This window comes from Podarcis gaigeae (genome assembly GCF_964106915.1).
Source record: "Podarcis gaigeae genome assembly, chromosome: 13".
Taxonomy (NCBI): domain Eukaryota; kingdom Metazoa; phylum Chordata; class Lepidosauria; order Squamata; family Lacertidae; genus Podarcis; species Podarcis gaigeae.
The window spans coordinates 22,406,364-22,475,414 of NC_139689.1; the positions used below are offsets into that span (position 1 = coordinate 22,406,364).

Consider the following 69,051-nt stretch of genomic DNA (forward strand, 5'->3'; position numbering starts at 1 on the left):
GACTCAGTGACCTGTTCTGAAACTTTCCTGGCGTTCTGCCCGCTGTGCATCTCCATTTCACGCTTGCATCTCTTCCCCCTCCCTCCCCAGCGCCCGCAGCTGGATCTCGAGCGTGCAAAAAGCGAGTGAGAGATTGAACTGCACTACAGACTGCACCCTGAGAACTTGCAGGGGATACTGAGAATCATGGAATTGTGTAGAGTGGGAAGGGGTCCCCAGAGTCATCTAATCCAATCCCCTGAAATGCAGGAATCTCAACTAAAGCATCCATGACAGATGGCCATCCAGCCTCTGCTTAGAAAACCTCCAAGGAAGGAGAGTCCACAGCCTCTCGACGGGGACCATAAATTGTGGTGATAGCAGTTTGCACAATGCTGTGTTTGGAGGTTCAGAAATTCTAAAACCTCCTGATCAAATTTGGGTGATAAGCACAGAACTACAATTGCAGATCTATGATTTTTGGGGGTGGGGAAGCTGACAGGAACTGTGTGTCCAGTTTGGAACAAATTTCCCCTCGGGATGAATGTGATAAAAGTGATGCACATTTTAATGGGGGAGGTGTAGAACAAGGCATGGCAAGGGGAGGGGCACAGGATAGCAATTCGGAAAGGGCAAAACACCATGGGACAAAATACAAGTGTCAAAGGCACTCAAAGTCTCTGTTTATCGATGATAATTATTGGAGAAGGGGTGAGGTCCATGTGGACTGGAGGTGATCAGAAGTTGTCCCCAGCTTCAAAAAGGGGTGTGGGGATCCAGGCAGAAGACCCAAGTAAGTGCTCAGCTTGACACTGATACCAGGAAAGGTGCTAATACAGATAAAACAGTCAGTTGGTAAGCACTTAGAAAAGGATGCTGTGATTACGAAGACCCAGCATGGATTTCTCAAAAACAAGTCATGCCAGATAAATCTCATCTTTTTTTTGATAGAGTTACAAGCTGGGTGGATCAGGGCAGTGCTGTGTACGTAGTGTATCTTGATTTAAGTCTGGCTTTTGACAAAGTCCTCCATTATATTCTTTCAGAGAAGCTGGTAAAATGTGCGCTGGACAGGGTTACTGTTAAGTTGATTTGTAGCTGGTTGATTGAGCCCAAAGAGTCCTCACTAATGGTGCCTTGTCCTAGAAAAAGTGACACGTGGGGTGCCACAAGGTTCTGTCCTGGTCCTGTTGTTATTCAATGTCTTTATAAATGACTTGGATGAAGGAATTGAGGGGATGCTCATCAGATTTGCAGATGACACCAACCTGGGAGCGGTGGCAGAAAACAGAATAGGGATTCACTATGACTAGATTGGAGAACTGGGCCCAAACTAACAAAATGAATTCCAATAGAGACAAATATAAGGTTCTGCACATAGGCAGAAATAACTAGCTGCAAAAAGATGGGGGACACCTGGCTGTCCAGCAGTACATGTGAAAAGGATCTAGGGGTCTGAGTAGACCACAAGCTGAACATGAGTCAACAGTGTGATGCAGCAGCAAAAAAGGCTAATGCAATTCTAGGCAACATCAACAGAAGTCTAGTGTCCCAATCAAGGGAAGTTCTGGTCCATTTTGCCTTGGTCAGACCACACTTGAACTCCTGTATTCATTTCTGGGCACCACAACGTAAGAAGGAAATTAACAAGCAGGAATATGTGCAGAGGAGGACAACCAAGCCTAATGACGAAAGGTTGAGGGAGCTTGGTATGTTTAGTCTGGAAAAGAGGAAACTGAGAGGAGGTACAGCCATCTTCTAATATCTAAAGGGCTGTTACATGGAAGATTGAGCAACCTTGTTTTCTCCCGCTCCTGAGGGTAGGACCCGAAACGATGGCTCCAAGTTACAAGAAAGGAGATTCCAACTAAACATCAGGAAGAACTTTGTGATGGTAGGAGCTGTTCAACAGTGGAATGATCTCCCTTGGGAGGTTGTGAGCTCTCCTTCCTTGGGGCTTTTAAAGCAGAGGTCGGATGGTCATCTGTCATAGATGTTTTAGTTGATATTCCTGCATAGCAGGCGGTTGGACTAAGTTACCTTCCAACTCTTCTATGATTTTATGGAGAAAGATACTGTATACAAGTGGTTTTTTTCATGATAATACTAGAAGCCTCTGCGCCAAGATAGATGAACTGGAGTCTTACAGGGTGGCATTGATATAGTGGGCATCATAGAAACCTGGTAGAATGGAGAGGACCAGTGGGCGCAGAAGATAAAAGATGTACTGGAGGTGGTGTCAAGGCATTAGGTTCAGCAAGCTAGAAGTCCTAAAAATGCAGATTCCTCCACAAAATGGTTGTGGGTGGTGATACTGGACCCTAAGAGCAATTTAGTACTGAGGATGTGCTAACGTCTCCCAGATCAAAATGTCACTGAGGGTGGGGAAGATACGTTGTAGATGAAAAATATTTTCCACCAAACTTTTTATACATAGGAATTGGAAAAGAGTCTGAAAAGCATATTATTTTTGTGAACTGGATATGTGGGGACCTTACAGCCCTGTGCAACACACACTTGGGTTTTTTTCCTCTTGAGTCATTCTGCCTTGCCATTAGGGGGTTGGAGCAGTGACACTCTGTATAGGATTCATTTTAGTGTAGCTTATTGCCCAAACTTTGCTAAATCCCACTCTGCTGTGGCCACATGGTCTGCTCAAGAATAGGTGAATTATGCAACTTAAATTCATTAACTACATTTGCATGCATTTTTTAAGACCTAATTTTATCTGCTAGGCCTGAGGAAGGGCAAGGAGCAACACCCAGTACAGACATCTAGCTCCATAACAACTGGAAATATTTATTGGTAAAATATTTCAGCAAGCATCACCCATGACTTTTCATCATTTACTTTTGTAACCTTAAGGACCTGATGTTTGCTTTTGTTGGGGGTGGGGGGAAACCCCAAAAGCAGAGATTCCCAGAACAAAATCCTGTGCTTCCACAACGCTACTGTGCATACACAGGATAAATTCAGCTTGAAAACCTATTGCAGTTGCACACTCCAATCCTGTACCTGGTTTACTCAAACAGGTCCACTGTGTTAAATGAGGTTTACTCCCAAGTGGGGTTGCCATATTTCAAATAGTGAAACTATGGACAAAAAAAGGTCTTGAGCTTTTCTTGAGCTATTTTTATGGGAACCCGGCAAAAACAGCACTGATGACATGGACTGCCATACGTCCATTTTTTCCAATACATTTGTTACCGATTTCCACCCGGACACTGCTGCCGACTGCAGTATTCTAGATATTTCCGGGAAATCCTGGACGTATGGCAATCCTTCTCCCAAGTAAGCTTGGATACATAACTCAGTAATGTATACTGGAAGGATTTCAGAGTCTTAAAAGCTTGTTTTCTCTTACACGAGGACTGCAGCTTCTTTTCAGAGAAAAGGCTACAGACAGCTGTGTAGTCACACAGCTGTGCCTTTAAAAGACATTTGCACAGGGGCCCAGACCACGCTAACCATTTGTGGTGAGTCTCCCCTTCGCACAGACACCGACTGTTACAGTAAACTGCTGCCACCCAACCGGGACGTTGTTCTCCCATCTTAGCTGTTCCGTGACATGGTTGATTCGAAACCAAACCAACGTCTTCTACCCACATGCCTCGTTGCATGAAGTCAACCACGTGGTCTCCAACCGACGCCAGCGCTGCAAGGGAACTTGTTAACTCGGGCGGAGATACTGCAAACCAGAAACTTAGCATTTGAAATATAAAAATGCAGTTGCTAATTTTGTGTCAGTTCATGTGGAGTAAATGCTTCCTTCCACTTCTGCACTTGCAAGCATTAAATCCACCCCTTTTCTTTTTCTTTTTAAAAGAAAAAAATGCTTTTTTACTATTATTAAAAAAAAGATGATTTTGACAGACTCCCACTGGCAAGTGCCAGTGATAATTGCAGATGGGAGCGGTAGTTCATTGGCCCCTTGAGGAACTATTGATTGACTTAAGACTGGGGAGACCAGAGTTCAAATCCCCAGTCAATCCTAAAGCTCACAGAAATAGGCCAGGGATTGTCTCTCAGCCTCACCTACCTCAAAGGATTGTTATGAGGATTAAAATGGCAGAGGGAGGAGCCGTGCACACCACACTAAGCTCCTCAGAGGAAGGGTGAATTGGGGCTTCAAGGTTTGCAGTGCAATTCTAAAGAAATCTACTCCGAAGGAAGCCTCATTGATTTCTGTGGGACTTCCTCCCAGGTGAGCATGCATAGGATTGCAGCCACAACTGATAAAAAACGAACACTGCCAATTCAGAGACAACATGGCCCTGTTTAATTGGGCAATTTTTAATTAAAAAAACAAGTTACAAAACTTGGATGTGGTTAACGCCACCTTGAAAGGGGCAACTCTCCCTTCATTCACATAGCAGGTAATGTCTGTCTTAAGCTAGTGTACAACAACACATATAATCTAAAAACAAAGTTTATGTTTCTATTTCTCACCAACATCCCCTGCTTTGAACCACTCCTATCGCCTCTGCTTGAGCCCCCTGTTTTAATGCAGCCAGCATACATAGTTGTTATTTTTTAATCTCCAACAAGTCTGTGAGGTGTTGTAGGATGGTTGGTTGAGGCGAGAGATAACAACTTGACGTTCTTGACAAGGCTAGGCGGTTTGAATCCAGCTTCTAGACCAGCACGCCTCAAAATGACTCTCCAACTATCTTTTGCTTTTAAAACTGTTTTAACACCACCTGGTGGTTTGTTCCTCCTATGTATGAGTTTAGACCTCTAACCCTTGGAAGTGAAAGCGAGGGCTGTAAAAACCTGTGATCCTTCTCTGCCTCCCACCATCTTACGCTTTCACAATCTAGGGGTAGGGAAGATATGCCCCATCAGCTCCCACCCAGCTTGATCATGGCCAGGGATGATGGAATCTGTAGTCCAACATTCTGTGGCAGGGGGCAGGGGGAGAGCCAGTGTGGTGTAGTGGTTAAGAGCGATAGACTCATAATCTGGGGGACTGGGTTCGCGTCTCCGCTCCTCCACATGCAGCTGCTGGGTGACCTTGGGCCAGTCACACTTCTCTGAAGTCTCAAAGCCACACTCACCTCACAGATACAGATAGGTAGCCGTGTTGGTCTGCCATAGTCAAAACAAAAAAAATTCCTTCCAGTAGCACCTTAAAGACCAACTAAGTCAGTTCTTGGTATGAGCTTTCGTGTGCATGCACACTTCTTCAGATACACTGAAACAGAAGTTTCCAGACCCTTCTATATAGTGAGAAGGTGGGGAGGGGTATTACTCAGAAGGCTGGTGGGAATGGGTGATTGGCAGATAGCTGTGATGAGCCTGTTGACGACTCTTAACGACTGCAATAGGTCTTACAGGAAGAAGCAAGGGGTGAAAAGGTGAAAAATGGCTTTGTCATGTATAATGAGATAAGAATCCAAGGTCTTTGTTCAGGCCAGGTTTCTCCATGGTTTTAAGTTTGGTGATAAGTTGTAATTCAGCAGCTTCTCTTTCCAGTCTATTTCTGAAATTCTTTCGTAATAAGACAGCTGCTTTGAGATCTTGTATAGAATGTCCTGGGAGATTGAAGTGTTCTCCTACTGGTTTCTCTGTCTTGTGATTCCTGATGTCCGATTTATGTCCGTTTATTCTTTGGCGTAAGGTCTGGCCTGTTTGTCCAATATAGGTTTGCTGCTTTTTAGAACTAAAATACCCAACAGATGAAGTTAGACAACAGATCAACAGAGCCAGACTGATACCCAGAGAGAACTTGCTGCAAGACAGACCCAAAAAAGAAAATAACAGAACACCTCTAGTCATCACATACAGCTCCCAAGTTAAAACAGTACAACGCATCATCAGAGATCTACAGGCTCATCACAGCTATCTGCCAATCACCCATTCCCACCAGCCTTCTGAGTAATACCCCTCCCCACCTTCTCACTATATAGAAGGGTCTGGAAACTTCTGTTTCAGTGTATCTGAAGAAGTGTGCATGCACACGAAAGCTCATACCAAGAACTGACTTAGTTGGTCTTTAAGGTGCTACTGGAAGGAATTTTTTTTTGTTTTTACCTCACAGAGTGTTTGTTGTGGGGGAGGAAGGGAAAGGAGATTGTGAGCCACTTTGAGACTTCTCAGGATAGTGATAAAGCGGGATATCAAATCCAAACTCTTCTTCTTCTTCCCCATCCCTGATATGCACCTTTCGTGACAACAGGACAGTTTGTTCAGGCTGCCACCGATCTACCGAGCCACATTAACATGTTTGTTTAGGAATAGATTTGTCACGAAATTGCTCCACAAAAAAGCCCCCTCTGAATAGTATCCTGAATCCCTCTCTCCAGATGTTCAGCGCCAGATGTGGAAAGAGTCTATGTGCAAATATAGCTCAGTTAGTAGAGCATGAGACTCTTAATCTCAAGGTTGTGGGGGCCAGCCCCATGTTGGGCAAAAAGATTCCTGCATAGCAGGGGGCTGGACTAGATGAACCTATGTGTCCCTTCCAACTCTACGATTCTATGAATTAAAAAAAAACAAATCGAGCAAGAGCTGTTCTTTTAAGCACATTGAATGGCATATATTTTAATAGGAATCTGTTCTTGCAAATGTTCTGGTTTCTGAAATGAGAGAGCCTGACACAGATGGGATTGCTTTCTGGCCATGCTTTAGATGGGCAATTTTAATAGCCTCGTTTGTTACCTTGCAACTATTTTAGCACATATATATATATATAAATATATATAAAAATGGGAATTTGAGGCTGTATGAAATACTGACAAGGAACCCCATGGACTTGTGAAAAAATAACAATTGCGCTCTGTGGTAGGAACCCTTTAACGAGCTGCAAAGGGTTTTGCTGCGTTAGTCAGCTCCATCAAAATAAGCAAAGCCTTGTGAAATCTTAAAAGACCAATAAATTAAAAACCAATACCCTTATAGAAGAAAAATCTGGGGCCCTCCAGATGTTGAATGACAACTCTCCTCATCCCTGACCATTGACTATGCTAGATGGCTGATGGGAATCTAGTGCCATCTAGAGGACCACCTCCACATTCAAAAGTGCCTTAAGTTGTGTTTTATTTCAATTTTTTAAAAAGGCCCAGTGGCTGGGGAACAAAATGTGCTGCTTGAAGACCTTGAAGAATATCCTTGAATATTCTGGGAACTAGCCACGCTGAAAGATCTTAAAACAAGGGTTTCTCCAAGTACAGTCAGCCTGCAACTTACACACATTTATATTGTGTACAATCAGCTTTGTGCACTTGGCAAAAAAAAAAAAAAAGTAAAAAGGGAGCAGAATAGGGTTGGGTGAACTTTGGCAATCTTACCCACCATTGTACCCATGTGTTTTGGCTATACGTGATTTTGGGTTTAGGTGGGATCATTGGAACGCAACCTCCGTGTGTTGCAGGCTTACTGTAATTTTAAATGCTATACCAGATAGATTACAGGTAAGCCCTTAGCTATGCCTAGCTCCCTTGCAAAAACATCATTCCCAGGTCATTTGAGAATGATGGAACTATGGCAATTGACCCAGTTTATGGTTTCACTGTAGATGAAGGATGGGGAACCTGTGGCCAAGATGTTATAATTTATTACCCACCCTTTATTTACCTCAGGGCCACAAGGTGGGTTACAACATCAAAACACATTTCTGCAAACCGTTTAAAACAAATTGCCACCACAGAATTAAGGTGAGTTCTAAAAATATACACCTTAAATGTAAAAAGCCAGGGTAAAGAGGTGCATCTTCGGCAGTTACCAGAAACAAAAATAAAAGCGCCATAAATGCCTGTGTCAGGAGTTCCACAACTAAAGGGCTGCCATAGAAAATGCTTTCTCCTGGGTACTGCCTCACAAGCCTCTGAGGGCAGAGGAACTACCAAGATGGTCCCCTCTGCCTCTCAGCACTTGAGAGGGTCTGTAGGGAAGGAGGTGGTCTTTCATGTAGCTGGGGCCTGAGTCATTTAGGGCTTCACACATGAATGTGAGCACCTTGAATTGGCCCCAGAAATGAACTGGCAACCAGTGCAGCTGTTTTTAAAGGGGTTCTATGAGATCCAACAGAACCCAAGTCAGTATCTGGCTGCTGTATTTTGGACTAGTTGAATTTCTGAGTCATCTTTAAGAAGAAGAGAAGAAGAGTTTGGATTTGATATCCCGCTTTATCACTACCCGAAGGAGTCTCAAAGCGGCTAACATTCTCCTTTCCCTTCCTCCCCCACAACAAACACTCTGTGAGGTGAGTGGGGCTGAGAGACTTCAAGGAATGTGAGTGGCCCAAGGTCACCCAGCAGCTGCATGTGGAGGAGTGGAGACGCGAACCTGGTTCCCCAGATTACGAGACTACCGCTCTTAACCACTGGCTCTGCAATGTGATAATCCAATAATAAAAAAGTTGTTGGACTCAAGTTCCCACCAGCATGATGGGAGATGGCTATTAACATTTGTTCGGTGACAATATACCTACCCTGGGGCTTAAGAAGAGCATTTTTAGCACACAACAAATTCCAGAGTGGGAGCCTGTCCTAGTCTTTAAGGTCTCGTAAGACTCTGCTTGCTGGAATCTCAAAGACCACCACAAATTCAGTGTGGCATAAACTTTCGCTAGTTGTCACGACATGATCCCAGTCCCCGAAAGCAGGGTTCTTTTTGTGTTTCATAGCACAGGCCCACAACACAAGACAAGGGGAAAAAAAAAACAGCTGAACTTTTATTGTTTCCAAAACCAAAAATGAAAACATTGCTCTGTTTGATGAGTGGGGAGGGGCTTGGAAGGAGGTGTGGTCTTGTATAGAGAGGGGTGGAGTAAAAGGGGGATCTGGATTGGAGGGGTGGGACAGTGCCATGTCTCTCTCCACACTGGAGGGTTGAGGGAAGGAGTGGGTGGTGGGGAAGGGGCGCCAAGGGTTGTGCAGCTCGCTCTGTCGCCCTCTGGCCTCTCACTGCACCGCTTGCTCGTTGGCGCTGCTGCCAGAGTCCTGGGGCTTCATCACATCTGGGAGCTCCGGGGGGCTGGAGAAGGGATCAATGCGGAGGGGCTCAAAGGCATCTTCTGCACGAGAGGAGGAAGAGGAGAAGACGACACAGTTTGAATTTGAGCAAGCTGGTAACTAGCAAGGCTGGAACCAAACAATTCCACAAGCCACATGCCAGTGGTGGACAAGGCCTGCGGTAAGAGCAACAAATGCAATTTTCCCATTTGCACAGTAGGCTAATTTTCAACACACACACGCACACCCCTTTCTATCTAGGCAAACAAGAGGCATTGTCACAAATTCAAGGACAGGTTTCAGACAGTCAAAAAGACACAAGGAGGATGCAAAGCATGGCTGGTGTCCTGGGGAAGAGTTCTGAAGACCAGGCAGAGAGGACCGCATTTGTATCCCAGGCCTGAGGTTTCCAACCCCTTAACTGAAAGCTTTTGTAAAGGCACGGGTGAGCAGAATGCAATGCAAAATAGCAGCTGCTTACTCCCACATCAGCCCCAACACATGTCTTTCTTAAAAAGAGGATTTTACTTCTATACTGTTTCGCACAGATGCTTTGAATTGGGTGAAATTATTGTAGCATTTCTCTGCTTTGCCTCCTGCAAACTAAGGGGAAAGAAACTACCTATCGGCTTCCCCTATATTCCTTTGCACTGCAAGACAGCTTTCTGCCCCAAAGCAGCAGCTACACACTATTTGCCTTGTCAAAAAGGGTCAGGAGAAAAAGCCAAGGATCCAGCAGCACCCAGATTCTTCCCACCGACTCATTCCTGCACAAGGCAACGGGTGCCCTGATAATTTCTACCAACGTGAATGGCAACAGGTGATTTAATGGCTAGTCAGCCTAAAAGTACCCAAATTGTAGGGCAGACAACAGATGCATGGAACAAATAAATTTTATTCCTTCCCGTTCCCAAATCTAGAAAGCAAGACACCCCAACTCACCACTGGCTCTGAAGGCCAAGCCAACTGTTGCTGGGGCCTGAGGTCGTGCCGTCTGGCTGGTGAAGCCACAGTCTCCGAGGGTTTTGCTGTCATCCAACAGTTGGTCATCCTGGAGGGTGAAGTGGCAATTGCACAACAAATTAAATCTTAGCAATGAACAAAAAACCCCCCAAAAACTAACCTGGTAGCACAACACAACTTCTGCTGCAGTGGGGTGGGTAAAGATCAGCAGAGATTGCCTCTGTGAGGACAGGCCGCAATGTGGCCCCATAACACCAGCAGATTGGAGCATGCAAAAGCACACACCATTGTCACAACAGCATGCATCCTGGGGGGGAGTGATGGGGATGGGTGTTTAATGAGCAACAGTAGGATCGAAGGGTAGAGCTGATATTTCAAGACTTGTTCTGGGGCATTCCAGCAGGCTGTGGGAGAAGCGGAGTTAAAAATTAAGCCAATGTGTTTGGTAAATCCGCAACCCTATACTTTTCACAATGGGGAGGGCCCCCACAGCTTGAGCTCTGCTCCACTCCATTTGTGGGCAGGGCATTACCCTGAGAGGGCAGGGACTAAGGACAAGGGGGAATCCCAGGGGCATCACCGCTGCCCAGGGTTGGCCCCGAGATAATTTTGCCCCCCCTAGGCAAAGGACGTTATCTCTCTCTTCACCCACACCGTATACAAAAGTTGACTAGACCAGCTGTTATTATAATAGCTGCAATCCACAGAGAGGGGATATTGGGGTATGCTCTGCAGTGAGAAAAAGCACCCCCCCCATTACCTTGTATAGCCTTTGTTCTTCTGGGGGTCTCTTAAGTATCCCCTCAACAATTCTTTTCAGCTCATACACCGTACTGGACTCCTTGGCGTCTGTGAAGATGGTCGTCTTGTGACGTCGGATCATTAAAAAGACGTCCTGTCAAATGGAAAAGTGGCAATGGGGGGTGAGCAAGTATTCGCTGCACAACACCTTTTCAGGAGCTTGAGCCATGGAAGCCATTTATAACTTTAAAAAGAAAGAAGAGAGAGAACCTCTAAGTTCTCAAGAGCGTTCCTACTCACTTCCATAAAGGCAGTTATGACCTTTCACAAGTGTCCATGTGAGTGGCTATTTACAGGTTGGAGCAACTCATAGAAACCTGCATTATACTATGTCTGACTATCTGACCAAATAGCTCAGCTCTGATTGACACTGGCTTTCTATGGCTTCAGCTTTCCCCACCACCATCTCCCCAATCCTTTCAACTGGAGGCACTAACCCGGGATTTTTTTCCCATGCAATGAAGGCGATTTTCTCCTTAACAGTTGTTTGAACCAAACAAAGACACCCTGAAAGCTGTACAAGTTGGTGGAAAGCACTGAACCACTTCAGACTGTAGGAAAAAGCAACATTTTCAAAATCTTCCCCAAAGCTTAAAAACAAAAAACTCCTCCACTTTTGTTAGAGAACTAGCACATCAGCATCTAGCCTAGAACCTCTCTTTCTAGTGTTCTAGTTTTCTGCTTGCAGGGCATTTTTACCTGGAGGATCAGTCCAAAGTGTGGTGTCCCACCTGCGTCCTGATGTGGTAAAGTCTGCTCTACCACTTCAGTATCCAACCAACGCATTCTGCTGCATGTGTAGACTAGTCCTTAAAATTCTTTTGGCACAAGGTGCTACGTGCCCCGGCACAATGACAGCATCCAGGTGTAACTTATTTCTTTTGAATTTGGGTAAACAAGGTTAATACCATGTTCTCATGGTACTAACCAGCATTTTGCAGGTATGCAAGTCAAAGTGCTCAATGGACAGCAACTGCTGCACATCATGTGGTGTTTATATTGGCTTTTCAGCACCTGTGGAAGACTTACTTCTCTCAACAAGCCTTCTAAGTGAAGGTTTTTTTTTATTCTAATGGGATATGGGATCCGAAATTATTTTTTACATATGCAATGGTTTAATATGTTTTTATTGTATTTTAGTTAAATCACTTTCAGATGTTTCATAGGAAACAATTCATAAATAAAATAAATATCCTTTAAGAAGTTAAACTAGCATGGAACAGTCTCCATTCATGTTGGAACTGAAAGAACCCCAACATGTCTCATTATTGCAAGGTCAGATGTTTATGCATACGGTAACAACAGTGATAAAGAGCTCCAAATGCAGACTGTTTCCTCCCCATTGGCCCAGTATTTTGATTTCTAAATCTGTTCACTGGATCTTGTTTCAGGGGAAGACTCAACATCTTTCCTCTTTAGGGCTGACAAATTCTAAAACAATAATACCTCACAATAGGTAGTGCAGCAGTTTTGACACTGCATATAATGCAGATACATAATTTCAAGTATCCACATTAGCCTTTGTTCTCACATATGTGGGCATCATTTTCCAGCTCATTTTCTTTGAGGTGCAATCCACAGTCTTTTCTCCTCTGCTGAAAATCTTAGGACTGTCTTGGATACCTTTCCATTAAGAATTTGAGGGTCTCTGAAAGGCCATTTAGCTTCTCCTACCATACCTCACAGGGTGGTTTTGACGATAACATTGTGTGGGGTTGGGTGAGAATGACTGTGTATGCTTCCTCAGCTCCTTAGAGCAATTGTCTCCTGCATTTTCAGACACAGAAGTCACCTTCAAACACTTCCCCCCTTCTCTCAAGTTTAATTAAGAAACAAGAAAAGATTGGTGTCTTGACCCACCATAGGACAGGATGAGACCCAAGTCCCACCCCACCCCTTGAAGCCCAAGGAAGGATGGAGTAAAACAACAACAAAAACCATAATAAAACAAATACAGCTTTCTCTCACCCAACTCTCAGTGGCTGTAGGTTGGCATCCTGCTTCAAGCAACCTCTTATATTGAAAAGTCTTATCCCCCCACCCTGCTCCATAAACTAAGAACACTCAGGCTTTTCAACCTTTCCTTGCCACTCCTGTAATCCTGAAATATCACTGAATGCATTTTCCACTCCCCTCAACTTCTTCTTGGCTTTTCTGTCAACATAAAGCAGCATGGACAACCTTGTTTGAGAAGCGTCAAACAGCTCATTTAAGCTTACTAGGGAGTGGGTGGAAATCTTAGATAAGAGGTCACCTAACATAGGAATCTCATTCTCTTCCCTATTTGGTAGTGATGCTCCACAACACATCACAACGATAGTCTGTGTGTGTTAAGGTGCATTTGTGGCATGCCATAATTACCAACACAGGATAGATGTTGGTGGGTGGGTGACGGTAGAAATGAGGCATGCTTTGCAGAAAGACAGAAAGGACTATAACCAGGTCATTGGGTGTCATGGGTACATTCTAGAGTGGGGCTTGAGTTCAGATTCTCCCAGAAAAAAGGGGTGGGGACTGTGAAACTTCCTGCTCGACCGTGTGCCAATCATCTCTTCCCAGCCCAACCTACCACACAGGGCTGTTGTAAGCATTAAATTTCGGAGGCCGGAGCAGAACTACAAACATGGCCCTGGGCTCTATGGAGGAAGGGAAGGATAAAAAAAACACCGCCTGGACACTATTATTAGTGTGAACAACAACAAGGGAGCGCACACACCCAATGCTGGGCAGAGAGGGAAACAGGAAAGGGAAGAAGAGGACGAGACGCCGAGGGACCTCCTCCCGTTTTGACAAGGGGGGCTGGAAAGGGTTGCCACCCAAAAAGGGGAAAGGGATGGTTGCCACGAAATAAGATTGTAGGGGGTGGCAGAGAACAGGGGGACTGGAGGGTAAGAGGGCAAAAAGAAATGAATATATGAAGAAGATGGGGCGGGGTGGGGGGAGCCACAGGGGAGGCGCTGGGGGTCGGGAGGGAGATCCTTAAACCTGGGGTATGGGGGGTGTAGAAAAAGGTGAAGGGGGCCGGCGGAGGGGCGGGGGCCGGCGGAGGAAGTGGGAGGGAGAGTATCCTATCCCTGCCACTATTACTACTACCAGCACTATTGTTATTATTGCCGACGGCCCCCCCTGCCTCCTCTCCTGCTCCCCCTCCCCTACTCACCATCTCTGCAGCCGCAACCTCAGCCCAGACCCCCCAGAGAGGAAAAAGCAGCAGAACCCCCAGTATCCCAACATGCACCGCAACCTCGGGACGGCCCAGCCGGGTTTGACGGAAGGAGCGGAGCGGCGCATGCGCTTCGGTAGCGCTCGGCTGCTTTCGATTGGGTGCGGAAGACCATAGACAACTAAGTCAAAGGGACGCTCGAGAAGGAACCATAGAGATAAAAGAGAGAGCGGAGAGTGGTGGTGGTGCGGGCGGGGCGAGGAAGGCAAGCGGGTTATGACAGGAATCGCCGCCATCTTGCGAAGGGCGCGCTCAAACGCAGCCATGCTGAGAAGGTCTCCTCCGCACATAATTCTCCTCTTCCCAAGCCCCATTTTATGAGGCTTGCTTCCGCCAGTTTGGGGGAGGTCAAAGGTTGCCGTCATGCTACCCGTCTGTCAAAGCTCCTGCGTCTCTCTGGTCTCCGGGGAAGCATTTAATCCTTATCTCTGGTGTTTTAACCCTGTTTAAGCCTTGACAGCAAGCCTTGCAAGGAAGGATAGAAACGGCAATCGCCGGGAGCCATCTTAGGAAGGTCGTTTCCGCATCCCCGAGCCAAGGGAGGCTGCCCAACGACCACTGGGATGAGGTGGTCAAGCGCAAGATCGTTATGTAACTGTGGACTGAGGCTGCTGCCATCTTGAGAAGGACTCCCCCCTCCACTTCTTGGAAGGACCACCATTTTGTAGCATTGTGTTTCATGGACTCTATAGAGTCCATAGCTCCCTCATAACGGCAGCCAACTGACAGTTTTGATGCTGGCTGGAGAAAAGAGGCTCTTCTCTTTGCACCAATCTTTTACTCATTCATTACTGCATTACTGCTTGTGGAGGAGACCTGTGGAGTCCCTGTGCGATTTTTATGCGTGACAAAATGCATCGTTTCATTTACATGTAGCCATAATCTGACAACTACAGGTAGAAAGGGCCAGCATTTTACAAAATTACTGGAGTCACAATGATAAGGGATTATTCCAATGTGTGGTCAGTTAAGACTGCAGGGAGGTGAGGATTCCCTAACACCTGTGCACAACCTCTCCCTTTGCCACAAGCTTGCGTGTGTAAACCTTGCATGTCAGGAAAAGGCCATCTCCTGACATGTACGCTTTGTGGTCCCACGTGAAATTTGCACTTGCTTCTGCCCAGTGGTGTAGCGTGGGGGGTGCAGGGGGGGGGCCCGGCCGCAACATCTGGGGGTTAGGGTTAGGGGTCGCAAATCCACGAGTTAGGGGGCACAAATTACTTGCCTTGCCCCGGGTGCTGACAACCCATGCTACACCACTGCTTCTGCCTATTGTCCTGGTGACTGGGAAATTGCTATTTCTATTGTGTTGTATGGATCAACGTCCTCTTTTCCTCTAGCCTAGGAGAAACCCCAGCCAGGGAGCTGCACAGGACCCTGCTTAACAAACCAGTTTAAGCTCCCAGTCACAGTATTGAGCCTAAATTTAGGGCTCAAGGTTCAACAAAGTGTACATTTGAAAACATCCGGAGAAATGTTGGGAGTGCCTTTTGAAAATATTAATCTGCATACAAATACAACCAAGTTCTCTAAAAAAACAAAACAAATGTAGCCATGTTGCCCCATGAGGAACCACGCTCCTCTAAAATCTTAATACATTATTAAATGCCACAGAAGCGTGGCAAGCTTTCGGATTCCGCAGAACTCTTCATCAGGCAAAATGTTATACGAAGCAAGGGGATGAGGCAAAATGGGGTGGGTGGGTGGAGTTCATCAGGCTGATGTCATAGCCATGAGGCCACCTTCCAGAATCCAAAAATAGTACAAATTATTGATTCTTTTGAAGTATACAATGAAGTTGGGCAATGGAACCAAATGGCTGCTAAGCATATCTGCATGTGCCTCCACATCTCGCCACCAGGGGCCAGCAGGCACTATGTTGTCCAATCAATATTTTATTTGACCAGTGGGAGGTGGGGTGGGGTGTTCAGTCCACCATGCCCTGTCCTACCCCACCACTCCACTCCATTCCATTCCTCCACCCACACTCCATCCACTTTGGTTTGAAGCAGTCGTATTGTTTTATTTGTTAGAAATAAAGATTGGACTTGGGAGTGGTTCAAGTCATAAGTGCCAACTCCCTGGGGCCCTGGGTGCCCAAGCACCTATAAAATTCCCCATGAAGGAACCTGGCACCCACAAATTTCAGGGCCAAGGCCATGCACACTGCATGGCACCCACAGCCCTGGGCACCCAGAGTTGCGGGACCAAGTTGGCACTCTTGATTCAAGTAGCTTGGAAATGGTGACAAAAAGAAGTGTATTGCCTGTGTGAGAGAAGAAAATAGGCAGGAAGAGATCAAAGAACCATAGACTTGCAGATTTGGAAGGGGCTCTGTGGTCATCTAGTCCAAACTCCTCTTATGCATGCTCAATTCACTTTGAGCAGTAACTTGGCATAACTAATAATAGCAATAATAATAATAGTAATAATAAATTTATTAATACCCCACCTTTTTCACTGATGGGACTCAAGGCAGCTTGCAGATACTAAATTGACCTCATAGCCCCCATGAGTGGGTCAGTAGCAGTGGTAAACCCTCCAAAAGGAACTGGCATAAGTTTCCCTCATATCCCGTGTGTGTCAGTTGCTGTTCTTTATCTTGGAATGGGAATAAGAGTTTCAACAGCAATCTGGTATGCACTCTGTAGCAAGGTTAGGTTAAAAATGAATGAATTGAAGTTTCTGAACCAATATGTGAATAGGAACACAGCTGTCTCCTTTGAAAATTGCACTTGCCTGAATAGTCAGGTGCAGCTCTTCAAAAGAATGTGCATCCAAAAATGTGTGTATTAGTGAAAATAATGTACAAAAATGCATTCTGTTAAGGAGGTTTTGCTTGCAAAACATGCCTCTACTAGGAACAATTGTGCACAACTATACAAATATTAGGAGAAATGTTCATTTTTGAGGAGGGAATGTGTAATGACTGGGAAAAGCTGAAATGACAGATTCATCTACCCTGTTGCCTGCTGCTGTTACCTTATAGCAGAGTTTTGACCTTCAGGGGTTTACAACTTTTTGACATCATGTGGCTCTGCCTCATCATGACACCACAAGCCCCACCCCCTTGCCCTTCAGGCCTTGGGGTGCTGGGGGCCTTGAGAACTTTAGGGCTGGGATGTGGATAAAGGCTGGGAGGAGATGGGATGGTGTTTGAGTTTACACTGAGTGCTACTGCGGACAGAGCTGAAGATCATTTACCTGTTGGGTTTTGTAGCACAGCGGCTGTGCTTTGCTGGCTTAAATAGAGGGCAGGGCAGACCACAACCTGTGATCAGAAGCCATCCCCCAAATTCTGTATTGTATCAGTCCTTCAAATTTTATATTATTCCCCCAAATTCTATATTACCTCATTTCTCCTAACCCCCCCACCTATGAGATAGGTCAGTATTATTACTGTCATATTTTATTGTTTGTTTTATGCTGTTCACCAACATTATCCTTTTTCTCATTATTGGTGGTGTAGAAATTTCTGCAAATAAATATCGTGAATGGAGTGGTAGATGTTGAAAGAACAGCTAAGCAGACTCCACCAGGACAATAACCACCAGCTCTTGGGTTGTGCCCTTTCCCTGGTGCACTGATCCTGCAAAGGTTGCTTGGACTAAGCAGCCGAGCCCAGCAGTCTCTTCTCTGGTTGGCATCAGAGTTGGATGATCCAGGGCTGCCCGGACTATGCTGAGTTTCTGCTCTTCCCAGATTGTGCTCCTCCTCCTGTTGCTGAGAGGTGAGGCATCAGGAGTGGTGTATATTTGTCTGTGTGGTCCCCTGGGAATGTGAGAACTACCCCTGTTCTCTTTCCTTCCACGCATGGCAGCCATTCTGTGTCCCATCTGAGCTGCCAATTTTGCTCGTTTTTGGGAAGGAACGATCCAGGACTCCTGGATTCTCTTGAAGGGGGTGGGGAGAGGAACTGGGGTTGGGATACAAAGTGGAAGAAGCAAAAGGGCAAGGATACTTTAACTGAGAGGACAGTGGGTCATAGCAAGAGGCCCTAGAAGCCAGGGGATATGCAGATTCCTAGGTGCAGACTCTAGCTGTTAAAGCAGTTGTGTTAGTAGATGGGGTGAAATTTTGGTGGGAATTAAGGGGGCTTGAGAAATGAGATCCAGGGCCCTAAATACCTAAACTATATCCTCTGCTCTGGGAGCACTTTTTGCCCTTGCCAGACCCAGTGCATCTTATGCAAACATTCAAATGGGTTGCTTTTCTTTTGGAGATGCAATATTGGGGAAGATTTCACTTGTCGACCCCTTGCAAGCAGAAATCAAATGCACTGGGACCCTGCCAGAATCTGGCTGGCAACTCTAATGTGGGGAAATGTGTGACTGAGAAGAGATGTCTTTGTGTATTCGGAGCCCAGAGTCTGGAACGTGGGAGGACTTGAATTCTGTTTTCTGGTACTGTATGATCAGACTTGTGGCTAATTCTTAGCTGGACCAAAACATGGTCTGCCTTTCAACGACTTTTGGGAGGTTTGGATTTCCTCCGTGCACCTATTTCTGTGCTACCGAACTCAGAAGATGTTTCTTATCAACAACCCAGAGGCAGATTAATTGCTGTGTTCATTGGAGCCATTGCTGGCTTTTTAGTGGCTTGCTCTGTCATGCTCTTGACATGGCCACACTTCACCATAGAGCAGCTTGGCGTTCCTGTGGGCTCATCTCCATGGAGGCTATCCATCACATCAGTCTGCCCTCAGGCAAACCCCAGCTGCCTGCCTGCTTCCTTCCTTCCTTCCTTCCTTCCTTCCTTCCTTCCTTCCTTCCTTCCTATGCCACTTTTCATTCACACAAGTCACAAAGTGGCTTATAAACAATAAATATCAATAACATAATGTTGTTGTTTAGTCAATTAGTTGTGTCTGACTCTTTGTGACCTCATGGACCAGAGCATGCCAGGCGCTCCTGTCTTCTACTGCCTCCTGGAGTTTCGTCAAATTCATGTTGGTTGCTTCTATAACACTGTCCAACCATCTCATCATCTGTCCCCTTCTCCTTGTGCCCTCAATCTTATCCAACATCAGGGTCTTTTCCAGGGAGTCTTCTCTTCTCATGAGGTGACCAAAGTATTTGAACCTCAGCTTCAGAATCTGTCTTTCCAGTGAGCACTCAGGGTTGATTTCCACCAGAATGGATAGGTTTGATCTTTTTTCATTCCATGGGACTCTCAAGAGTCTCCTCCAGCACCACAGTTCAAAAGCATCAATTCTCTGGCGATCAGCCTTCTTTGTGGTCCAGCTCTCACTTCATACATAACTACTGGGAAAACCATAGCTTAAACTATACAGATTTTTGTTGACAAGGTAATGTCTCTGCTTTTTGAGAAGCTGTCTAAGTTTGTCATCACTTTTCTCCCAAGTAGAAGGCGTCTTTTAATTAATTAACAAAAACATAATAGAACATCCCAATTACAACACAAATCATATAAAATAATTAAAAGTCATCAGTGAGTAATGACAAATAATCAGCAAAACAACCGCCTTCTGTAAAACACAATTAACAAAACAACTAAAAAAGAGGCTAAACAGCACAACCACAATAAAAGTCATATTATAAAATTCAAAGCACTACATCTGTAAAGCAATATTGACAACGTTAGCAAACAAAGAACCAAAAATGAGCTAAGCATGTTTGAATTCACTTACACTCTCTTCCCACCCCTGTGACCCATGGTCTTCCACTCCGTTCATCACAAGACACACACAATGCCTGTGGCAGCAGCTCCATTCTGAAAGCTCCCAGGGTCCCCTGAGCTGGAGAGTGGGGCAAGCAAGGTGGAAAAAGCCCTTCCTGGTGGTCAGCACAAAGTCTCATTCCCCTTCCTTGCTTCTAGTCCTGAAGGTAGCACTAACTGGCAGCTTTCTCCTCTTTAGTCTTGGTGTTGCCCCTTGTAGAACTCAGTAGGGAGGAGGATGGGGGCAAAATGAAAATTAGTTGGCTCTGCCAGCTCTGGCGCCACCTACTGTTGGCCTCCTTGCCTCCCACCCTATCAGTCCCAATGGGGACCAGCCACCACTGCTCCACCTTAATGCTCACAATTTCCCACCCTGCCTTCTTGACTCCTGTCTCCTTTCCTTTTGCAGGTACCAATAAAAATTCTGCTCAACCAGGTGAGGAAGATATGTGAGTCCATAGCTACAAGGGGCAGGTGTTCACCAATCTTAGCTTTGCTCCCTGCCCCTCTGACTGCTCCTGGTTCCTCTCTGCAGCCTGCGGCCAGCCTGAAGTGAAGCATACCACTCGTTTAACTGGGTGGCAGGAAGCTGATGAAGGGGAATGGCCGTGGACCGTCAGCATCCGAAGGAACAGGGTACATGTGTGCGGTGGATGCCTGATCTCATCCCAGTGGGTGGTGACAGCTGCCCATTGCTTTGACGGGTGAGTCGAAAGCAACCTGTTGGGAAGATCAGTGCAGCCAACCATTATTATGGGGTAACTGTGCCCCTGAAGGACCAGGTGCGCAGCCTGGGAGTCATTTTGAACTTACAGCTGTCCAAGGAGGCACAGGTTAATTCTGTGTCCAGGGCAGCTGTCTACCAGCTTCATCTGGTATGCAAGCTGAAACCCTACCTGCCTGCAGACTGTCTCACCAGAGTGGTGCATGCTCTTGTTATCTCCTGCTTGGACTACTGCAGTGCGCTCTACGTGGGGCTACCTTTGAAGGTGACTCGGAAACTGCAATTAATCCAGAATGCAGCAGCTAGACTGGTGACTGGGAATGGCCGCCGAGATCATATAACACCGGTCCTGAGAGATCTGCATTGGCTCCCGGTACATTTCTGAGCACAATTCAAAATGTTGGTGCTGACCTTTAAAGCCCTAAACAGCCTCAGTCCTGTATACCTGAAGGAGCATCTCCACCCCCATTGTTCAGCCCAGACACTGAGGTCCAGCACAGAGGGCCTTCTGGCGGTTCCCTCATTGCAAGAAGTGAGGTTACACGGAACCAGGCAGAGGGCCTTCTTGGTAGTGGCGCCTGCCCTGTGAAATGCCCTCCCATCAGATGTCAAGGCAATAAGCAACTACCTTACATTTAAAAAACATCTGAAGGCAGCCCTGTTTAGGGAAGTTTTTAATGATTAATGCTGTATTGTGTTTTTAATATTCGGTTGGGAGCTGCCCAGAGTGACTGGGGAAGCCCAGCCAGATAGGCGGGGTATAAATAATAAATTATTATTATTATTATTGTCTAATCAACCATTTCGAGCCATACGATTGGCCCGGGAGGCCCTGTTGGTGGTGCCACTTCTGGCTGCTGCCCAGTTAGCATTGACCTATGACACGGTGTGACAGGGACTTCTCACTGGTGGTTCCTCATTTATGGAATGCCCTCCCTGGTGAGATGCTCCTGTTTCCCTCTGTATTGGTTTTCACTTGAAATTTAATAACATTCCTGTTGACTCAGGCATTTGATGGCCGAGAGGTACAAGTCATGGCTACCCTGAATTTGATGAGGGTATGTAATTGCTTTTAAATGATTCTTAGAGGCTCTAAATTCTTTCAGACGTTTTAAAATTGTGTTTAAATGCTTTTTCTTGATTTTAAATTTGCACTGTTTTAACATTTTGCTATTTGCCACCCTGAGCTCCTTTGGGATGAAGGGCCTGATTACAAATCATCATCAACACCATGTGATCCAGCATCACCACTGAAATTCTTCAGTGCAAGAAATCCATGTTGCTGATAACAAAAATGCCAAAATTTGGAAACTATGTTTAGAGTTAACAACTTGAAATGTGACTCTCTAAAGTGTAATATTAATTCACTTTAATAAAATACAACATGAACAATAGTTATAATAGTTACTCATAGTTAAGGGTTCATCATGTCAAATGCAGAATTAACACTATTATGCTGGCAACTGATTCATAGAATTGTAGAGTTGGAAGGGACACTCAGGATCATCTGGTCCAACCCCCGGCAATGTAGGAATCTCAGCTAAAACATCCATGACAGATGGCCATTCAACCTCTGCTTAAAAACCTCCGAGGAAGGAGAGTGCACAGTGTCGGCTTAATTTAAATCCTTATTTGGTGTATTATAATGGTTTAGAGCATATGTCAGAAGCCAGGAACAGTGCTTGGGTACTTCATCCATTTTTCTCTGAATATCTAAACCTGTTTCTATGGAAGTAAATCCTATGTGGGTGTGTGTGGGGATAGGTTTTCTTCTGAGGAAACTACTTGATGATTAGCCTCCCAACAACCCCTTGAAGACAGAGTGGGCTCCTTTCCAAAGGACTCCTAGAGAACTTTAGAGCTGAGTAAGGATTTGAACAGGAGCCTTCCCACTGCGCAAGTCCCTGATTGCTCCTTGTCTCCCACAGGCCACTGAATGTACGTGAGTACAGAGTAAACCTGGGGGAATATGAGCTCACTGCACCCACAGATGCCATGTTCTCATCCAATGTCAACAAGATCATAATACACCCGTTTTATGCTGGTTTTGGCCTTAGTGCCGATATTGCTCTGGTGCAGCTGGCAAATGCAGTGCATTTCTCCAAAATGATTTCGCCTGTCTGCCTCCCAAATACTTTTCAACCTTTTGTCTTCTACGGAGGGATGATGTGCTGGATTGCTGGCTGGGGCGTCCCCTTTAAAGGAGGTAAGAACAAGCTTGGGGTCTCGCTAAGTCATGCTGTTTATTGGAGATGGTGGCACTGCTTTGTGGCTTTAGGGGAGAAGAAGGGTTTAGGCAGGAGGCTGGGAATCATATTGACTAGGAAGACAGGAATCTGTGTTGATAAGAAGTTGGGAAGATGGCAGGAGCGCCCCATAACTATGATCACAAGTAGGGGAAAGCATGGTCAGGGACCAGGTTTCAGTGCCCCCAGAAGCAGTTCTACCAGAGGAACCTGTAGGGCCAGCATGACCCCAGCCAAAGGAGGTGGCACTGCCATCTTTGGACTGGGAAGACTCCATGGAGGGCCAAGCGTGACCAGAGACTCACCCAACCCCATCACAGCATGAGGCTAGTGGAGAGAGCTGGCCTCCTTAAGCAAGGTAGCATCTTCCAGGATGTGTGGGGTTCACCATGAAGACTCAGCTGTGCTGCTATTCTAGAGGGCTGAGACTCAGCTTGCTCCCTGCTGAATCAACATAGCAGCTTTGTGGTTGTGGAGCATAGCCTGGGTCCCTGCATTCAGCTTTGATGCTGCCTGGTGCCCAGCTTGAACCTCGCCCTGAAGCCAGTCTAAGTTCCACCTGGCCTTGGCAGAGAGCATGACCCAAAGAATGCAGGTGGATACAGACCACCTCCTCTTCTGGCCCTTCCCTCACTTCTCAGGGGTGTAGTTGCACAGCTAGTGAGCAGGCCTTCTAGCCTGGTGGAAGTGCTATTGACCACAAGTTGGTTCCCAACAGAATCATAAAATAGTAGAGTTGGAAGGGACCCAAAGAGTCCTAGTCCATCCCCTTGCAATGCAGGTATCACTGTTAATCACTTTGTTGTGATTTGATGAAAGAGCTAGGGTGGTCTGTATCACTGAGCTGCAGAATTTTTTTGTGGGGAATGAAGCCTGATTCAGAACATGCCCATCCTTTACAAGCTGGGCAACTTTGTGTTCCAAACCAGCAAACTACGTGCTGGTCGGCTCTTAAAAACCAGTAAGGCTGTAATGAATGTTGTCTGGTGAAATTTGAGACTGTGCCTTATGCTTCCTTTCTTTTGCCCAAGGCTCCCTAGTCACTCAGACCCTACAGAAGGTGGAAGTGCTGATCGTAGAAGCTGAAGACTGCAACGGAGTCTATCACAACATAAGTAGTGACAAGGCCATCCCCAAGGGCTACAGGTTCATCTATGATGACATGATCTGTGCTGGGTATTCAGAAGTTGGGAAGCATGCCTGCTTTGTAAGAATCATGAACCAGAGTATTATAGCAATGATGTAGGATATTGCAGGGCGGGGACAGGAGCAGCTTGTGAGGCTACGATGGCAGAAATATTGTGAGTTTGTGATCATCGCAGCTGAACCAAAACTTGTTTTCAGTAGCAGTGTCCAGCCCTGGAAAATATAGGCGGTGGTGTAGTGGTAAATTTTGCGGTATGTGTCATGACAGAGCCATCCCACCACATTCCAAGAGAGTTCAGAAATACAGGCAGTGGTGTTGATGTTATATTATCTCAAAGAATAGCAGCAATATGTCACATAATATAATGCCAGTTTGTTAGGATAGAGAAGGGATTTTTTTTTTTTATTCGGTTTGCATTTAAGGCAAAGCTACCTTATTTGCACTTTGCAAAACAAACACAGCCATCCTTTGAAATATGTTTTGGGGGGGCTTTTTTGGCAGTGTAGTTCCCCAGTCAAGTAATATGTTCAAAAATGCATGTGCCAAAGCAAAGTGTGCGCGTTAATACATACGTTAGTCAAAATAACATGTAAAATTGAATTATATCAGAGGCAATTGCTTTGCAAAAAATGTGCATATTAGGCAAAATGGTGTACAAAAATATTCATATCAGGAGAAATTTGCTCTCAAACGCTGATTAAATTTCATGAGGACTTTTTTTTATTAAAAACAATTGCAAGCTGATGTGGAAATGTGGAGAACTGAATTTCAAACTTGGAAAATGAAAAACAGGACTGGACACCAGTGTGATAAATAAACACATTCATGCAATTTGTTTCAGGTTATCAAACCTTCTGTACATTTTGGTGCCTCTTCTCAAGAGAGTAATGGAGACCCTGTCTCCTTTTCTTGGCAGGGCGACTCAGGGGGACCTCTAGTCTGTCAGCAGAATGATGTCTGGTTCCTGACGGGAGTGAGCATAACATTTGGTTGTGTGGAGAGCTCTCAACCCGGCATCTACACCCTAGTCACCTCCTTCATGGACTGGATTGAAGACACCACACATGAGAAATTGGCAGCCACTAATGTCCATACCAGTTTGGCTACCCTCTTGATTCCACTCCTTCTCCTGGCCTTAACCAATGTCCTTTTGTGACCCACCCTACCTTCTCCCAATGTGTTTCACTGTGGCCATCTTGCTTTGGCGTGCGAGTTGGCCTGTCCTCAGAGAAAGCTTGGAAGGTCTGAATGCTGACCCTCGAAGACTGAGCTTCTACTGGGGGACCGATCTGTGTATTTCCTTCTTCCTTACCTTGTTTTGCTCAACTGATGAGAAGCGACTAAGCTAGATTTGAAAAATAAAATGTCTGGAAATGTAAGGAGGAACCAGAGTTTTAAAGGCACAAACACAAATCAAAACAAGGTAGCCAATGTGCCTTCCAAATGTTTTATGGACTACAACTCCTATCATCTCTGACCATTGGCAATGCTGGCTTGGGTTGATGGGAGCTGTAGTCCAACATTTGTCACAAGCGCACCATGTTGGTTAGCTGTCTGGGAGAAAGCATCCAGAGAAAGAACACAGGTAATACCAATAAAACCTGATGGCTGAATATGGGGACAACCTTGGCCCCCTGCAATAAGCCAATATTAGTACTGAAATTCTGTACTGTACTTAAGTGGTGATTTTCTGTTCTTCTAGAGAAAAAGGGATCGACTAGCTTGGGGCAGACCCTCTTCCAGGAGTGGGGAGTTGCAACATTTGCTGGAGAAGTCCTTCCTTTGTTTATTGGGGGTGCCTCCAAACCATCACTATGAAATTTGGGTCCTGGGCATAGGGTTCCAGGAATGATTGGTCCTTTGAGTGCCCATATCGCAAACCATTCAAAGGTCAGTCACAGCAACTTGAATGGAGCCCAGGAACAAATGTGTAGCTTTGTACGATGTTGAAGGAAGAATTTCTGTGGGCGTGCAGAGCAGCTTTCCCCTCTCTGTTGAATAATGAACTACGCCAACTGAAATTCTCTGTTCCACGTGACTTTAAAGAAATAGGAGCCCCATCCTCCATAGCCTATGGTAATCCTACAACAGGCACACATCTATGCATGCAACCAGGTAGGTGTGCACATGTTTCATGAACTAAGAACTCACTAGCCCTTGCTCCCCAACCAGAGAGACAGTGGTGGAGATGGAAAGAGCTAGGGAGCCTTGCTCTCCCAGTGGTGAAAAGTAGGCAGCTGAGCTGGCTTCACTGGGTGGCTGTAGGCGGGTGGTGGACGGCAGCACCCAACAGCTTGGATTTAGCTACTTGGCAGCCAGTGACACCAAGAGGCTGCTCTGGGCTTTGTGCCAAGGGTGCTTCTGCAACCAAGCCCAGCGCTCTCTCCTTCCCTCGTTGACCTCAGAGCAGGATTACCATGCTGAGTTTCTGCTGTTCCCAGATTGTGCTGCTGCTGCTGCTGTTGCTGAGAGGTGAGCCACTAGGCGGGGGGGGGGGGGCTGGCGCTGTGGTCTAAACCACTGAGCCTCTTGGGCTTGCCAATCAGAAGGTTGGCAGTTCGAATCCCCGTGACGGGTTGAGCTCCCATTGCTCTGTCCCAGCTCCTGCCAGCCTAGCAGTTCAAGTAGATAAATAGGTACTGCTGCGGCAGGAAGGTAAACGGCATTTCCATGCGCTCTGGTTTCCGTCACTGTTTTCTGTTGCGCCAGAAGCAGTTTAGTCATGCTGGCCACACGACCCGGAAAGCTGTCTGTGGACAAGTGCAGGCTCCTTCTGCCTGAGAGTGAGATGAGCACCACAACCCCATAGTCACCTTTGACTGGACTTAACCGTCCAGGGGTCCTTTACCTTTTTTTAACCTTTAACCAACCTGGGGAGGTGAGAACAACCCCTGTTCTTTCCCAGAGGGGAGCAGTTCTTCCGCATCTCACCTGGGCTGTCCATTCTGCTTTTCTTTGGATGATCCAATTCTATGGGAGAGGAGTTGGGGAGCTCTGGTAGGTTGTGAGGTGGAAGGATCTGGGAGCAAGGCTACTACAAGAAGTATATTGGAAGATTTGGGACCCACAGAAGAAAGGACTTCTCCACACGGCACATAAACTCCGGAAGTAGCATTGGCCGCTGACTTGGATGGCTTTAAAAGATCAGACCAATTTCATGGAGCACGGAATCATAGAACTGTAGAGTTGGAAGGGACCACAAAGGTCATCTCGTCCAACCCCCTGCAATGCAGGACCCTTTTACCCTATGTGGGGCTCAAACCCATGACCCTGAGATGAAGGGTCTCATGCTCTACTAACTGAGCCAGCCACAATGTCTGTGCTCTTCCTCCATTGTTGGAGGCAGGATGCCTCTGAGTACCAGTTGCTGGGAATCTCAAGTGAGCTTTTGCTTTCAGGCTTCCCACAGAGAGCTGCCCCCTGTGAAAACAGGATGCTGTACTAGGTGGGCCATTGGCCTGATCCAGCAGGGGTCTTCTTATGAGAAGGGAATGGGCCACAGCAGGGAACCCTAGAAGCTATAAATTCCCAAATGATATACTGGGATGCTTGCGTATGATGATTTGCCTCAGCTGGACCAAAATGGTTTCTGTCTCCATACCCCTCATGAAAGCTTTGGGTTTCTTCTGTGTTCCATGTTAGGTGATGCAATCATAGAGCGAAGGAGTTGTTTGTTCTCAGTGTGGTGTAGAACGTTAGACTAGAACCCTCTCAAGTCATGAAGCTCACTTCACCAGTCAGCAGGGCCGGATTTAGGTTTGATGAGGCTACTGAAGGTAATGGGGCCCTTTACAAATTGCCACTGTTTTTTGTTGTTGAATATATGCTATATGGTAATTTATGGACCTAATACAGGGGTCAGCAAACTTTTTCAGCAGGGGGCCGGTCCACTGTCCCTCAGACTTTGTGTGTGTGGGGACTATATGTTGCCATGATTATGACCCACATTTCTGGCAAAAACCCTTATTGGGACTAACCCCAATGTTGCCCAAATGTGATCCTTTTTTTGGGGGGGGGGTGCTTCTTCATATACCTATGCTGCTTCCTTTGCATTTTATGCATTGACAGTTATTATTTTCTCATAAGGTGGGGTGGGGGCTGAGGTAAGTGCGCCATTCTTGTCAGCCCTGGAGAGCATGTGCACATGCGTGGGTGAATGGAAAAGCCATTGGCCACGTTAAGTCAGGCCGGTGCCGCTCAAGCAAAAAAGTTCTTTTCCCCGTGTGAAGGAAGACAAGGCGTTGGCTATTTACTTTTCCATGGCTTGCACCTTGTAGCTAATGAGCGGCCTCCCCAGCAGAGCGCAGAACTGCTTCCAAGTGCATAGCCGCCTAGGCGCTCCCCGCTTCCTTTGGCGGGGAGCACCACCGCCACAGACATCTGTGGGCATCGCTCCCGAGGCGCCTCTGAGCCCCTGCCGCCGCAACTGCCCTTCCTGAAGTCAGTCGCAGGCAGCTCCATGGTGGAAATCCGAACTGTGGCTCCTTTTCCCTCTTCCCCACCCCTCATCCTGGAGGAAAAGATTGCTGCACGCGTGCGACAGATGGAGAAGGGGTTGTATCAAGCAGTTGCCCTCCTCACTTTTGACCCCCAAGCCTGACTGAGTCGCAAAAACCATCGCACGTGGGCGCTATGCTGGCTGCCTGGATTCCGGGATTGTCAGCCGGCTGGATCTAGAAGGCAATTGGGCCTGATCCAGCTCACGGACTATAGTTTGCCAACCCATGACCTAATAGGTATCCAAAGCCATTTGCACATAACAAAATATGTATTTTATCAAAGTAATTGTTGAACTGAAATACAACTAAGAAGAAGTATATTAATAGTGAAATACAATTAAGAAGAATTATATTAATAGTGAAATAATTATTAAGCTCTAACTTAAAATGATGTAGGATTTATTTTATTTGTTTTTTATCCTATATTTTGGAAATGTGCATCCAGTTCCCCCCCTTTAATTTTTTTTTGGGGGGGGGGGGCTCCAAGAGAGTGGGGCCCTAAGCTATAGCTTGTTTAGCTTATACGTAAACCCGGCGCTGCCAGTCAGTATCTCTCAGCCTAACCTACCTCTCAGGGTTGTTGTGAGGATAAAATGGAGCGGGGAGAAGCATGTAGGCATGCAACCTTGAGCTCCTTGGAGGAAAGATGAGATAGAAATTTAATTATGAATGACTGAATAAATGAAATCCAGTGCTGGAGAAGAAACAACCCTTTGGTGTTCTGCCACACCTCAGGCTTAGTGGCATTTCACCACGGACCAGATTTTGGAATTGGGGGAGGGGGTGGGGGCTGTCAGGAATAGGACAAAAGTGTTCGGTCCAATCTCCGCCTTCTAATACCAATCATCTCCCATTATTTTGACCCTGTCTCATTTTCTCTTGCAGGTGCTGAAAATGCTTCCACACAAAGAGGTGAGAGGGGATTTCTGGGAAGGGACACCTATACCCCCCTCCTCCAAGAAATCAGTGGGATCAGGCTCCAAGGTGCCTCTGGAAAAGTTGCTTCCATTTCCCTGGACTCAGAGAGATAGACCCCTTCTTGTTTAATATCCCGGGTCCCCTCCCCCCCCCCAATTCTTTCTGCCTCTCTCCTTTTAAAAAACAACAACAACCAAGAGAAAATGTTGGTGGGTCCACCAGTTTGAAGATGGACGTATTTCTAAGGCCACTGGAAAAACACAGGAGGACAGTGATCTGACTAGAGCGAGTGGCACGCCCTTGTGTCGTTTTATTGCCATCTCAGTCCTCCACCTGCAGGCAAGTTCTGCACAGCAGCATCCCAAGCCAGAGCTGATACAGCTCTGCCCTGGGAAGACAAAACTATTAGCCGCAACATTTAGCGTGCCTTACATTTGCTGCAGAATTGCAATGAAACCGCATCGAGGGTGATGCTCGCCCGCTTCTCCTCCGCTCTCTGCCCCATGCCTGACGCCTCTCCCTCGTTCCTTTGCAGCCTGCGGACGGCCCCACGTGTTCGCCCCTCGGATCATCGGGGGGAAGAAGGCCGACGAAGGGGAATGGCCGTGGCAAGCCAGCATACGAAGGAACCGGCTGCACATTTGTGGAGGAAGCCTGGTCTCGTCCCAGTGGGTGGTGACGGCTGCTCATTGCTTTGAAGGGTGAGAGGGAAAGGACGCGGCTTTGCACTGCTCCACTAGAGGGCGGTCGAAGGACGGTGTCAGGGAGAAGGAGCAATATTAGTTCAGGAAGGGACAGATCTGATGCTTGCAATGATTTAGGAATATATGTACGGGACTGGCTCTGATGGTCTTCTTTTATCTCAGTTACTCAGAATGTGTGTATTATTGCCCCACTGACTTCATTCAGCACCCCCTGCCTGCTTGCCTTCCTTTTTCCAGCCAGTAATGGGGGTTGCTCTGCCTGTCGGCTTTCTTTGCTTCACTCTCCGTGATGCTCTTAAGGGAACCCAGCAGGGAAGAGGACGATGAGAACAAAACTGTCATTAGTTTTCTCTGCCTGTCCACCCAACATACATGGAATCCAATAAACGGCTCCTCAGAAGTAAGTTCTGTTGGGTTTTCCCAGGGATGACGCAATACAATTTGGTGCCTGGTGTAGAGCAGCAAATGGCAACTCCCTCCTTCCCCAAGTCAAGCCAAGTCAGTTCAGTTATTTTATTTTTTTATTGATTGATTATATCCCACCTTTCCTTGCAAAGGAGCCCTGGGCAGCATTTTAGACCACATGGACACAATACAGACAAACACGATTATACCACTTTAAACAGTCATGGCTTCTCCGCCCCCCCCCCCCACAAAATTTTGGAAGCTGTAGTTTATTAAGTGTGCTGAGAGAAGTTAGGAGCAGGGCATCCCCCCTCCCCCCGGTCAGAGCTCACTGCAGCTCAGTTCTGGCACCTCCTTTTCTAGAAAAATAGCACTGGTAAGAGGCCTCTATTTCTTTCATGGAGCTACAGTTCCCAGAGTTCCCTGGGAAGAAGAAGAGAAGAAGAAGAGTTTGGATTTGATATCCCGCTTTATCACTACCCGAAGGAGTCTCAAAGCGGCTAACATTCTCCTTTCCCTTCCTCCCCCACAACAAACACTCTGTGAGTGGGGCTGAGTGACTTCAAAGAAGTGTGACTGGCCCAAGGTCACCCAGCAGCTGCATGTGGAGGAGCGGGGACGCAAACCCGGTTCACCAGATTACGAGACTACCGCTCTTAACCACTACACCACACTGGCTCTCAGAGGGATCAATGGTTAAACCATTCTGAGAATTGTAGCTCTGTGAGGGGGAAGCCACGACTATTTAAAGTGATAACATAGCACTTTACATGTATGTTGTAAATATGGCCTAAAAAGTACTCTGTGTGGGCGTAAAAATGCCACAAGAACAAATGTCCTATCGATTGCTGCTCTTTAATTACAGCTGAAATAATCTGCCTGAGGCAGCTGCCTCACTCTACCAAATGGTAGGACTGGCTCTGGGCTTCCTCCCTGCCAGGTGGCTATAGGATTGCAGCCTTAGGGTGCAAAGTGCTTGACGGTTAATAACCCCGAGTTACCCACCAGGCAAACCTGTGAGGCAGAGTAGGATTAGAGAATGTCTTTTATCAGGGCTGATATGGGATTTGAATCCAGGCCTTCCTACTGCGCAAGATGCTTATTGTTCCTTGTATCTCACAGGCCACTGAACCTACCCGAATTCCGAGTAAACTTGGGAGAACATGAGCTCCCCAAGCCTGCACCCAGCATGGTCTCCTCTGCTGTCAGCCGGATCATAGTGCACCCGTCTTATGCTGGAGAAGGACTTAGTGCTGATATTGCCCTGATACAGCTGAAGGAGGCAGTCAATTTTTCCCGAACCATCTCCCCTATCTGCCTTCCGAGCTCTTCGGATCCTGACGCCTTCCCTGTAGGGATGGCATGTTGGGTTACTGGCTGGGGCCTCATCTCAGCAGACGGTAAGAACGGGTTGTAGTGCCATCTGCTTCATTCACATGAATGGCCCTGAGTTGGTCATGTCCTTTAATTTAAATGGGTCTACTCTGACTGGCAAAGGGATGAGGGTGGTGCTGTGGTTTAAACCACTGAGCCTCTTGGGCTTGCTGACCAGAAGGTTGGTGGTTCGAATCCCTGCGACAGGGTGAGCTCCCATTGTTTGGTCCCAGTTCCTGCTAACCTAGCAGTTCGAAAGCACGCCAGTGCAAGTAGATAAATAGGTACCGTTCCGGCAGGAAGGTAAACGGCGTTTCTGTGTGCTGCTCTGGTTTCAGTGTTCTGTTGCGACAGAAGTGGCTTAGTCATGCTGGCCACATGACCTGGAAAAACTGTCTGCGGACAAATGCCAGCTCCCTCGGCCTGTAAAGCGAGATGAGTGCCGCAACCCCAGAGTTGTCTGCGATTGGACTTAACTGTCAGGGGTCCTTTACCTTTTTTAAACTATGACTATGACTAGAAGTTACCCAAAGGGGAAATGCATTTGGGCTGAAAAAATGGGTTCACTATGTCTGGTCTAAATGGTATATCCTGCTAAGGGACATTGAGTCTGTGGCTGATCTTGGTCCTTTGCTTTCCTTGTCTTAGGCTACTTCATGGCTCGGACGTTGCAGGAGCTGGAAGTGCCAATCCTAGGCACTGAGGAATGTGACCAGATGTTCCACGAGGACTCCAATGGCACCGAGACTGTGCCTCTGGGCCACCGGTTGATCTACAAAGACATGATCTGTGCTGGGTACCCAGATGGGAATAAAGACACTTGCCAGGTAATTGTGGTTCAGAGCAGCAGATTAAGGGCAATGGAAACTGGGGAGGGGTCAGGGAGGAAGCAACTGGCAGCTAGGATTAGAGGGTGACTGTGGATTAGGATAGATCAGGGCAGAGCCAGAATCTGGCTTCAGCACAACAGTTCAGTCCTTAAAAATACAGATTCCGAGAAAAGTGGATCTTTGGGGCACTTCCAGATAAGCCACTGCTTTTAGGTGGGAATTCAAGTCACATACAATTATTATTGATTGGGAGTTTTCCCAAAACACTATCAGACTGTTGCGATCAAGAAAGCACTGGAAAGTGTGGGATATAACACTTGCATCAAAGCAACCTTGTCTAGCCTCCATGCAGACAAATCAGAACGGATGCTCATTAAATACCCAACATTGTCTAATCTCCCTGCAGAGAAAGCAGGATGAGAATGCTCAATAAAGAGGTTGTCTGGAAGCGCCCCTCGTTTCTGCAAGAGGTTTATCTCAAGATCTTGGAGCCTTCCAATGCAAGAGGGACAGTGGGTGCTTCCAGATGAGTGCTTAATATTGCAAATTTAGATATTGCAAATGGGCCATTGGAGCTAGAGATGGGGGAGAAATTTGATTCCACTGGTATTCAAAGGCTAAGTTGCCACATTTGCATCATCTGAAACAATATGTTGACTGAAATGTAGTTCTCCAGCCAAGCAATATGTGCAAAAATGCATATACTAGGGTAAAACGTGCCTATAGATGCATATGTTAGTGAAAATCACACACAAAATTGCCCTTGGTATCTCCACTTTGATCGCTGGAGAATTGATGCTTTTGAATTGTGGTGCTGGAGGAGACTCTTGAGAGTCCCATGGACTGCAAAAAGATCAAACTTATCCATTCTGAAGGGAATCAACCCTGAGTGCTCACTGGAAGGACAGTGGATCCAATACTTTGGCCACTTCATGAGAAGAGAAGACTCTCTGGAAAAAAGGTCTGATGTTGGGTAAGATTGAGGGCACAAGGAGAAGGGGATGACAGAGGACGAGATGGTTGGACAGTGTTCTCGAAGCTACCAGGATGAGTTTGACCAAACACGGGAGGCAGTGGAAGACAGAAGTGCCTGGCGTGCTCTGGTCCATGGGGTCACGAAGAGTCAGACACAACTAAATGACTAAACAACAACAATGTCCACTTTAAGGATCAGGCAGCAAGTGATAAGTCCCTTGCCTGAGACCCTGGAGAGGTGCTGCTGCCAGCCAGGTAGACAATACTGGGCTAGATCACACAGTAGTGAAAAGAGATCTACAAATACTGGAAAATGAATGAATGAATGAATGCACAAAAAGGCTGGCCTTTTATAAGGCAATCTGTTATATTTCCTTGTCTTTCTCTCTCCCTCTCTCTAGGGTGACTCTGGGGGCCCTTTAGCTTGCAAGCAGAATGGCACCTGGTTCCTGGCTGGAGTGGTGAGTTTTGGGGTGGACTGTGCAAAGCCCAAGCGGCCGGGAATCCACACACGGGTGACTTCCTACATGGACTGGATTCAGCGCACCATGGCAGAGAAAGCAGCCCATGGTGGCGGCGATGCCCAACTCTTGAGTGCCAGTTCTGTCACTCCCTTGCTTCTACTTCTTCTCCTGGTCTTGACCCACAGCCTTTGGTGACCCATGCTGCCTGCACACTTGGTGTTTCAGAATGGCCATCTTGTGTTGATAGGTTGGATCAACCAGCTCAGAGTGACCGGACTCTGGGGTTTTGTAGGCTGAGCCTGAAGCAGAGGACATCAAGGACAGAAGAAGAGCCCTGCTGGACCCATCTAGACCAACATCTCATTCTCATCAGGGCCAACCGATGCCCAGGGGAAGCTTGCAACAGCAGCTCTTCCTACCTATGATTCCCAACAACTAGTGTTCAGAAGCGTATCACCTCTGAATATTTTAAACAGCTTTGCCACCATCTGAAAGATCGCCCTGTTTTTGTTCAATAGGTGAAGAGAAACAATGTGTAACTGAAAGAGGAAACAGAAACAGAAGTAGGGATAAGAGCCATTAAAATAAGATCAGAGCACATGGATCTGCAAAGGGTGCTCTTCTTCAATGTGCCAGCCAGCCAGGCACACCTTCTTTCAGGCTACTCCATTCCATCTGTCTTCTGTCCTTCCCCACCCAACAGCCAATCAGCATTCTGTGGCTACTGTACTTTTTTTTGTTCTGCAAAACTTTGAGTGCCTTCAAACCTGCAAGTACCACCCCTGCTGTGGGTGGATAATGCCATTTTGGTTACATAAGGATCATAGCTCTCAGAGCAGGAGGTCAATATTAGTACATAGGATTAGCGGATGGCAGTAGAAAGAATCCAGAGGAATAACAGAGAAATGAAATGAAATACAGATTGGTAAAAGATAAATGTTAATTCAATTGGTTGAAATTAAAAGGGTACTTTTCTGTGTAACAATGGACCATTTTCCCAGTTCACAAGTAATTTAGACATAGGGGGTGGAGCCTTCGTGGGAGAATATCCTGGTGGCTTTTGTCCAAAAGTGACCAGGCGGCAGATGTTAGGGCAGCTTTTGCCAACCTGGTGCTCTCCAGATATTTTGGACTGCATCTCCTATCAGTGACAGCCAGCATGTCACTGCTAATATTTTGCCTCCTGGATTGGTTTTCGGAGATGCCTTTGACACATGTGGGTTAGAACTGGGTGTCGGTCTGTCTGTTTGTAGAGTAAATGAACACAGGAAGGGGGAAATTCAGCCATATATAATGAAGTGCCATGTTACGCTGGGATGGAACTAGCCAGACAATGTTGGTATCAAACTATCAAGCTGCAAATCTTTAGAACAGAAGCTATGAGGTGATCTCAGCTAAGACAAATGCATTTCACAGACACCACACAGTGCCCAGGAAACACTCTCCCAGGTGAGCTGCTTATTTAGCACAAAATTGGCTTGGAGGTTATACAATGTCCACTGTTTATTGAGCATTCATTGTTTGCGCTCATTTGTTTTCACTGAGCTATGGGGAAAGGGCCGTAGATCAGCAGAGGAGCGTCTGCCTTGCATGCAGAAGGTCACAGCTTTGATCCCCAACATCTCCAGGCAGGACTGGGCATGTCCCTTGCCTGAAACTTTGGACAGCTGCTACCAGTCACTGCAGACAGTACATAGCCTAATAGTCTGACTTCATATATGGCAGCTAGTGCCCCGTGTTTCAATGAGATTACTGTATATAGCTCCTTGTCAATCAGTGGTTATCCCAGTGCATTTTCCTGTTGTTTTGCATACTCCAAAAATCCTGTCTTTTTTGTATTTAGTGGGTTTGTTGCACTACAGTGCTTTAATCCCCTTTGACTGTGAAAATTTACATTTTCAATTGGATTCCTTCTGTGAAACAGTGATAGTCTAGATCATCCCTTTAATTTTTTCCCAATGTGATAGTACCAAAGCATTGCTACACATGCTGAATACACATTAAAAATTGTGCAAAAAAAAAAAAAAAAGTTCCTAAGGAAGGTAATTCTCCAAAGGGGCTGACAAATGACACTGTTTGGATTGCAAAACTGCCTTTGGTAATCCCAGGTATGCAGCTGAGCGACGAGAGGAAAAGAGTCCGTGAGCATTCAAAGAGTACAAGAGCCAAAACATTTGTAAATATAGCAGTAGATTGATGATGTAAACAAACGTACCACAGACAAACCTGGACTGCATCAAAAACATCCACATAATTCAAAGAAATTAAATTCAACATTTTTCACCCACCTCAGCTGCGGAATTGATTTGCGTAATTTAAACTCTCTCCGGGGATTTCCCCTTTAAAACTGAGTGATTGACATTAAACACCAGCACTATCAAAGAGTTTATTTTTTCTTTAAAAAATGGGTAATGCAGATGTGCCCCAATTAATTTGACAGAAGTGGGAGAAGATTCCCAGAAACTCTACCCTACTTCACACAGTCCTTTTGGATATTTCTTAACAGAGTCCAGTTGGCAGTACCGTCTGGGTTGCGGGCCAACAGAGAGATGGCACCTCAAGGGAGGGCCAGAGCAAGAGGTGCAAGGAAGAGTGTCATAATGGGGACACTGTGCCATCCAGCATGGTTGCACGCCACAAAGCTTATGGTGGGTATGTTGTCGGAGATCCAGTTGGCATAGTAAGGCACTAAGGTGTAGACACCAGGGTGTTTGGGTTCGGCACAGCCTTCTCCCCAACTCACAACCCCAGCCAGGGTCCAACCTGCATCACACCTGCAAACCAAGGGTCCTCCAGAGTCACCCTGTGGAGACAAAGAGAGAGGGGGAGATGGCAGCTAGAACGTGACTATGGGAAGCCTCCTGAGACCAGATTTGGGTTAATAAGTTGGAGTAAGGCTCAGGTCTCACTTGCAAGACAGGTGCTTGCAAGCCCCTATAACTGAACTCTCATTCCTACTCATGGCCTTCTCCTCAAGGAATTTGTTTAATTCCCCCTTTAAAGCCACCCACGATGATGGCTGCCGCTGCAACTTGTGAGAACGAATTTCAGTTTTAACTATGCAATGCATGAAGTCGTATTTCCTTTCATCCACCCTGCATCCCTCAGCATTCCACTTAATTTGATGGTCCTGGGTTCTAGTATTATGAGAGAGGCAGGGAGGCGAATTGTCTCTCTATCCTTTCTCTTTACATCAGGCATCATTTTATACACCTCTAAAGCATTTTGTTGAGTAGTCATTTGCTCTTGGCTCTGTCCCACCCTGTTGACCCTGACCCCACCCAGTGGCGGTAGAGTTTGCTACTGAAAGATTAGCTCCTTGATCCCCTAAAACTAGCTTGCTGGTCCCAAACCTCCAACATGCCTCTGAGTGAAATCGGGACATGCGCCTTTTGGAGCGGAGGTCCTGCATAAGTAAGTGACTCTTCTGAGAGCATGCCCCCTCCAACGTTCATCTTTTGGGGCTGTGCTTTTGTGGGAGCCAAACTGGGACATCCCAGGAGCTCATCAGAAGCTGAGGTGGCTTCTGTAAATCATGGGTGTCTGGGACAGTTGACGGGTATGGCTGATCCATGGAGTAGGTCCAGGTCAGGAAGACATGGCTTGGGGTTCTATAGGCACACGTCTTTTTACAGTGCATTTAGTTCCCTGTCTTTTCTCAGGATACTGTAGAGTTGGGAATAGAAGTTCCCACTGAGTGATCTTACAACACTTCTGAACAGTTGGTTTTCACTAATAATACTAGGCCCAAGACTGGCAATGGTTTTATGACATGTAGGATAGGGAGTATCTTACATGACAGGCATCCTTCCCGCCTTCGGGGTAACCAGCGCAGATCATATCATCTAGGACAGGATTCTGAGGCAGGTCTGGTGCTGGGGCACTGTTGAAGAGAGAGTTGCATGTGTCTCGGTCAATGAGGGGCACCTCCAGTTCCTGAAGCGTTTGTGGGGGTGGCAAGGCCTCTGCAGAAGACAAAAATTGGACAGCTGAATGAAAATGGAATAGTGGGTCTCTGGGGCTGGATCTAGACACGTCCAAAAAAAAAGTTTCAGGAAAATGCGTTCTAAACTTCATAAAGGGAAATCACGTTGACGAAAGACGGGACCCCACAGCGCCATCTGGTGTCACAGTGTTATAACGCATATAAAGCACTTTTTATTTGCCAATGTAACCGAGTTCTGGGTGCCTCACACATACTTTTAACAGTGAGCACATTGTGGAAGAACACACCACACTTTGAACACTCAGACAAACCCCCACCCCTGGTAACCTGCACTGGGGAAGCCTGTTCTACTGCTTTTTAGAAGTAAACAGTACTTGGCTTGGAATACAGCAGCTGTGAAAGGCTGATTTTTCAGCAGTAATTGAATTTGGAAACGCTTCCCTGCAAATGTGGATCACGAACCCAGTTGCATACTTTCCCTCCAAAATAAAAGTAGTCATTCTAAGCAAGCATGAACAACATAATATTTAGTTTGGCCCTCAAAATTTAAAATAGATTTCTTCAACCAGGTTCTCCCTGGATACTTAGATTGCAACCCCCCTATTGTCCCTGTCCATTGGCCATGCTGGCTAGGGATGATGGGAACTGTAGTCCAAACCATCTAGAGGGCACCATGTTGGGGAAGGCTGGTCTGCATGAGAGCATGCCCTGTCTCTTCTCCTCACCTCCGTCTTTAACCTGCCCCCAGCCTGTGACCCAGCAGGATGTGTCCATAGAGAACTGTGCAGAAGAGTCTGGCAGACAGACTGGGAGGATGTAGTCGTTCAAATCCAGTGAGGCCTTCAACTCCACTAAAGCAATATCCCCGGGAGAGCCATCACTGCCGGTATAATTCGGGTGAGAAATAACCTGTTGCACAGTAGTTACCACAAGGCTGGAAGGGGGGATTGAGAGTTGATAGGCCCCCAGCAGCACATCATACTGTTCGTAACCCCTGGAAGAGGGAAAACAAGAGTGAAAAGCAAGTGAAGCAGGGATTTTGGTTTCTGTGCAACCTGAGATCCTGTCTTGCTGAGTCCGCAAGCAAGACTGCTTCCTTTGAGTGGCTATGCTTTGTTGACCATGCCTTATAACACGACACATCTTTAAACATCCCACTATTCATAACATTCACCTCTACTCAGGCCCGTCTTAAGTATATCCGGCGCCGTGGAGCAAAGATCTCTCTGCCCCCCCCCCGTTTCCCAGAGTTGCCAACCTTTTTACGGTGCTACCAGCAGCTTTGTGGGGCTGGAGGAGGCAGGCAGCGGCTGGAGGGCGGCTCCTCCAGCAGGGAGCATGGTGCTGCTTTAGTGAGGCGGGTGAGGGTGGCAAGCTGATACCAGGAATCACTGCGCCTAGCCTCCGCCTCTTCCCTGGTGTCCATGCCATGGTGGGCACGGCAGGTGGAGACTCCGGGCACGGCGCTGCTTCAGCGTGGCATGGCGGAGGTAGGCGAGGGCAGCGACCTGATGCCAGGAGGCTCCGCGTCCAGCCTCCATCTCTTCCCTGGCGCCCTCCAGAACTTGGCACCCTGGCGCCCTGCGCCACTTGCCTCTATGGGCAAGTCACCCCATGCCTCTACTTTCCACTAGTCCTTGTCATAGGCTTGGTGGGATATACACTGTGAAAGAACTGCTCTATCATTGGACAGAGGGAGGTGGCCACCTTGGGCGAAAGGTGCAATGGCAGCAGCTGTTCTTCCTGAGTCTGTCAGGTGTTGGGTGGACACGGCTGTGTGCAGCATGTAGCTTGCCTCAGACCCCTAAGCTAACCTGCTTCCCTTAGGTGTGGTGGAGGAAGCTGTCCCACTGCCTGTGTTGTAAGAAGATTCAGCTGCCTGTCTAAGTCACTTGGGTACATAGTCTGGAGAGGATACCATCTTCCTCTTCACTTCAGTCAGAAAAATATTGTTGGGCCCACTCTGACACCATGGCTCACCTCATGGAACAGCAGGTTTTTGGTTCTCAAATGTTCCATCGTGTTTGCAACTGGTCTCTTAAAGACCTCCCTCCCTCCATCTGCCTGGCCTTACAGCTGATTCTGGGACAAAGCTGCATAATGGCTCCCCAGTGACATGCAGGTATTGGATACTCACTTAGTGAAGCAGTGAGCTGCAGACACCACCCACTTCTCGTTGATGAGGGAGCCTCCACATATAGGCTGGTTATTCTCCATGAAGCTGACTTGCCATGGCCAGGCGCCCTCGGGGGCTGGATTCCCTCCCACAATACGTGGAGATATCACAGACTGTCCACAGACTGTGAAAAAGAGAGAAGAAAGAAAGGTAGATTGTAATGATCACAAAAACTGAATTCTTACAAGGCAAGATGTGAAATGAAACGTCTCAATTTGCCTTGGCAAATTTATTTGTATAATAATTTCTAAGTAACATTTCCAATGACTGCTCCTTTTGGGTATTGAGGAATATTTCCCCCCGGCAAGTAAATACTTAAAATTTATAGTGCGGTCTTATATATGTCCTATCCAAAAGTAAGTCCCCCTGGAGTCTTTTGGTACTTACTCCTAGGTGTGAAAGGATTGCAGCCTTATGATTTTGTTTCCCCTGAAAAACACAATCCTATGCACATTATCTTGCAATGTTGAATGTATGAAACACGTTTTATTACATAGCCGTCTGTATAAACAGGTTAGACAGCATATAATCAAACCAATACTAACAGAACAACCTGGAATTGCTGACTCTTTTCATGTCAAGGTTCTCCTTGAGGATAAGATTGATACTATTACACTGGTGGTAGCAAAATTCCTAGGATTTCTTTAGGGGATAGCCTGAACCCTTGGAGTAGGGAGGGCACCCCCCATCCAATAGACTAAAGATCCAACCCAAGGCCATATCTGACACCAAGTTGTGACATTTGCTATGAGGTTGGCTAATTCCCTGAAAAGCCCAATTAGTCTGAAGGCAAATTCATCCCTGGTCCCAAATATGGCAACTGAAGGGTGGGTGGAGGAAGCTGCCCATGACTGAGGCTGGGGCCTAAGTGCAACTGGCTTTTATGGCCAGGGAGTGAACCAGAGGGAAGAAGTTTCCCCTCTGGTCCACTCCCTGCCAATGCCCCCGAGGTTGCCTGTGATTGGCTGCAAGTGTGGGTGAGCCCCACCACTCAGTGCGGCTGATGGAGGAGGAAGTGATGTCATCCCCTGGCCATGTCGAAGCCAGAAGGCTGCCACAAAGTGCCTCGGCTGCACCAGACTGCACCAGTAAGCAGTCTGGCGGAAAGCAGTCTTTCTGGAAAAATGCAGTTATGTCTGTGGGACACCTTGTTTGCTCTGGCTGTCTATTTGTAGTGGTCTAGATTCAGTACAACATGGGTGAATTGGATCTACAGCAGCCTCACACAACCTGTGGCCCTCCAGATGTTTTTGGACTGTGACTTCTATCATCTTTGACCATTGGCCAGGCTGGCTGAGGTTGATGGGAACTGGAATCTAACAACATCTAGAGGACACTAGGTTGTGATAGGCTGGGATCAGAAGTAGGACTAGATGGCTGTTAGGTTTGTATCACCACTATAATTCTGAGAGTGCTTATTTTTGTTTAACCATTCACATTCCCCCCGGCCTGCGAAATTCCTGTACAGAAATAGTTTCCAATATATTACATACCTGCTTCGGAGCCAGAAGCATCTGGAAAAAAAAAAAGTAAATATATTTCAAATAAGAGACAATGCACAAAAACAAGTTTGTAGGTAAGAGCAGAAGGAAGACCCTGCCCAATTTTGTTAGAAAATTAATACTCCTGACTTCATGCAGCGCATAGTTAAACTACGGGATTTGCTTCCCCAGGAGGCAGCGATGGCCACTAACCTGGACTATATCTGTGATGGCCCTGACTATATCTGTGATTAATGCATGTCATCTCAGGTGTATTTGCCTATTAGTCGGTGTTACTTGTTCAGTGAATTGCTGAACTTATTTAGAGCAACAGAGTAACTTTGTACTTGTATGTACTGTATCTGTATACTGTATATCTACATCTGCAAAAGCCTACAATCTGTATATATCTACAGCCAGACCTTATTGAGCCTTATCTTCTGCAGGAGTAAACTATCTGAAACTTTCTCTTGATTGTGTGCGGTGACTGGTACTGGGAACAACTTTTACTGTGGGGGTATCTCACCTCAGATTCCCAACAGGTTTGCCACGAAAGAGGGTAAGTTTAGCAAGGATACATGCACACCATAATTTGTATTGCAAGATCGAGAAACCCAGCCTATGCATTCCATAAAATGACACATATGAAATATTACTGGAAGATATCTCTTTGTTCTAAAGGTCAGAACAATATCACAGTGGTTCATTATTCAGAGACAGCAGAATGTTGGAAGGTCTTCAGTTAAAGTTAAACATTAAATCAGCAAGCTGTGGGAACTTGTTCACATTCAGGACTACTTAGTGGTCCTGAGCAAAGGGCTCTACAGGACCAATATTTGTACGAATGAAAGTGAAAGCATGTCTGGCTATCTCAAGGAGCCAAAACAAAAAAAGCTTGGGTGAAATTTAGAGAGAAGAAGCAAGCTGGGGTGAAGATGTGCAGCCATGGGTGTCTGGGTGTGGGGTTAGTTACTCCTTGATGAGCCATACCACCCAGCTTCCATTTTAAAAAGATTCAATTTTTAACAAACACCCACATCTAAATATTTTTGTGCTAATGCTCTAGATCTTCCATAAATGTCAGATATGGGCAGGGTGATTGTAAAAAAATGATGGTGATGTCATGCGGATATGGTGCAAACACAGCAATGAAACTGTTTGGGTAATGGTATAAAAGGTTCATCTGGAAACACTCCAAGTTTTGCACTTTGGAGGATGTGTTTTCCTTCTTTGTCAAAGGAACAAGTTGATGTGTGCATAAGAGGAAAATTGTCACGATGACCCTGCCCATCCCAGGTAGTAGAAGTTGGAGGGCCAGGGAGGTGGCACTTATCTGACTGGCCATCAACAATGTCACTGTGATGTATTGGGTGTGTGTGTGTGTGTGTGTGTGGGGTAAGGCAACACAGTTGACAGGACACAAGCTAAATGCTTCTGCTCCGCCTCTGTGACTGCTATTGCCAAGGGCATGGCTTGAAAAAGGCACAGGATACAGAAACTTTGCGGAAGCTAAGCTGGACTGTGTGGGGTCAGTGCTTGGATGAGAGACCACCAGTTAACCCTGCTCATGTGACCTTCAGTTCCATGGCTAATGGGAAGGAAAATTAATAGCTAAATAATCCTGAAAACAGAAGTGCATTCCACATCCTCCTCTTTTAATTTATCACAGACATGAATATGTTAATAAACAGAATAAGACAATGCAGAAATCATACCCCCCAATTGCTGAGATGACTGAAAACGATATGAATTTGAACAAGGGTTGCATTCACAAGGTAGTTTGTTCCATTTCCTGATGTTTTCTTAACTGTTAATATCCACATCTGAGCTTTCATATGGTGTAAAAGCCATTTTCAGAAAAACAATGGAATATAGCACATGTTTAGTGCTCATTTCTGGGTTATTTGATTGCAGAAAAAAATATCTGTTTGTAGCCTCCTTAACTCTGAAAATCACAGACGTAAAGTGATGGAATTTGGGGCAATATATCAGCATACAGTGATGCCCTGCTGTTTTTGTGGGAGAATAATGGGGGAACAGAAGCACCCATGTGCAGAAGGGGTGGGGAAGTAGAAGCACTGCCTGACAACATTGCTTGTTGTGTTGCACACACCCACTGGTGTGAATGCAATTGGGCAAGACATGCCGGTATATTGGTCAAAAAGCTACAGTTCCATAACACAGCATGTACTTCAGTGGGAAAGGAACATTAGGAAACAGGACAGAATTTCTAGCATTATAAAAAAAGGAAAACTAATGCAATATTCCCCAGGTGTGAATGCACTCAAGGTCTCATCACATTTTGGAGTGAAGAAGACAGACATAGATCCTAAGTGCCTCGAAATGGCTTTTGAAAACAGATTCTCTGTCCTGAAAACAAATGTTTTAGAATACAGCGAATGCATGTCAAAATCTCCTTAACTCCACATACTGTCCACATCTCTTCACCCTTTGTTTTCAGAGTGCATCTGAGAGTGTGCAGAGTGTCTCTAACTGAACCAGCTCCCCATAAAGGAGAAGGCTGAATATATGACTCTCTAGTGGTCTCATTTTCTTTTACATATCAAAGATGCTAATGGGGGAGGAGTCCTCTGCCTACAAATCAAAAAGCTAAATCTAAAGAATCCTGAGAACTGTCGTTTACCCTTTACAGAGCATCTTTAACAACTACAGTTCCCAGGATTTGTGTGTGCGTGTGCACACTTTAATTGCGTGGTTTGTACAGAGCCTGCGTTCACCCTTGACTTGCCACAAACCCTGTATCTTTGTTTCACCTGTGTCATTGATTGCTCAAAGACTCCCTTCTACACCGTCCTCCACCTTACTTCTCTTAAAGATGCAGGAAACTTAAGAGACTGACTCCCACATTCATTCCCGCCCCCCCCGCCCCATCTTCCCATCAATCACCTTTCAGCACAATCAGTTGCAGCAGCCCCAGCAGCAGGGAGGAGGGCACAACTGCCATTGGCTCCCCCCTTTCTCTGCTTGCTTCAGTGGTCCTTCTTTTGCCGTGTCCTCCAGATAGTTCTGCTCCAACCAGTTCCTGGTGAAAGCTCTTTTGCTTCAGTTTCGGTCACCTGTGCTATACAATTTCATGTCCAAAGGTGAAAGGGCAGGGCTGGAGGCATTTTCCTCTTCCCTGAGCTCACAGGAGCCCCCCTGAGTTCTGGGGGTGGAGATGCAACTTAGAAGCCCGGCTTCCCTGAATCCTTCCTCTCGGCCGCTCAGTAAAACTCCTAGCTCTCTCCCAATTACCTGAGATCTCCCAGCTCCCCAGTCCTAATGCCGGTGTGGCCGAGCTTTCTGGCAGAGCTCCTGCGGCAAACATTCCACAGTGAGATGCTGTGATTGGGCACGGCCGTCCCTGTTGAAACTCTACCTGCCCTGTGACGCCGGCAGGTGCAAGGACGTTCTGGTGCAGGGGGCACCCTCCCTCCCTCCCCGCCCTCCATGCCTCCTGCACAATTGACGGCCCAAACAGAGCTCAAGTTCTCCTCCCCATTATTCTGCAGCAGATGCAGCAGGCAAAATAGCTGTCTGTGTACAGCAAACAGGTATGAGGTAGAGAGAAAATATGCACCCCCTGCGTCCTCCTTACTTCCCCTGAAGGGGGAGATGTGCAATGAAAAAGAATGACAAGGCTCACAATTCACTTTAAGGCTACACACACACACACACACACACACACACACACACACACACACCATCTAAAGCACATTTAAAACACATTTCCCACCTCCAAGAGTTCTAGGAACTCACTGAGCTACAATTCCCAGAACGCTTCCCAACTCCAATTTCCAGGAGTCTTAGCGGTTGTGGTGGGATGTGCTTTAAAAGTACAAAAGTATCATCTCCCGAAGCCAAAAACGGGGGCAAAACAATGATTTCCCAGAACAAAGGGTTTGTTCCTGTTGCAGCATATAGGAGCCCTGTCACTTTAACTGCTAGATACACCTTCTCTCCCATAGCTGAAGCATAATTCAGGCTCCTTCCCTTTATGAATTAACCATTAAAAAGTTATACATTTCTGCCTGTCTGTTTTATGGTCTCCTTCCTGGCTGCAATAGCAGGTAAGTGGTTTAATATTCAATCAAAAAACAGCATTTCTAACCTTTATGGAGAGAAACGTCTGAGCTCATTGCTTAAATAGGTGGAAGTTAATTTCAGAATAAGCACCTGGCTTAAACAGAGGTTTGATGAAGTTCCTTCGACCACCCTCCTTCCCTCTGAGGGAAGGGCCTTAGCTCGGGGCTAGAGCATCTGCTGTGAATGCAGAAGGTCGCAGGTTCAATCCCTGGCGTCTCCAGGTAGGGCTGGGAGAGATCTCTTGCTTGAACCCCTGGAGAGCCACTGCCAGTCCATGAAGACAGTACTGAGCTTGATGGACCAAAAGTCTCACTCAGTATAAGGCAGTTTCCTGTATCTTCCTGCAATTCCCCCCTTAAATGCTACTGACCTCTCCTCAATGCTGCCGCCTCCCCTCTCCAGGAAGACAAGCGTTCTCCATTAGCTGCAGCACCCTACCTGGCTCTTTCTGGACTCACCTGTCTGGAAAGACTGTATACCATGAAGGGTTGTTGATTTTGGAGAGAAGGAGGAAAACACACACACACACCACATTCTATAAATACTCAATCTCATTCTTTCCGTACAATTACACCACACCTAAATCACTTCAAATAAAGACATTTGCTTCCTGGTTCAAACAAAGAGATGCCATCATTCATTTTTGTTTTTCATTTTGAACTGGCTGCCAAGAGTTTGACTCAGCATGTGCAGAGTGCCTTTGACACGCACAAAGTGGCCTCGTGTTATGAAGTCAGGCTGTCAGTCTACTTGGCTACGAGTATTTCTGGGAGTCCAGCTAGACACATGGCTAGCAATTGCATGAATGCAGAGGATGTCCATACCATTAGACAGGTTGAGGTGGCTTCCTTGGGTGGCAGATGCCTGGAGTAGCGCAGTGGTGGTAGTTCTCCTGCCATTCCTCCTGGCCCTCTAGCTATTCTCCTCTATTGGAGGACATAGCTGTGTGTGCCACACAACCAGCTCTCTGCCCCTTAGGCTATCATGCTGCTCTGAGGTGAGGTGGAGGACTCTATCCTGCCCCCAAGGCTGAAGAGCCAACTTCCAGTTGGAATGGAGGGGGCTGCCATTTTGTTCTTTGCTTCAGGAGACATTCACACTGTACATTGAAAGCACTATTGCACCGCTTTAACAGTCATGGCTTCTCTTAAAGAACTCTAGTGTGTTAAGAGCATTGTTGAGAGACAAGGGTTTAATTTACAGAATGATTTTACTATCAACCCCTCTTCTCGGGGAACTCTGCCTCCCAGCTGTTCTTTCCAGGGCCAACCCCTTTCCACGGAATTCCAAGTTTTATTGAAGGATGTTCTTCAGTTTCTGTTGCCTGAGGAGACAATTGAACTTGCTCCATTTTTAATCTTTTAATTAAAGGGCAATTTTCAGGGGATCAATTTGGTTTAGCAGCAACATAAGAAAGCTGAACACTGCGCTGTATTATTAAGATAACATTGTGCTTTGTAAGCAATATAAGAAGAGTTCTGTTAGGTGAGAGCAGAGGCCTATGTAATTTAGCGTTATGTTCCCACAGTGGCCATCTAGATGCCTATAGGGAACCTCAAAAGGAGGATCTGAAGACAATAGCCCTCTTCTGCTTGTGACACCAAAATTCAACCCATTTACCAGACTGTAATGCAGAGGCAGAAACATCTTTTCTTGAACTAAGTGCCCCTGCCCCATTTTGCCTGGCCAGGTTCTGCAGGATATATGGTTCATTGGTAGGTAAAGGTAAAGTGACCCCTGACCATGGGGTTGCGGCACTCATCTTTCTTTATTGGCCGAGGGAGCCAGCGTACAGCTTTCGGGTCATGTGGCCAGCATGACTAAGCTGCTTCTGGCGAACCAGAGCAGTACATGGAAACGACGTTTACCTTCCTGCCGGAGTGGTACCTATTTATCTACTTGCACTTTGACGTGCTTTCAAACTGCTAGGTTGGCAGGAGCTGGGACCAAGCAACAGGCGTTCACCCCGTCACGGGGATTCGAACGGCCGACCTTCGGATCGGCAAGTCCTAGGCTCTGTGGTTTAACCCACAGCGCCACCCGTGTCATGGTTCATTGGTAGAGATGGCTAAACATTTCAGTTGGGGTTTCTATCAGTTTCTCCCCCCCCCCCAGTTTTATGTTCAATTTGATCTATCTCTGCAGCAGTTTTTAAAACATCACAAACCTTTCTGTGCATTTTCATGCTTTTTTGCAAAATAATTTGCCTACTATAATGCATGATGTGCATTATTTTAATCAACACACACATTTTTATGCATTTCCCCCTAATATACACATCTTTGTGGTTTTGGATTTTTTTGGGGGGGGGACTATGGATAATTGCATTTGGAGAAGTGTGAATTTAAGTAGATACCTGAGTTTTGATCTACATATTGGTTTGGTTGGTGTAAATTCAGGCAGATGTGCAATAAAATGTGAAGTAAATTAATTTGATAAGTAAGGGCTTGACAGTTATTGAGGCTGTATGCACAGATGCAGGACTTTATACCAGTGTGTCAATCCTGAAAATAAACTTAGCATTAGAGAGTAGAATATTTCTACTTTTCTTTTCCATGTATATGTGTGTATGTGTGGGATCATGAAAATCATCAGCATTTTAGTGTGTCTCTGAATATGCACATACCGTATTTGTAAAACCAATTTTCTCTAACATAATGCATTTTTAAAAATATTGTTTCTGTGAACATATGCATTTAAACACACACTTTAATATGTGCATTTTTGTACATATTCATATTTTGGTGTGTGTGTATTGTTTTGGAAAGTGTAAATTATATAGGGTTGCCTTTAAATGTGAACAGAACTGAATTTCTCCTCTATTCTCATTTGCTTCCCCAGATTACTGCCCAGTCAGATAGTCATTGTTGCTGAATGTGTGGACAGTTTGTGATATTCCATGTTGTTATCTGGCAGACTGAAAGACTGTTGGTTTCTTACAGAAGAGTTAGAATAACATACACCAAGGTGAATGTCACAACATGGGGCATTGGGTAGTCAGCCATTTTGTTTACCAAACCTGTTTCTACTGTCATGTATTCACTTGGCATAGAAAGGCACTGAAATGTAGATGCCTTCACAGCCTCTTCCCAAGCTCACAACCCCAGCCTGAGTCCAACTTGAGCTGGCAAACTAAGGCTCTTCCGGAGTCACCCTGTGGAGAAAGATATGGAAGATAGATCCCACAATGACACCAGAGCCAAACAAGGTAAAGGAGATGGAATAAGTGTCTCAATCAGGGATGGGGAACCTGAAACCCTCCATATGTTGTTGGGATTCACCTCCCAGCAGTTCCATCCAGCATGGTCCATGGTCAGGGATGGTAGGAGTTGTTGACCAGCAACAATGGAGGGTCAGAGGTTACCAGTGTCTGGTTTAAATCTTTAGTATCTCCAGCATCTACTGGCGAGGTAGTTCTAGTGATTCTGTTAGCCTCTGCCCCTTCCCACAACATCTGGGCCAATGGTCTAACTCAGTACACTGGTACCTTGGTACTTGAACGACTTGGCCTCCTGAACAAATCGGCTCCTGAACGCTGCAAACTCGAAAGTGAGTGTTCCGGTTTGCGAACGTTTTTTGGAAGCCGAACGTCCAATGCGGCTTCCATAGCTTCTGATTGAGTGCAGGAAGCTCCTGCAGTCAGTTGGAAGCCACACCTTGGTTTTTGAATGGTTTCAGGAGTTAAACGGACTCCCAGAACAGATTAAGTTCGAGAACCAAGGAACCACTGTATGCATGCAGGATGCAGAAAGAAGAGGAAAAAGCTGAGCAAAGCATAAAGAAGTGGAGGTAGTTGAAGCAGACAGAGATAGTACATAAAAACATTCTCTTTCTCTTTGTGTATACATACAAATATGAAAAAAGTAAAGAAGAAGAAATAATAATCATACAAAGAATAAAGCAGTAAAACTATTGCTGGGATTTTATAATAATTTATTGATAATTTTAAAACCCTGAAACATCACAAATAAAAGATGAAGTGACTGAAGAAATTCAATTTAAAGTTCATAATTTATTATGTTTTGTCCCAGGGGTTGAATTTATCTACCACTTGTTTCCACGTCATTTAAAAATGTCAATTAAAAATGTTAATTTTCTTTTAAGAACGGAACGACAGGCATCACTTCCAGCATCACTGTAGAAGTCTGAAATATCATAGCTTCCAACTGATGTCTATGGATGGAAAATTCTCAGCTTCTTCTCCAGGTGGCAATCCTGGGGTTCTTCGGGTGTAACAGTAAGGTGTCATGGTTAGAGTGTTGGACTAGGACCGAGGAGACCAGGGTTCAAATTTCCAGTCAGCCTGTGGGTGGCCTTGAGCCAGTCATACACTTTCAGCTGAACCTACCTCACAGGGTTGTTGTGAGGATAAAAATGGGGAGGAGGAGAGCCATGTATGTCATCTTCAGCTCCATGGAGGGAAGGTGGGATCAAAATTTAATAATAAATGAGCGCTCACACTTCCCTTTGTGGGTGTCCTTGTGGGACCGCATGCAGCACCCGGAGCCATGTGGGACTCACCAGCTGGTTGGGCTGGCCCCCCTCCTTGTCATCAGCCGTTGGGGGTTCCCGCCAAATCCCAGTTTAAACATATTAGCCGCTTCTTTGGAGACGGGGCTAGCCGAGTGGACCTTGAATGGGCAGGCTTCCCATTGGCCCGCTTAAGATGTATACATGGGAGGCGGAGCCAGCAGCAAGCATGCAGTTGGTTCTGGAGCTTCATTCACCCAACCCTCCCTTTGTATAATGCTTGATTGCAGGTTAACCATTTTCCTTCCTGTTCAGCGGGCGTTGCTAGGGTCTTTTGATGGTTGCTGTTGAGGAGCCAGGAAGGAATTGCCTTCCCCGTAGCAATTGTCACAACTTTGGTGGCTTTTAAGCCTTGGGCAGAATCCTTTAGTTTATCTTCCCTAAATGGGGGGTGGGCGTGAAGTGGTGACTCACCCCCCCTCCTGCTACGGCGATTCCAGGGTTCCCTCTTAAAGGGTTTTGTGAAAAGGGAGTAACTGGCCATACATTGAAAGATTGTCAGTGAACTCCCCTGCGTTGCACGGATATGGGGTAGGCTGCCTGTGTACACAAATGTCTTGCAGTGCACCCTCCCCTATCCCATTAACTCCAAGGAGCCCCAATTCCCCAGCTGGGGGGCTGGGAGGGATACATGCCCAATGCCTAAGCCAAGGTTTAATAAACTTGTAGCCAATTTTAATTCCATAACATGTTGTCATGAGTTATTATTCCTTCTGATGGCCTCTCTCTTCTCCGCCCGGGCACGCAATGCCTAAACTATGATCAAATGGTTAGAAAGGAATTGAAATGTGACAAGGCTAATGCCTGTATTAATCAGAGAGAAGTGGGGGGGGGGTTTCCCAGTAGACTGCATGATTTAAACAGAGTCCTCCAGCAGCCTAAATATTCCAGGCAATTATAGGTAAGACGGAAAGCTAATAGATTGGTTTTTCACAGAAGGGCTAGCAGAAGAGATACCAAAGTGAATGTCACAACACGGGCGTTGTGTAGTTGGTCGCTTTTGCCGCCACTCCCATTTCTACCACTCATCTTGTCTTGGATCCATTTGGCATAGAAAGGCACTAGAGTGTAGACACCAGGGTGCTCGCTTCCACCACAGCCAACTCCCCAACTTACAACCCCAGCCTGGGTCCAAACTCCTTCAAGTTGGCAAACTAAAGGTCCTCCAGAGTCACCCTGTGGAGAAAGAGATGGGAGGTAGCAGAGGATCTACGGTGAACACTGTGATATCAGACTCTGAATCCTGATTGGTTGAAGCAGCTGGAATCAGTGCGATAATCAGGGATGGGGGACTCTACCTCCCAACAGTTCCAGACCATGGAAAGGGGTGTCGGGAGTTGTAGCCGAGCAATAGCTAGGCTCGTCCTCAAACTAGGCTTGTCCCACCACTCTCGCCCAGGAAAACGTGCTGTTTACCACTGAATTGGAATGGATGTCAGTTTGTTTTTCTGTGGATTAATGTTAGCGGTAAACAGTAGGTTTTCCAGGGAACATGGCAAGACAGAGAAAAAAACCGCTTGTGCCTCAAATCATGGGACAACACTTGTAATGTAACAAGAATTATGGTAAGAATGAGATTTTAAGGAAAAATAGAGAACATTGCTACGATGCATTTGGGAAAGATTAACAATGGAACCCATGGAGGGAAGTCCAAGGATTCAGGGACTACTATATGTTTATGATTACGATTTTGGTTTGAATGTAAATGTTAATTGTAAAATTGAATAAAAATAATAATAATAAATCTTTATCACCTCAGGCATGAATGGATAAGATAATTCTAGTGAAGATCACCCGCTCTGAGACCCCACAGCTAATTCTCCGTTGGCCCAGCTAGCCCTCCGGATTATCTAATTGATTTTTGATTTTTATTGTATTCATGTTTTTATACTGTATTTTGTGCTGCTTTTATAATTAAGTGTTTTAAAGTGTTTTAAATTTGTTGTTAGCCACCCTGAGCCCGGTTTTAGAACTGGGAAGGGCAGGGTATAAATAAAAAAATATTATTATTATTATTGATTCTGCCAGCCTCTGGCACCTGCAATATTTGGGGTATTGCCCAAAGAAGCAGCATCATAATATTTAAGATGAAACAAAAGCAATAACACTTTGAAAAATGGGAGAATCTGAAAAATTGTCAAGAACCATCCCCCTAGCTAGAGCCAAATTAGTAAGCAATGCCTAAGTACTATATTCACACAATGTAAGTTCATAGATAATGACATAAGGGATTTTCAAATGTCACCACCCCAGAACCTGCCTTTGTCTACCACCTGCAATGGCTGTATGAAGAACAGGTCATGGAACAACCTACCTGGCAGGAATCTTTCCCACCTTCTGGGTAACCAGCACAGATCATATCCTGCTTGATAGGATCCCAGCCCAGGCCTAGCACTGGGCGACTGTTATAGAGAATATTGCAGATTTCTCGAATTATGAGTGGCACCTTGACTTCCTGGAGGGTTCGTGGATCTGGCAAAGGCACTGGAAGAGAGAGAGAGAGAAATGGAAAGCAGTCATGGAAGGCAGAGGCAGAATAATTCAAGTGCATTCAGACACATACACTTTTAGCAGGGAGTGCATGGTGGGTGTGCGCTCACTACACCTCAGAGCATGAGATGTGCAGAAGGCGGCAGTGGGACATCATATTTCACTCAGGGGTGGCATGTCCCAATTTGGCTCCTGAGGGAAAACCGGAACGTGCCAATGCTGCTGCCACCCCCTGCCAAATCCTCTGTTATATGGGTAACAGCAGTGATGGCAGGTTTGGGCAAGGTCTCATCAGATCTCATTGGAAGCCACTGCTTTTCTGCCAGTGGTGGAGTCTGTGGGGCACTTGCAGGGGTGCTACCTCTTAGTGTTCTGCTGCCTGAGGCGGCTGCTGCAGCCTGCCTCACCGGTGAGCCGGCTGGGCTTCCACTACACCTAAGAGCAGCAGGCGAGTTTTGGAATGAAAGTCAGATAACATGGCTGTTTCACATCTCTCAGTGCTTGCCAGCTGAGGCACCTGCTTCACTCTGCCTAATGGTAGAGTTGGACCTTGGGAAATTAAAAAAAAAAATTGCATTTTTAAAAAAAGAAATCCTCATGAAAATCCAATCGCATACCAATGCAAATTTCTCCTAATATATGCATGCATTTTCATTAACCCATGCATTTTTATACAGACTTTACCCCAGCATTTTTGTACACATTACTTGGCTGCCGAACTGCATAGCAAAATTCAGAGTGTGACAATATTTTCATTTGAGTATGGTTTGGAGAAAGCAATTTAGGTAGGTTGGTCTTAAATGAAAACAGAATCAAATTTCTTTCCCATCTGTACTATTCCATACCTCCTTCTTTCCCCATGGAAATGTTGGGATTGTCCTTGGGATAGGAAGCTGTTCCCCCCCAATTCATACTGTAAAGCACTGTGGAAAATGATGGCATGAAAATTCTGTCACTGAATTTGCCTCCAGAGTGTCAGCATTTTGTGGGAGAGATTCAAGCACATACCAGAATGTTAGGTTTGGGGATTCCAAGTGCAGTATGATCACATTTTGCACAGGCGTTCAGTTCCAGGTGTTCTGTGCATGCACAAAATTTGCTTATACCTAAGCCCTTGGAGCTGCCCCATAACCAAATGAGACTGAATGCTCAAGAAGAACTAGAATTGGGGCCTTCTGGATATCATTTTTATTGTGCATTCCACTTTCAATACTGCTTGCATTTGCAAAAGTTTTGGGGTGGACATACTGCTTCATTTCCCATTGGTGCATGTTTTGTAGCTTCCTGTTGAAATCCTTTAACTTCTGCTATCACAAATGTACAGGAACTCTTTTTTTTTTGTCCTACTTCTGTTGCACTATAGTGTAAAAGCGCCCTACCAGATAGTAAGAATGCTAGGACATTTGAGAAGCACTGCAGAAAAATGGCGAAAGGGAATCATGTGTGGATGGCCCTGTATAAATCTACCACTACTACACTATTATAGCGCAGACAACTTGTTGCAGAACGCACCCTCAAAGAAACACCAGTCTGCAGGCGGCCGTAATATTAACCACTATTTAAGCCTTATGCAGGTGAATCTGGATGAGCCTCAGAGTGTGAATGAGCCTTTTGAAGAACACCCCTCACCTTCAGATTGAATATCTCCCCATCCGGTCACCCAGCAATATTCGTTCAAAGGGAACTGTGTAGAGGACTCTGGCAGGCAGATGGGGAGGATGTAGTTGGTGAAATTCACAGGGGACTTCAGCTTAATTAAAGCAATATCTCCACTGGATCCACTCAAGCCATTGTAGTCAGGGTGGAGGATAATCTGCTCCACGTCAGATATCACGGCATTATCTGAGAGGTTTGAGAGCTGATAGGCACCTAGGAGGACATTGTATTGGATCAAGGGCGACATTCTGTGAATAGAAGGGCAAAACAAACAAACAAAGAAACAAACAGATGGATCTGTCAATGTTGACTTTTGAGTTTCTGCTGCTCACCCTAACCCTGGACTCCCCAAAGAACTATAATTCCAAGAGCTCAATTCCCTGGGAAGAGAGATGGATTTTGAAACCATTCTGAGAACTGTAGCTCTGTGTGGGGAACAGGAGTCTCTTAACAACTCTGAGCACCTGTAACATACTATGGTCCCCAGGGGTTTTTTGGGGGGAGGCCATGACTGTTTAAAGTGACATGGTTCTGCATTAAATGTATTGTACACCTGAGACACCAGGTAGCTGACAGACAGACAGAGGATATTAGCCTGGCCTTGAGTCGTCTTTTGGGTGACGCTTGATAACAGCTGCACAGCAATACCCATCAGATACTCACCTGTCGAAGAAGCAGTGAGCTGCTGAGAGCACCCATTGCTCGGCTATGAGGGAGCCTCCACAAATAGGATAAAGGTTCTGTAAAATGCTGACCTGCCAGGGCCATGACCCATTTGAGGCTGGTTGGCCACCAACAATTCGTGGAGAGTTTATTGGCTTTCCACACCCTGTGAAGGATGGGGAGGAAATGACAGGACTTGCTATTATGGTTTGCAGCACAGCCATGTTGGAGCTCTTTGAGCAGAACATGACGAGGACATGAGGAATCAAAATTTCTGAATTTCAGTTGGTTATCCAGTCAGTGTTTTCAGTCTTCAAAACAAGATTTCCAGTTATCAGTTTTGATGGATTTAGTGAGCATTTCATCTGTTAAGTAAAACTAACTTACTGTTTCTTAACACAACATTTACTGACCAATAATTTCTCCTCAGACCATGTGGACCAATGCTGTGCATGTTTATCAGAAGTAAGTCTCATTTTCTTCAATGAGACCCAGCTACACGTGGTGTTAATTATGTGGTTTGCCACTGAGTGCAAAATCTTTGCATTCCCCCCCCCACGCCACAAAGGCTTTAATGAAAATTCACCTGCATTTTTGTACAATTTCCCCTAATGTAAACATTTTTGCAAAACTATTTTCCCTACTATAATACATCTTTGTATGTCATTGCTAACATATGCATAACACACCACACTTTACGCTAGCATATGCATTTTTCTGCATATTACCTGACTGGAGAACTGCACTGTGAATTCTGGAGAAGGGAGAATTTGGAAGGAGAGCTGTTTTTAAGTTCATGTATTGTTTCAGAAAATGTTAACCAGGTAGGTTCATCTTTAAATGTGAATTGAATCAAATTTCCCACCCAGCCACCCAAAAGTCCAGTGGTTTCTACATCCCCCCACCACATCTCTCTGTTGTCCATCAAGGCAAGGAAGAGGCACCAATTCAGTTCAAAGACGCTTTCCAAGCAGACAGAACCACTCAAGGACAGCATGGAGCCTGGCTGGAGAGAGATGTGGGCTTTGGAGGGTACATGAAATGGGGAGAGCCTTGAGGACTGACTAGCTTCTCCATCCCTGTTTGTGGCTTGGCTGAATAATAATAATAATAATAATAATAATAATTTATTATTTATACCCCGCCCATCTGGCTGGGCCTTAAGGAAGTTGGGTGAAATTCCTGCACAGAAATGCTTACAATATATCAAATTGCTCTTACCTGTTGTTGAGTTGGCAGCACCTGAGGAAAATGAAAAAGCAGAGAAGGTACTTCAGGTAAGAAACAACAACAACAGCAACAACAACATTTTGAGATCCATGTTTTCATGTGAATGTCTGCACAAGATATATATCTTGTAAGGAAATGGGCTGGGGCAGAGGCACAAACATCTAAAGAGGATTGTGGGGACTTGACATAATATCCTGGCGTCGCAAACACAATGTTGTATGGGACCAGAGAACAGAGCTGAACATCCTTTGAAAACTGAGGGGGCCCACCCTCCTTAAAAATGCACCCTGAAAGTGCCATGGCTCCTTGGAGAAGGTGACTATGGGGTGGGGCTTGAAGGTGTTCTGGGGGGGATGTGGGCAGGTCAGATCTGGTGGGTATTCAGTATTGGCAAGCAGTGTGAACGGGGGTGAGTTCCCTAGGGCTACAATAGAGCAAAGGCTCTCAGAGCTTTTAGATGCTGCTACGTAGCAGCAGCAGGGGTACAAGAGAAAGCTCCTAGCATCATTCTTCCCTCTAAGTTTAGTAGAGGGCAAGTTTGCCCCTCCACTCTTTCAGATTAGAATGAGGGAGACTTGATGAAGCCAGGTAGACCTGACTCTCAAAACCCTTTGCTCTTAGAAATAAGAATTCTGTGTTATGCTATTCCTCCTCCCTCAGGCTGCCTCCGGCTTCCCCTGGCAGCGTGGCAGAAGTCTCGCAAGAGAGGGGCTGCCTGCTTGCCCGCCGCCACCCGTCTCCTCACGACGTGCCCCTGAGGGGGAAAAGGGAGAAACGGAGATGCGGCAGCTCGTGTGCGCGCTTTCTCTCGTGGTGGAGGACCCCGAGTTGCTGCTTTCCTCCCAAGCTGGGCAAGCATGAAACCCGGGAATTTTAAGGGACATTATCAATAAGGGAAAGCAGCGGGACATGGCACTGTGATAAGGGAGTTTCCCGCAAAATAAGGGACGGTTGACAGCTAGGCCCCTAAATGAAGGCTACATGGAGGGAATTTCTGCATTTCCCAAACCCTATAAGTCACCTTGTAGTATGGTCAGCTGCAGAAGCCACACAGCCAGCATGAAAGACACAGTTGCCATGGCTGTCCCTCTTCTGAAGTGTCCCCTGAGTGGTTGAGCACCAGTCAGTTCTGGATAATTGATGTTTTATTTCGGTGTGGGTGTCTTCTAGGATCAAATACAGCATCAAGGGTGAAAGGATAATGCTTCCTTCACTGAATCTGGAGATGCAGCACAGTCCCTCAATCCTCTGCATCCTAGCACCCCAAATCGCTGTTGACCTCTTGAGACCTCTTGTCTCCTTCATGCCTTGGGCTATGGCTGTCAAACTTTCTGGCAGTGCTTGAGTGATATTATGGATTTGGAATACGTAGATAAAAAGTAGTATGTAAGTGTTTTAAAATAAATCAATGAAAATAAACAGATTACCAATTAATAACAGTGTAAAATAGTTATTGGGGTGTATGGGGTATCAGGGGAGGAGTAATACCCCTGGTGGGGGACAGATGGGTGACAACAACAACAAAATAGTTAGTGGTACTATTGGTGGTAGTTTATCTATAGCCCCATTTATATGCATGGCATTTATGAAGAACAAAAGTCCTTGCCCTGAGCTGTTTTCAGTCTAAAATTCAGCACATAGGAGATAAAAGAGGAAGGGGAGAAAAATGCAGGGCTCAATGGATGAATCATATTGATGCATGCTTCTTGCTTTCCAAGACTGTAAACGGCAGCACTCCTTTGAGTTTTTATTTCCTTTGGGGGAGAAAACTTTGGATTTTTTGGGTTATATTTAGCTTATTTACAGATATACAAGCTGAGCATAGTACACTTCCCCCTTGCAGCAGGTCTTCCACCTCCCTTTAGGGAGATAATGGCCCCACCAAGGTGCCTTTCCAGCTCTCCCTCTTGTTGCTTTTGCATCTCTCCAAAACTGCTTCTTCTCTTCATTTCTGCATGCACAAAACCGTTCCTTAGCTTGACAGAGGGAGCTGGGCATGCCACCTTCTCAGAACTTGGGCCAGGACCTTTGCTTCCTGACCAAAGCACTCCCTGCATGTGGGTGTGTATAAGTGCTTAGCTTCACACCCAAGCTGAGACACCCAGTTTCACACTGAAACATCGTAAACCCTGTTCATGCGGTCTCCACCTCCAAGGAAGATGGGAGGAGAAATGAACAAACAAATAACCTCAAAAACAGAGGGGCACCCCCCCTTGCCTCTTTTAATCTACTAGAGAGAGAAAAAAATACTAGGTTAACAGAATAACACTGACTTTTGCATTTCCCAATTTCACACACACACCACCCAGTAGCTTTAGAAAGGACACAGTGGAACCCTGGTTTGCTGACCCAAAAGTTTTTGTTTGAGCCATTTAATTTTATTTATGACTTCTTTGTTTAGTAAATTCTCAATTTGTGTTTGTTATATCCTAATCCCAACTTGGGCTTCCTTGTTCTTAGGATGTTTGCCAATTCTTTTTCATTCTGTCTTATTTCTTTAAGCATTAGTTTGAAGTTTTGATCTCTGTTTTTCTTTTTCATAGCAGATTGTGGGATGCAGAACCCCCTCATATATGCCTTACTGGTATCCCAAATTGTCCGTCCCTTGTTTGTTATTAATTTGAAAAAATTCTTCTAGTGTATCTTTGGTTTTTTAAACTATATCTTCATCATTCAGGATACTCTCATTTAGTCTCCACCTTTTCATGTACTCCTTCTTCTGTGTTACTTCCAGCATAGTCGGGTTATGATCTGACATTACTCTAGGCAAAATTTCTGTTTTACTTGGTCTTAATACTATTTTCTTGGAAACCCGAATATTATCTATTCTACCTCCCAATTTTTGGGATTCTGAGAAGTGTGTAATATCTTTCCCATTTGGGTGTTTAATCCTTCATATGTTGCAAAGATCAAGATTCTCTACAAATTGAAAGAAGGTAAGAGGTAACTTTCCAACGTTCATAACCCTATCTCTTTCTGTTCTGTCCAAGTCTACAGAGGTCAGACCATTAAAGTCTCCTATGAGAATTATATTTTCATTATTATGATCCCAGATTTTTTTTCTTCTAAATTCTTAGAAAATTCTGATTTCTTACTATTTGGCGCATAAATTTCTCTTTCCCATATTTTCTTTCCACTCCAAATACTCTACCTTCCTTGTTTTTGAATAGTAACTTTGGTTCTAGGTCGGGGTTAACATACATCACAACCCCCTTTTCTTCTCTGAACTTGCTGAAATAAATTCTGAACCCAGTCTTTTATTAATTAGAATTCTTCTGTTTCCTATTTTATATGGGTTTCTTGAAGGAACATAATATCCCCCCTTTTTTTAAAAAAAGAAAGAAATTATGTTCTGTTTTATTTTTTTAGATTTACTATTCAGTCCATCAACATTCCATGATATACATTTGAGAAGGGATGCCTCTTTTTAAGCCCTTGTTACAAACAATTTCCCCTTACAACCAATCTGTTTGTGGAGCATTCATCCTAATTTTTCGGCAGAGAGATTCACTGTTACTGTGCTGAGCGGATATTCTCTTGCATTTCCTAGTGCATTTCTCTTGACTCTCATCACAAAAACATCTAATTTTGCTAGGAAGTGGGTTTGTTACGCACAACCTGATTTTGCTGGTTATGTCATTGGATCTCCCTGCCCCGCAAAATACTGACAGTCTAGAGCCGTCACTCTTTAAACCCGTCTCCTTTTTACACCCCTGAAAGGTGGGGAAAACTTGAGGGATTGATTCCCACTCACCAAACCATCACCTTTTAGCACAATTAGTTGCAGCAGCCGCAGTACCAGTCAGGAGGGCAAAACAATAATCTCCACTCGCTTCTGATTCTGCAGTCCTTCTCTGAAGTACTTTCCGGATGGTTCCTTTCCAGTCAACGCCAGGAAAAGCTGAACTTTGATCTTAATTAATTGTGCTATATAATGTTCCATATCAAGGGGAAAGGGTGGTGCTTCTGTGCATTTCCTCCTCTTTGGGTTCCTGAGAGTCTCTCTACGTCTGGAGTGGGGGTGCAACATATAGATCTCAATTCTTGAATACATACCCTCCAACATTTTTCTGATGAAAATAGGGACGTCCTTTTCCATAATAATAATTTTATTCATTATGCTCTGGGCGGCTTCTAACATATAGAAAAACAAAATGAAACCAGGGCTTTTTTCAGCTGGAACCAGGGCTTTTTTGGGGGGGGAAGCGGCGGTACCTATACCCGTAAAACATTTCGTGAATCTAAGTTTGGCCTCATTGAGGGGCAGTATTTCAATATGAGTAGGAAAATGAGCACAGGCCAGAACTCACCGGAACTTAGTTCCGGCATCTTTCAGGTGGGGCCCATTGTCAGTGAACAAGGGGTTCATGGTGAGTTTCAGCACTACTTTTTCTAGAAAAATAGCACTGAATAAAACAATAAACATTTAAAAAATACAGGGCTGCCTTCAGATGTCTTCTAAAGATTATATTGTTACTTATCTCCTTGACTCAGAGGTCACATGACTCCATACCCACCAACATTTATCTGATGAAAATAGAGACATCCTAAGGAAAATTGGGACATCCTGGGATCAAATCAGAAACCAGGACAGCTTTTGTAAATCCAGGGCTGTCCCTGGGAAATAGGGACACTTGGAAGGTCTGTTGAATTATCTAAGCCCCATTGCAAAACCTCAAATTCCAACTCTCTCCCACAATCCCAGACCTCTCATCTCCCCATTCCTGCTATTAGTGTTGACAGGTTTTCTGGCCAGGTTCCTGTGTCTTTAAGTCAGGCAGGGCCAACTCAAGGCATTTTTGCTGACTGAGGTGAACAATCAGATGCTTGAGGTGGAGGAACAGTGACAGACTGACTTTTGAATCTTATTCCAACACTGATAAAGCACAGTGCCCTCGATGGCACCTGAGTGCAGTAGGGTTGTGTAAGCGGCAAAGGGCAAGCTATGTGGCATGTACAGAATCATAGAATTGTAGAGCTGGGCCTCTATGAGTCATCTAGTCCAACCCCCTGTAATGCAGTATACGGTAGTTCAGCCCTCCAACTTGTCAACCCTCTTCGCTGTAGTATCTGCCACAGAGGGGGAAGTGGCAGTTTCAAACAAGTTTTGAATCCAGAGCTTGTTCCCAGAGTTTGGAAAGGCTTTGTTGTAGTAGCTTTTTGTGTTGTGCTTATCTCTGCTATTTGTACTTGTTAAAACTGGCTTAACAAAATAACAACCCCTCAGTGTTACTCCATCCCTGCTTTACTCAAACCTTTATTGTTGTATAAAACCACCATTCTCTTCTCAGTGTGCTGCTACTTCTGCTTTACTCAAACATCTGCTGTTGTTTAAAATCACCATTTCTTGACCTAACTCTAATCTTGTTCTAGAAGGATCTTGCTGGTGCTAATCTTACATATTGCTATTTGAAAGTTTGGGAAACGTCACGTCTTGAAAAATCACCATATTAAGTGAAGGGTCTTGAGGGGTCAAATTAAAGAGATTTGTCTGTTTGGTACAATGTTATTATGTTTGTCAACAATGAGGAATATCATAATGTCTTACACTGAATCTAATCAAAAGACTTTATAATCTGAACAAAAAAAGAGAGACATTGCATGTTATTTTGTATTTCATGAAAATCTTTAATAAAAATTAATTTTGTTAAAACCACTGAAGAATACAATCAGTTGCTACCGAGGTCTTCTCAAAGATTTTGGTTAATATAATAATTCTTCCTATCTGTGCCTCTCTGCCCTGACATGTATTCCTATGGTGAGATTAATATGAATATATTTGGATATTGAGTTCTCCCCTTTTTTCTGTAAGTACATTCATGCGGGACAGAATGGGCCCTTTGCCTGACCCAGCAGTTTCTTCTTACGTTCTTATGGAAACTTCAAGTCAAGAGGCAGTCTATCTAGATTCCTAGGTTCTTTAATGGCGGTCTTAGCCTCGAGCTCCGAGGCAAGACTGCTCCGTAAGTTCGGGTCTGACCCGCTACGGCGAGCGGGGGACCCCTAAAATCACAGGCGCTGAAGCCTGTGAACAAGGAGATTCGGTGGGCACCTTTGTGCCCCCCGGTATCGTGAAGGAGCCTTTTTAAAGGCTCCGGAGCGGCATCGGGTGTGAGCGCGGTGCTGAGGATCGCAACCCAGCTTACGGAGTGAAGCCGCGTCGCCATTGACGGAGAGCGCCGATTCCTTCCTGAAACAACCGATTGGCAACATTACCCGTGAGTAAGATCTGCAAACTAAACGGGACTCTAAAAGCAATTTAAGAAAATTCGGCTGAAAACGGGAGAGGTAGAAAATAAGGAAGCCAGCCCTCCCGGAACTGCACGACCGATTGAGCAATGGAAAAACAAGCTATTTTTAAAGGGAACCTTTCTATTTAAGAAACTTTATTGAACTCTTGATATTGGAAGAAATCCCCCCCCCACAGGCAGGTGAAGGGGGGAAGAGGACTGTGTAAATCTAATCTGCCAGAGGACAGGGGGTTGGGGAAAAAAAGTCTTCCGCTGCCGAAGCCTCTGTTCAGGCTGCCGGGAAAAAAAACAAGCGCCAGGAAAGTGAGCTCTCAGAAAATGAGCTGTCAAAAAGCTGGTGGATACAGAGGCCAAACTTAATTGAAATAAAATAACGGGACTTTAGGTAATTGAACTTATAAGATATTGGATTTGAAACAAATAAGGCTTTTGGCTGGACTTTTGCTTGGTGGAACTTTGCATTGGCTACTTGTTTCCCTGTCTTTTGTGTTGCTATTGTCGCCATTACTTGGATACAATTTCCCCCTCTAGAGGACTAAAAGAGAGAAACAGTTGCACTGTGATAGAGACAGAGAAGTGGGATTTTCCACTTGCAACTTTCCTGTGGGAACGACCTTGAGTTATGAGCACTCCACAGGAGGAAATAACAACAAGAAGCAAATCAAAACAAACTCAAAAGCAGACCCAAAGAAGAGGCTCCACATCAGGAGCTACAGCTGTACAGGAAAAAGGAACAACAGCATCAATGGAATCTATGACACAGGCACTGCTTAGAATAAACAAGTCTTTAGAAGCACTTACCAAGCAGTCCACAGAGAACTCTAGGAAACTGACAGATAATTCTAAGAAATTGACAGAGCTGACAACAAGACTAGACCTGAACACGACGGCAATTGCAAATAACACAGACTCTATAAACCGTCTTGTGCAAGAATCTACAGAAACGAGAAAAATAGCCGAGAGCGCAAGGAGCACAGCCGAGGACACCAGGGGAAAGTTTGTACCCATTGCAAAGAAAGTCAACGAACATGATTCAGCTTTGGCCTTTTTGGAGCTAGAGAGGAAAAATAAGAATTTGAAATTAAGATCAGTACCAGAGGAAGAACAGGGTAACCTGGGAGACTTCCTGACAGATAAATTCCAAGAATTTTGGATTGATGAACTAGGAGGGGAAGAGGAGCAGGAATTTGCAATCACTTCAGCCTTCCGGATTGGCAGAAAACAAGGCAAGAAACCAAGGGATTGTTTAATTACTTTAAGATCCAAAGAAGAAAGGGATAAAATACTGAACCTACATTTCCAGAAGGCCTTGATTGTTAAGAATTCCCAGGTACAGATCTTCAAGGATATTCCTAAGCATTTCCTAGAGGTGAGGTTTCAATTTAAGACTTTAACAGATTTGCTGAAAAAATATAATATCCCATTTAGGTGGGAATTTCCACAAGGATTGTCCTTCAACTTCAAAGGGAAGAAAATTAAGATCAAAACAACTCAAGATAAAGACCAATTTTTGGAGAAATACTTTGAGGACTTTGAGAAAGGAACCGTAGAAGAGAGGGAAATACCAGATATAGCAAATCTATCATTTGGACTTGCCCCAGCACCTACTGACGAGGAACAAGAACTTGGAGCAGTCGGCGGAAAAGCAGCCCAATAACAGAAATGTCTCTGCAATTTTTGAGTTGGAACTGTCACGGCCTGAACCATCCCCGAAAAAGAGGACAGGTGTTTCATATACTAAAGAAAGAACATCTAGATATAATATGTTTGCAAGAAACCCATATTGCCAGGATAAACAGAAAACTTTTGATAAATAAAAGATTGGGACAAGAATTCATTTCTTCTGACAAAGTTAAGAAAAGGGGGGTTGTGATTTATGTGAAAGAAAAATTAGAACCAAAATTAATTTTCAAGGATGAACAAGGAAGATTTCTGGCAGTGGAAATTCAAATTCAAGGAGAAAAAATTCTGATTGTAGGAGTTTATGCACCTAATGAAGGGAAGGCCGAGTTCTTTAAGAAGTTGCATGAGACGTTAATGGATTTTATGGACTTTAAAATAATATTTATGGGCGATATGAACGGAGTAGTCTCCACAAACATGGATAAAGCGCAGAGACAAACGATTTCCAAGGATGGGAGACTGCCAAAGACCTTTTTTGAACTGACTGACACCATGGACTTGATTGATATCTGGAGAACAAGGAACCCTCTAGAAAGAGAGGGGACCTTCTTCTCTGAAGCAAAAATGACATGGACCAGGATTGACCAAATATGGATTTCCAGTAATCTGGCACCAAGGGTTAAAAAGACAGAAATCTGCCCAAAAACGTGTTCCGATCATAATGCAGTAAAGATGGAAATGAAGCTGACAACAACTGGAACCTTCAGATGGAGAATGAATGACACCCTGTTTAAAGATGAAACAATCTACAAAAAGGCCCAAAAGACATTGAAGGACTATTTCGAGATAAATTTAAGATCAGAGGTGGAAAGAAGAATAATATGGGATGCAAGCAAGGCCGTGATGCGAGGCTTCCTGATTCAGCAAAACTCCATAAAGAAGAAACAACAGAATGAGAAGAAGGAAAAAATCTGGAATCAAATAAAAGAAGGAGAGAAGAAATTGAGGTCTAAACCTAAATCTCAGGAGATTCTAAGAGAAATAAAGTACTATCAGACTCAATATATGGAACTGGTGAACGAGGAGATAGAATGGAAAATAAAACAAATGAGGCAAAAATCATTTGAATCAGCAGATAAATGTGGGAAATTGCTATCATGGCAACTGAAAAAGAGACAAAAGCTGAACACCGTGACATCCCTAGAAGTGGATGGTAAATTTATCAATAAACCAAACGAGATTAGCAATTGTTTCCAAAGTTATTTCAAAAAGTTATATGCTCAAGGGCCAAAGAAAGAACAAGAGATTGAAGAATTCATTAAAAAATATGGACTTTCAAAGATTTCTGAAAAAAGCAAGAGGACTTTAAATGAGAAAATTACAGACCAAGAAATAGAGGGTGCCATCCAAAAAATGCAACTGGGAAAATCACCAGGACCAGATGGACTGACGGCCAGATACTACAAAGCATTGAAGGAATGGTTAATACAACCATTGAAGGAAGTATGCAACCAAATCTTAGAGGGGAAAAAGGCTCCCGAATCGTGGAAAGAGGCATTCATCTCACTTATACCAAAGTCAGAAACTGAGAAACACCAAGTTAAGAACTACCGCCCTATATCACTCTTAAATGTGGATTATAAAATTTTTGCAGAAATTTTAGCAAAAAGATTTAAAAAAGTGTTATCAGAGGAGATTCATAAAGACCAAACAGGCTTTCTCCCAGGGAGATATATGTCAGACAATGTGAGAAATATTATAGATATATTAGAACTCCTGGAGATGGAGATAAACAGAAAAGCAGTGCTGATCTTTGTGGATGCGGAGAAAGCCTTTGACAATATTTGTTGGACCTTTCTAAAGAGGAATCTCCATGGGATGGGGGTAGGCCATAACTTTGAAAATGGTATAAGTGCAATATACTCTGAACAAAAGGCTAAATTAATTGTGAACGGTATGGTTATGGATGAGATTCCAATAGAAAAAGGGACACGACAGGGATGCCCAATATCCCCTCTATTATTTATATCTGTCCTGGAGGTATTATTGAACATGATCAGAAGGGACCAGCTGGTAGAAGGGATAAGACTCGGAACTAAACATTATAAGTTAAGAGCTTTCGCAGATGATCTAGTTTTAACTCTGCAACAACCAGAAGCCAGTACGAAAAGAGCTTTAGAACTTATTGAAATATTTGGTCAAGTGGCAGGTTTTAAATTAAACAAACAAAAGACGAAGGTGCTGGGGAAAAATTTAACGATCGAGGAAAAAGATAGCTTTCAAAGAGAAACCGGTTTAGAAATAACAAAAAAGGTGAAATACCTGGGGGTGAACTTAACATCAAAAAATGTGAACCTATTTAAAGATAACTATGAGAAATGTTGGTTGGAGGTGAAGAAAGATCTCGACATATGGTCTAGGTTAAGACTCTCCTTGTTAGGCCGAATTGCTGTTATTAAGATGAATGTATTGCCGAGAGTGTTGTTTTTATTTCAGACATTACAAATTTTGGACAAAATGGACTGTTTCAAGAAGTGGCAGAAAGATATATCTAATTTTGTCTGGCAGGGCAAAAAGCCCAGAATAAAATTTAAGATTCTAACTGATGCAAAGGATAGAGGGGGCTTTGCCCTGCCGGACTTAAGACTTTATTATGAAGCAGCAGCTTTTTGCTGGCTGAAGCAATGGCTACTTCTTGAGAATACAGACATTTTAGATCTAGAAGGATATGATAACAACTTCGGTTGGCATGCATATTTATGGTATGACAAGGTAAAAGTGCATAAAGGCTTTAAAAACCATATTGTCAGGAAAGCATTGTTTAATGTATGGAATCGTTATAAAGATTTGTTGGAAAATAAAACCCCCAGGTGGTTGTCACCCCTGGAAGCTAAAGCGGTAAAAAAACTTAATATGGATTCAGACTGGCCAAAATACAGTGAAATTTTGGAATATGATGGTGAAAAGCTCAAATTACAGAGCTTGGAGAAATTAAAACCTAAAGTCAGAGACTGGTTACATCACCAGCAGATTAATGAAACGTTTAAGCAAGACAGGAAAGTAGGATTTCAGAAGGAGAGGTCAAAGTTAGAAACGGAACTATTGGAGCCCAATACTAAGAATTTGTCTAGAATGTATAATTTGCTGCTGAAATGGAACACCCAAGATGAAACAGTTAAATCAGCGATGATTAAATGGGCACAAGATATTGGTCATGACATTATGTTTGCGGACTGGGAAAGGTTATGGACCACAGGCATTAAATTTACGGCATGCACTGCCTTAAAAGAGAATATAATGAAAATGATCTATAGGTGGTACATGACCCCAGCCAGGCTAGCAAAGATATATCATTTGCCCAATAATAATTGCTGGAAGTGTAATGAACGTGAAGGAACTTTTTATCACCTTTGGTGGACCTGCCCAAAGATTAAGGCCTACTGGGAAATGATCTATAATGAAATGAAGAAAATTCTTAAGCGGACATTTGCTAAAAAACCAGAGGCTTTTCTCTTGGGCATGGTCGACCAAATGGTACCAAAGGAAGACAGAACATTCTTCATGTATGCAACCACAGCAGCAAGAATTCTACTAGCAAAATATTGGAAGAAGCAAGAACTACCCACTCTGGAAGAATGGCAGACCAAGGTGACAGAATTTATGGGATTGGCAGAGATGACCGGCAGAATCCGTGACCAGAGGAGAGAGACGGTGGAAGAGGACTGGAGAAAATTTAAAGTTTATCTTAGGAACTGTTGTAAAATTTCGGAATGCTAAAATGTCAAGGGATATAAGATAGAGAATTATAGCTGTTAAATCTTAAATTTAAATAAAATATAAAGAGAATCAGTTATGAATTGGAATGAAGGATTGCTAGAAATGCTGTCTTAAAAAAAATAAGGGTGCAGTGAAGGGAAGGCTAGGGGAAGTCGTGTTATGTATGTTATTGTATGTTATGTTTTAGTATGTTATGTTATGTCATTGTATGTTATGTTATGTTTTTATTTTGTTATATTTGTGAAAATGAATAAAAAATATTTTAAAAAAAAAATAGATTCCTAGGTTCCTTGGGGTATTTGGCAGCCAGACTCATCTGATGTTCTTATGAGGGCACCAGGTTGACGAAGGCTGAATTAGATACTGGAGGTGGGGGAGATGCTATTCTCTGGCCCCACACATTCTAGCAGTCCCTCTATCATTGCTAGTGTTGTGTGATGTGTGTGGGGGGGTGCTGCTGCCTTGTTTGCTTTTAATTCTTTGAAGACTCTTAGCAGACACATCCTCTCCTTTTGAGGTTATATATATATAAAAGCCTAGCAAGTAATGATTCCTTCCTCAGACATCCCCCTTGCCTTCTCCAACACCCCCCTACACCCAATTCTCTTCCATGTTGTGTTACTGGGCATGCCCAATCCTGCAAAGGTGCTTCACCCAGAGCAGGGATTCCAATACAAGCGAGGAGAGCCCTGGGCTCAAGCTTGACTTCTTGGCTGATATGAGATTGGACAGCGCCCCCTAGGGAAATCCAGCATCGCTATCTGCTGTGATCAGCAAGTAGATTATTATTTTTATCACTCCCCTCAATTATCATCAGAGCGTTCCGAGTGCTTCATGGCCATAATCTCCCTCTTCATGCTAGAACTCTGTGAAGCTGAATGTTGGATGGCTCAGGACAGAGAAAAGAACAGGCTCCTTCATAGTTAAACCATGAAACTTGCTCCTGCGGAAGACAGCGACGGCCACCAAATGGGATGGATATTGGGTGTGATCACTTTAGTCATGCTCAAAGTAGATCCCCTGCAATCAGAAAAAACAGTTAGCATGTTAATGTGCATTTTTGTAATTTTGTATGCAATTGCGTGTCTATTCCCGCCCCCTCCCACTGAATGGAATAAATAAAGACACAGGACACGGAATTTAGGTTAATGGGCGAAAAATGGCCACAACTTTATTGATTACAGGTAAGAGTGGTATTGGCTTTAGGCATTGGCCCTATCAGACTAACCGGTATAACCGGGAAGGGTTAAGCACCAA

At 45.1% G+C, this 69,051-nt stretch overlaps 5 protein-coding genes across 16 annotated transcripts; 2 read left to right on the forward strand and 3 right to left on the reverse strand.

Moving 5' to 3' along the window:
• Nucleotides 1–8,632: 8,632 nt before the first annotated feature.
• ELOB (elongin B) lies at nucleotides 8,633–14,018 on the reverse strand. Its single transcript, XM_083708449.1, has 4 exons — nucleotides 13,858–14,018; nucleotides 10,657–10,791; nucleotides 9,876–9,984; nucleotides 8,633–8,995 (listed from the first exon to the last, which is right to left on the reverse strand). Exons 1-4 carry the CDS (start codon nucleotides 13,858–13,860, stop codon nucleotides 8,883–8,885), a joined length of 360 nt encoding a protein of 119 aa, XP_083564575.1. The 5' UTR covers nucleotides 13,861–14,018; the 3' UTR covers nucleotides 8,633–8,882.
• Nucleotides 14,019–14,107: 89 nt separating this feature from the next.
• Nucleotides 14,108–25,095, forward strand: LOC310829630 (serine protease 27-like). 7 transcript variants are annotated; one of them, XM_083708340.1, is made up of 7 exons: nucleotides 14,108–14,195; nucleotides 17,390–17,650; nucleotides 20,009–20,035; nucleotides 20,135–20,303; nucleotides 22,252–22,529; nucleotides 23,601–23,776; nucleotides 24,633–25,095. In XM_083708340.1, the coding sequence occupies exons 2-7, from the start codon at nucleotides 17,599–17,601 to the stop codon at nucleotides 24,870–24,872; spliced, it is 942 nt and encodes a 313-aa protein (XP_083564466.1). In that variant the 5' UTR covers nucleotides 14,108–14,195; nucleotides 17,390–17,598; the 3' UTR covers nucleotides 24,873–25,095. The 7 variants fall into 7 exon arrangements, 6 of the variants coding, with proteins under 6 accessions (XP_083564466.1, XP_083564462.1, XP_083564463.1 ...); XM_083708336.1 differs by having other exon boundaries at nucleotides 14,160–14,816; XM_083708337.1 differs by having other exon boundaries at nucleotides 14,185–14,903.
• A 108-nt stretch (nucleotides 25,096–25,203) lies between these two features.
• LOC310829590 (serine protease 33-like) lies at nucleotides 25,204–34,867 on the forward strand. Of its 4 annotated transcripts, none has more exons than XM_083708273.1 (6): nucleotides 25,204–25,831; nucleotides 29,101–29,127; nucleotides 29,669–29,834; nucleotides 31,365–31,642; nucleotides 32,265–32,443; nucleotides 33,823–34,867. In XM_083708273.1, the coding sequence occupies exons 1-6, from the start codon at nucleotides 25,660–25,662 to the stop codon at nucleotides 34,078–34,080; spliced, it is 1,080 nt and encodes a 359-aa protein (XP_083564399.1). In that variant the 5' UTR covers nucleotides 25,204–25,659; the 3' UTR covers nucleotides 34,081–34,867. The 4 variants fall into 4 exon arrangements, with proteins under 4 accessions (XP_083564399.1, XP_083564402.1, XP_083564401.1 ...); XM_083708276.1 differs by having other exon boundaries at nucleotides 25,204–25,301; XM_083708275.1 differs by having other exon boundaries at nucleotides 25,703–26,188.
• A 1,390-nt stretch (nucleotides 34,868–36,257) lies between these two features.
• LOC310829664 (prostasin-like) lies at nucleotides 36,258–44,813 on the reverse strand. Of its 2 annotated transcripts, XM_083708384.1 has the most exons (6): nucleotides 44,396–44,813; nucleotides 41,501–41,521; nucleotides 39,969–40,131; nucleotides 38,557–38,825; nucleotides 37,681–37,850; nucleotides 36,258–36,688 (listed from the first exon to the last, which is right to left on the reverse strand). In XM_083708384.1, exons 1-6 carry the CDS (start codon nucleotides 44,451–44,453, stop codon nucleotides 36,443–36,445), a joined length of 927 nt encoding a protein of 308 aa, XP_083564510.1. In that variant the 5' UTR covers nucleotides 44,454–44,813; the 3' UTR covers nucleotides 36,258–36,442. The 2 variants fall into 2 exon arrangements, with proteins under 2 accessions (XP_083564510.1, XP_083564511.1); XM_083708385.1 differs by lacking the exons at nucleotides 41,501–41,521; nucleotides 44,396–44,813 and adding an exon at nucleotides 40,395–41,085.
• Nucleotides 44,814–50,759: 5,946 nt separating this feature from the next.
• On the reverse strand, nucleotides 50,760–60,020 carry LOC310829642 (serine protease 27-like). 2 transcript variants are annotated; one of them, XM_083708360.1, is made up of 7 exons: nucleotides 59,898–60,020; nucleotides 57,165–57,306; nucleotides 56,135–56,155; nucleotides 54,914–55,079; nucleotides 54,224–54,498; nucleotides 52,419–52,588; nucleotides 50,760–51,280 (listed from the first exon to the last, which is right to left on the reverse strand). In XM_083708360.1, exons 2-7 carry the CDS (start codon nucleotides 57,220–57,222, stop codon nucleotides 51,035–51,037), a joined length of 936 nt encoding a protein of 311 aa, XP_083564486.1. In that variant the 5' UTR covers nucleotides 57,223–57,306; nucleotides 59,898–60,020; the 3' UTR covers nucleotides 50,760–51,034. The 2 variants fall into 2 exon arrangements, with proteins under 2 accessions (XP_083564486.1, XP_083564485.1); XM_083708359.1 differs by having other exon boundaries at nucleotides 57,165–57,309.
• Nucleotides 60,021–69,051: the final 9,031 nt, after the last annotated feature.

Excerpts from the sequence above, each read along its gene's own strand:
- ELOB (XM_083708449.1), bottom strand. Across the intron at positions 9,985-10,656 it reads AAGAACAAAGGCTATACAAG|GATGACCAACTGTTGGATGA; the intron begins GTAATGGGGGGG and ends TTCACCCTCCAG. Across the intron at positions 8,996-9,875 it reads CTTGGCCTTCAGAGCCAGTG|AAGATGCCTTTGAGCCCCTC; the intron begins GTGAGTTGGGGT and ends CCTCTCGTGCAG.
- LOC310829630 (XM_083708340.1), top strand. The coding sequence starts at position 17,599 with ATGCTGAGTTTCTGCTCTTCCCAGATTGTGCTCCTCCTCCTGTTGCTG. Across the intron at positions 17,651-20,008 it reads CCTCCTCCTGTTGCTGAGAG|GTACCAATAAAAATTCTGCT; the intron begins GTGAGGCATCAG and ends TTCCTTTTGCAG. Across the intron at positions 22,530-23,600 it reads GGGCGTCCCCTTTAAAGGAG|GCTCCCTAGTCACTCAGACC; the intron begins GTAAGAACAAGC and ends CTTTTGCCCAAG.
- LOC310829590 (XM_083708273.1), top strand. The coding sequence starts at position 25,660 with ATGTTGAAGGAAGAATTTCTGTGGGCGTGCAGAGCAGCTTTCCCCTCT. Across the intron at positions 29,128-29,668 it reads AAATGCTTCCACACAAAGAG|CCTGCGGACGGCCCCACGTG; the intron begins GTGAGAGGGGAT and ends GTTCCTTTGCAG. Across the intron at positions 29,835-31,364 it reads GCTGCTCATTGCTTTGAAGG|GCCACTGAACCTACCCGAAT; the intron begins GTGAGAGGGAAA and ends TGTATCTCACAG.
- LOC310829664 (XM_083708384.1), bottom strand. The coding sequence starts at position 44,453 with ATGGCAGTTGTGCCCTCCTCCCTGCTGCTGGGGCTGCTGCAACTGATT. Across the intron at positions 38,826-39,968 it reads GCAGCTCACTGCTTCACTAA|GGGTTACGAACAGTATGATG; the intron begins GTGAGTATCCAA and ends TCCCTCTTCCAG. Across the intron at positions 36,689-37,680 it reads GCGGGAAGGATGCCTGTCAT|GGTGACTCTGGAGGACCCTT; the intron begins GTAAGATACTCC and ends TTGTCTCCACAG.
- LOC310829642 (XM_083708360.1), bottom strand. The coding sequence starts at position 57,222 with ATGGCAACTGTGTCTTTCATGCTGGCTGTGTGGCTTCTGCAGCTGACC. Across the intron at positions 56,156-57,164 it reads GCAGCTGACCATACTACAAG|GTGCTGCCAACTCAACAACA; the intron begins GTGACTTATAGG and ends CATTTTCCTCAG. Across the intron at positions 52,589-54,223 it reads GGGAGATATTCAATCTGAAG|TGCCTTTGCCAGATCCACGA; the intron begins GTGAGGGGTGTT and ends TCTCTCTTCCAG.